At 35.9% G+C, this 53604-nt stretch overlaps 1 protein-coding gene across 1 annotated transcript; it reads left to right on the forward strand.

The window, feature by feature from the left end:
• The first annotated feature begins 21636 nt into the window (after positions 1-21636).
• On the forward strand, positions 21637-53092 carry LOC127834387 (uncharacterized). Its single transcript, XM_052360203.1, has 3 exons — positions 21637-21729; positions 40177-49546; positions 51782-53092. Exon 2 carries the CDS (start codon positions 40242-40244, stop codon positions 49155-49157), a length of 8916 nt encoding a protein of 2971 aa, XP_052216163.1. The 5' UTR covers positions 21637-21729; positions 40177-40241; the 3' UTR covers positions 49158-49546; positions 51782-53092.
• Positions 53093-53604: the final 512 nt, after the last annotated feature.

Here is a 53604-nt window from a genome sequence, read left to right on the forward strand (position 1 = left end):
ATATATCGTATGTGTTAGTTCAACATGCAACATATCGTATGTGTTAGTTCAACATGCAACATATCGTATGTGTTAGTTCAACATGCAACATATCGTATGTGTTAGTTCAACATGCAACATATCGTATGTGTTAGTTCAACGTGCAACATATCGTATGTGTTAGTTCAACATGCAACATGTCGTATGTGTCAGTTCAACATGCAACATACCGTATGTGTCAGTTCAACATGCAACATATCGTATGTGTCAGTTCAACATGCAACATATCGTATGTGTCAGTTCAACATGCAACATATCGTATGTGTTAGTTCAGCATGCAACATATCGTATGTGTTAGTTCAACATGCAACATATCGTATGTCCAAATATAAGTTGAATTTATTTCTTACACAAAGCATACATTTAATGAATATGTGTGTGCTACATACATAATTCAAAATAAAAAATGTGCTACATAATTCACGAACTGCAACTTCATAATGTGTTCTTGTCTGTAGGTCATTTAAACAAATGTTGTGAGCACATACATACGTATTAGCATTGACTGTGTTACAGACGCCACATGGCGTCATAGCATGGTATGATTGCGAAATGATATGAAATCGGCATACAATAACAGTATTTATATTCAGTTGTGTTTGTGTTTCTAATAGAGAGCAAAAGCGTATTTGTATATTTTAAAAAGGCTTAAATTTATGTTCGCGTAATAAACGTACGTTAATCGGCAAACACATATGTGCTACATTTTATCATTACGTTCCATTTATTCCGCTGCATCATTACACAATCATATTTTAAACGAATCGGTTATTAATTTGTATTGAATTAGTGAACGTTGTACCAAGGGACACATAAACTAAACATTATAATGCAAAAATAAACATAGAAGGTTGGGATTGAGTTTATCAAGAACAAAACTAAAAAACAAGGACTTCAATTAAGACAAAATTATTAGAAGAAAATTAGAAGATTTTCCGTTTACTTAACAATTGCAAATCAGACAAATCCATCTTGTACCTGAAACATGTTTTCTCTGGTAACGTTTCATTGATTTGTACAATTAATATATACATCGCAAAACTTACACGAAACTATTGTTACATGTATATTTGCACATACAAACACTGTTCAACGTACATATTCAAACAAGAAGGTATTTGACTTTATGATACAAAATTTTGCAGATGCAAATCAAATAATCCTACCTCAATAATTAAATTGTATGCCCAGTATCAGTAAAACAAATCTAAAACATTACTTGAATCATCTGCATGCGATAACAATATGCGGCTTTGTATGTTTGGTGTTCACTTATTTTTACAAATTCTTGCTTTACCTGTTTTGAAAGTAACAAATAATCTTTATGTGACTAGATGTTCTTGCTCACGATAAAGTAAGGATGCAGTGTGTACCGTACTTATCTAGACGTATAAATACGGATAAGTCAGTTAAAAAAATCAAATTAACGTATTGGAAAGTGTACCATAGAAGCTGACTTTGTTTTAAGTAAATCGAGTAAAGCTTTATATAATTTAAAATGCACATATTATTTTAGTTAACATGTTAAAACATAATACTAGGAAACGTAGCCACATTGCAATCATGGGCCGAAGAAATCTACGTTTTCTTTTCGATAATGATTTTGTTGGCTTAAAGAAAGTTAACAAGCATCAGAAAATGTATGAACTTGAAACACGGATCTATGCGTGTTCAATTCGATTACAATTGTTTTGTTAGAGACAAGTTATAAAGCACATGGAAATATTGAATGACATGCATGTATAACCGACATTGAACTTATGTGCACAAAAACATTAAACATTTACAACAAAGAGTAACCGTTCAAACTAAATGGTAGCAATATGGCTTAGATACATTCACACATAAATTGTAAAGCCTATGCATATTGACACTCAAAATACTTATAATGTTCAACAAGAGTATATCAAGGACAATCCTGAACAATATTGTATAGTCAATACATTTTGACACTCAAAATACTTATAATTGTCAACAATAATGTAGCATTCACAGTCCTTAACAATACTGTGCAATAAAGATGACACGCGATGGCATTTTATTAATATGATATGTTTACAATGTTCAAGCACTCATAAAAAGAAAATATATAAAGAAAATATATTTAATTAATTTACAAAAACGCCTAAATAGTATATTTGGTGCAAATCGTGAAATCATGTACAAAAGTTGTGTCGTCCAAACATAGCAATATATGACTCGAATGCCGGTCATGTCGGCCTTCTTTTGGTATTAATCAACTAGGAACGTCATTGTAGATAGTTGCGGTGTGATAAATTTATAATGATATATGAAATACATTTGTCTAAGTATTTGTAACCTAGGCTTTGTAAGGCATTTTCGTCTTTAACGTCCGTGTATATTCAATACGGGTTATCATTTAGTACTGTAATCTATCAAGCATCACGATTATTAGGCAACAGGGACAAAGTATAAGCAGCTGTTTTACTTTGTGACGATCTTGCAGTCCTCCTCTCTTAACTTTCATCAAGCGAGTAAAATGTATTTCGCTGAGTCGGTCATTTAAAAGAATAAAACGGAAGCTTTATGTCTTCCTATGCCTATTGTATTTGCAATATTCACTTGTACGCAACTATATTATTAAAATTCACGTTGTATGTATTGTTTTTCCTTGACAAATTAACAACACAGCGTAAGTTTTAACAACATTTTTATTCAATATTATTTGTGACTGGTGTAAAGTTTACCATGCACCGCGCAGAAACGGAATTAGATGTTGTTTTGTTTTGGTTGTGTGTGTATATATATATGCTGTAGCAGCGATGAATAAGCATCGATAAAAGCTGAAATGAATTATATAAATGCACTGCCGAAAGGTTTGTAGTCTTTTTTCTTCATATACAGTGAAATTTAAATAAAGTTAATTATACCCAACAAATGTCGTTCGTCTGTTAGTAGCATAGGAAATGCTGGTCAATGCTTATTTATCACTCGTTGCTATTTGCATATAGATCAATTTAACTCATCTTTGCGGATACATTGATTTTACTCATCTTTGCGGATACATTGATTTTACTCATCTTTGCGGATACATTAATTTTATTCGTCTTTGCGGATACATTAATTTTACTTACCTTTGCGGATACATTGATTTTACTCATCTTTGCGGATACATCAATTTTACTCATCTTTGCGGATACATTAATTTTACTTTCAGTCTTTACGCTCACTTTAATTGTATTACCGTTCAAGATCATTTAATGCTTTATTTTGTGATGCTTTGAATATCATGTCAGTACAAATTGGATAATGAAAATGCTGTCAAATATCTGCCCCAAATTAGTTTTGGGACAAATATCGGAACATATTGAGTGTTTGTGTAGTTTCGTTAACAGTGTTTCATTAAGGGATATAATTTAGCACAAAACTAGAACTAAGGGAAGTGTAATACAAAGAGCTATTTCCGTAAACGCGAGCAAACGTACGAGCTAATTAATGCCGTCATCGCAACTCTGAAAACTGGTTTGTAACGTTATTTGTTTGATTTATTGTGCATACAAATGTAAATAATAATAATAATTAGTAATATTGTATCATAATTGTACAGAGGTCTTCATGCAGGAATTGCATGGCTAAATAAAAGATTAGTGGCAAGCATTTGTCTCCTGTTTATGTTTTTACAGTTTCTATATGACTTTATAGAAATGCTTATTAAGTTTTCGTTAAATATTCTAATATGTGCAACTTTTAATTCTATCAACTCAGCATACCTACAAACAAGCGTTCCTTCTTAACATCAAATTTAAGTTATAAATTGTTACTTCATTAGATCATTATTTTCGTTATTTTTCGTTATTAATAATATAATTCCATTCGCGCGTACAGTACACACTCCTCGTATGCAAAATTAAATTATATATTTCATGACTGTTTATTTTTAGATCAGCTAGTGATTCAACAGGTTCATTTTTACGCCCGAATTACTGAAGGTCCATGGACACTATCGCCAGGACAGGATATTATCTTCAAAAAGGCGGTAAACAATGAAGGTCAAGGTCATGACGTTGCATCTGGGAAGTTTACTGTCTCCGTCCCTAGAATGTATGCCCTTGACGTCCAGTACTGCGTTCTGCCAAACCAATATGGTCATATTGATATTGTAAAGCGGCACCTTTCTCCAAAGATCACTTTTTTTTAAAGCAGTGATGCATATCAGTGCGTGTCCATGCAGGCTTTCACCAGTGCTGCTATATCCGATCAGATCTCGGTAAAAGCAGCATCCGCCGGAATCAGTTATCTCTATGACAATATCAAAATGTAATATCCAAGCATTTCTTGCTATTCAGTATTCATCGTGCTGAATGTATGCATGAAACGACAACATTTGTATTTTCAAAATAGCACGATACTGTTCATTATGCTTAACACCATAAAATACCGATTTATAATACAATGCATTAAAATAACAAGGGAACAGTGTGACATTGTGACATACCGATTTATAATACAATGCATTAAAATAACAAGGGAACAGTGTGACATTGTGACTTTGTAACGCAATCGTAATAAAGAGTCGCGCTCTCGTTATGATTCCGCGATGAAGAAACTATTGTGTTTGTACACTTACAAATATAAGAAATGTTGTTGTTTTTCGTAAAAACGTTGTATCTGATATATGTTTATTCTTGTACCATACGGAACATCGTACACTGTACTTGCATGTATATTAATAAATCACCGCATTTTTACATTTCAAGTACTCACTTGTTTTTTCTTTTTTCTGAAAGTTTATCGTTTAGATTGATATGTATTACACACATTACAATTTTAAATAAATTTTCACGTTGATGCTCCAGTTTATGTTGGTGGTACTTTAAAATACGTATGTAAGTTGTATTTAGAGACATCGTTTAACAATCTCTATGCAGAGTTGTCGTTCCTTGTTCTCACAAACAATGTTTACCATCACAAGAAAATCCTGCCAGATTTGTTGGGACTTTTTTAAGTATTATATTATGAAAAGTGGTATCATTTTGTTTTATTAGTATTATTTAAGTAAATGCAATTAGTCATTTTTGCAGTATTTCCAATAATCCAAGTACAGTAGCCAGTAGTCCGTCTTTTGAGCCGGTAAGATAGAGATCACCACAGCAAAATGCTAATACAAAGTGTAGTCTATCGCTTTTGCTGTTGTTGCTGTTTTGTTTGGTTTTTGTTTGGGTTTTTTTTTGTTGTTCTTGTGTTGTTGTTGTTTGGGGGGGGGGGGGGGTTGTGGGGAGGGGGATTCAAGTATACGCGGTTGATTAAACTAAGCCTTTAATTTTTAACACGTTCAATTAAAATGAAGTGGTTCAACGTTCTTGAAATATTTGGAAAGCTGGATGTATGTACCGTCGATTGAAGTAACGAGATCATGAGCAATTTTCAGTAGATCAAGGGAGCAAATCCAAGTTTCAAAGTTGTTTTCCCTTTATAATTCAGCAACTATTTATTTATTGAATATTTGATAAATATTTCAAACTCAACTACTCAAACTTCTATTAATATTAAGAAGTGTTACATTCCTAAAAGACTTGTTACGTTGTTATCTATTTATTATGAAAATATGTAAGGAAGGATATATGTCTTTAATGCAATAAATGAAAGCAATACTTAAACAGGTGCGTATTTATGACGTATAATACGTGTTGTTATTCTGGATAGTAACACATTGACGTACATCAAGTTAACGTCACTACCGTGCCATCATTGCTTATTCGGCACAATACAAACATCGGCCCCTGGCTGATTTTTTCTTTATCTGAAAACAATCCGATGGCGCGACGTCAAATGAACGAAATCGCGTTTTAATTGAGTCTTAGTAAAACAAAATAAGGCTAAACTATAAAACAAAAAGTTTAACAATTAATCAGGATGCTTTATTTCACTTCGTTTGGAAGCTCACACATAACAAGCGACAGAGAATATCATTGAATATTATACCAATAATGTTATGATAAATCTAGCTTTATAAAATGATGAAACTGTGACTTTCACAATTTGCGATGCATATACAGTTAAATTAGGCAATATGTGCCTTTCTGATATATATGCATTCATATTAAGTAATTTCCTTGGCTATCTGTGTGCGAAAGTTGTATAAGTTATCCTACTAAAATGTTCATTTTCACTCAGTGTTTTTTCCAAAACATATTGACAATTTAAAATCAAGATCAGAAAGTTTATTCGTATAACTTGAACAAGTCTAGTTCTTCGTTATAAATACAAACCTGACAATATATAAGCAAAAAGCACATGCAAAAGAAATGCGAAAGTGACCAAAATATTATATAAAATGTGTTAAATAATGCAGATCAGGCCATTATATTACTAAACGTTTGCATTCAATGTCTCAGTATTCATTTTAAAAACATGTTTACCATATTTCGCGAGATTTGTTAGAACTTAAGTGCTAGTATTTGTTAACAAAAGGATACATTTATGCATACTAGGTCGGTAATTATAGCATGTGTCGATATACATTTTTCTCATATGAGTTTAAAGAGGACATACTATTACAAAATGATATCCGTCCGCTATATCATTTGAGCTACATATATTACATATACGTTCGTTTCAAGGAATATTTATACATGTACCAGATTAAATTTTTAATATATGTGATGAAAGTCTTTAATTAGTTTTTATATGGTTTTTTTCTTAAATTAAAGTTTTGGATTATGTTAAGGTAATCAGAAAATTCAAATCGATGTTTCAACTCTTTGTATAATGTAAATGAACTTTTAACATTTAAATCATTTCACCACCTTTGTACATATCAATAAGTCTTGTTTTAAATATAGGGATGAATACATTTGAATTTACTGACTCTGGATTCATCCATACATCTACAAAGCCAGTATTTTGAAGCAAGTCTCTAAATTTGGTTATCCAATTTTTACATCGTATAATATGTTCCGTACCGTTTCTCATATAACATAGTGTCCTATATAATAAACAATTAGTTAAAGCCTGACCCACCACTTGATAGTACAATGCCGAGATAGTTAAATGATTTGACCATTTCTGTTTGCTCATTATTATAAACAAGAGGGCCATGATGGCCCTGAATCGCTCACCTGACTCATTAAGATCAGATGAAAACTATGACCTCTATTGTCTACACAATGTTTTACTATGATTTGACCTAGTGACCTAGTTCCTAACTCTAGATGACCCAAATACAATCCCAATCCAGATTTCATCAAGATAAACATTCTGACAACAGTTCATAAATATTGGATGAAAACTGTGACCTCTATTGTCAACACAAGGTTTTTCTATTTATTTGACCTAGATTTTTACCCCAGATGACCCAAATACAATCCCACCCAGATTTCATCAAGAATTCTGACCAAATTTCATAAAGGTTGGATGAAAACTGTGATCTCTAATGTCTACACAAGGTTTTTCTATTATTTGACCTAGTGACCTAGTTTTTGACCCCAGATGACCCAAATAAAATCCCAACCCAGATTTCATCAAGATAAACATTCTGACCAAATTTCATAAAGATTGGATGAAAACTGTGACCTCTATTGTCTACAGAAGGTTGTTCTATTATTTGACCTAGTGACCTTGTTTTTGACCCCAGATGACCCAAATACAATCCCAAACCGGATTTCATCAAGATAAACATTTTGACCAAATTTCATCAAGATTGGATGCAAACTGTGACCTCTACTGTCTACACAAACAAATTGTTGACGGACGGACGCACGGACACACGCAGGCACGCACAACGGACGCCGGACATCACACGATCACATAAGCTCACCGTGTCACTTCATGACAGGTGACCTAAAAATATGTGTCGGAGATAAATATGAACAGTTGTGGTTAAAATCCCATAGAAACAAGGGCTGTTTGTAAAACATGCATGCCCCCCTATATGGGCTATAAGTTGTAGTAGCAGCCATTGTGTGAATACGTTTTTTGTCACTGTGAATGGTGGTGGTGGTGGTGGTGGTGGTGTAGTAGTAGTAGTAGTAGTAGTAGTAGTAGTAGTAGTAGTAGTAGTAGTAGTAGTAGTAGTAGTAGTTGTAGTAGTAGTAGTAGTAGTAGTAGTAGTAGTAGTAGAAGTAGTAGTAGTAGTAGTAGTAGAAGTAGTAGTAGAAGTAGTAGTAGTAGTAGTAGTAGTAGTAGTGGTAGTACTAGTAGTAGTAGTAGTAGTAGTGGTAAAAGTAGTAGTAGTAGTGGCAGTAGTAGTAGAAGTAGTAATAGTAGACGTGGTGGTGGTGTAGTGGTGGTGGTGGTGGTGGTGGTGGTGGTGGTGGTAGTAGTACTAGTAGTAGTAGTACTAGTAGTAGTAGTAGTAGTAGTAGTAGTAGTAGTAGTAGTAGTAGTAGTAGTAGTAGTAGTAGTAGTAGTAGTAGTAGTGGTAGTAGTAGTAGTAGTAGTAGTAGTAGTAGTAGTAGTAGTAGAAGTAGTAGTAGTAGAGGTAGTAGTAGTAGTAGTAGTAGTAGTAGTAGTAGTAGTAGTAGTAGTAGTAGTAGTAGTAGTAGTAGTAGTAGCAGTAGCAGTAGCAGTAGCAGTAGCAGCATTACAAGACCAATACTTAAGAATGATCAAATGGGAAAAGGTAACAGCACCAGCAGTAAATATGGGGCTCATGTACAGGTCAGATTTGGAATCTCTGCTGTAAAATGAGATTTTGATTGAATTAAAGGGAGGCAAATCTGTAATAAAAAGAACATGCATAAACCGTAGTTGTTTCCCTTGTTTGAACCATGCTAAATCCTTACAAGTTTGGAAAGAATTGGATGAAAAATTTGGACTTTATTGCATAAACACCATTTTCACAATTCAAGGGGATGTAATTCTGTACTTCATGGACCAATAATGCTCATTTTTTTGTAGGGTTCGTGTCCTCATTGATATAAAGACACTGTGCAAATTTGGAAAGGATCGGACAAAAAATGTGGAAGATTTTTGAAAGTTTTCACAAAATAGGCAAAAACGAATAAACATGCAAAGTTCAACGAGCTCCTGCGGCCATGTTTTTTGACGAATCAAATTTCTTTGAACAACTTTTTCAGGGGAGCCCTCAAAGGTCATCCCTGTGAAATTTTTTGAAAATCTGATGAGCGGTTTCTGACAAGAAGATTTTTTAAGGTTTTTACCATATATGGTCATGGCGGCCATCTTGGTTATGTGATCAAATTTTTTTTAACAATTCTTTTGTCCCATGACCTAGGGATGCTCCACATGAAAATTAGTTGAAATTGGCTCAATGGTTTAGTAGAAGATGATGTTTACAAATTGTTTACAGACTGACGGACGGACGGACGGACGGACGGACGCCGGACGCTGAGTGATCACAATAGCTCACCTCGAGCTATGGCTCAGGTGAGCTAAAAAGGCGCTTTCTGTGAATTATTTCCACCCTTTTTATATATGACTAATTTTGTTTTCTTGTACATTTACTTTCAGCTTCCATCTATCACAATATTCATAGAGATTTTCTAAAGATTTTTGCAATCCTTGATGTGTTTTGGACAAAGTAACAGCATCATCTGCAAACAATAATAAATAACTAGCTGGTCTAACGTTATCCTGTTTTCATTGTTATTACTTAAAAAAGTTCTATGTCGTAAGCGAAAAGAGAAAAAAGTATAGGCGATATTGTCTCTCCTTATAATGATCCAACTTCTCAATTAAAAAAATCCGACAACGTTCCCATATGTTTTTACATAATTTCACGTCATCATACATCGAACGAATAATGTTTAACAATCTACCGTTAATGCCGCTCTTAATAAGCTTGTACCATGGTCCGTTTCGATAAATTGAATCAGAGCATTTCTTTTGGTCAATATAGCAACAGTATGGTTTCTTTTCACTATTAAGTTGTTTATCTATGAAAGCCTTCAGAAGAAAAATAGCATCCACTGTACTATAGTCAGATTTGAATCCGAATTGTGCGTCTGTGTGTTATCGTTTAGAATAGCCCACTTTTTAAGTCGTTCGTGTATAACAGCTGTAAACAATTAGGCAAAACAGCTCACTAATGTTATGCCTCGATGGTTGTTTGGGTCGAATGAGTCACTTTTTTTGAAAATAGGTATAGCTACACCCTTTGACCAAGATTTTAGAAATGACTGTTTTTCAAGAATATAGTTAACTAATATTTCCAGTGGTGTATCAAGGACTTCCTTTCCCACTTTAAAATATTCGTAGATAATATTATTAAGTGAATGAGATTTATTTATTCCCACTAATTGTATTGCCTTTCGAATTTCCTCCTTTGTAAATAAACTACCCAACTCTTCAAATGTCCATGACGTCATGTTATTTGTAGTGTGACTCGTTAAATATTCGTTAACATCTTCTTCTTCGTCACTTTTATTTCAAGAAGGGAACTTTAAAAAAGCATCTATGTAAATATTATCACCCGTGTTATTAAATGACTTTTTTTTTTAATTTCCAAAACTCATGTGTCTTTTTAATCGCATTTCATTCATTGTAAGATATTGATTTTGTGTTCAAATTACGCTAACATTGTCTGCACTGATACTTATCATCTGTTTTCTTTTTTTCGCTATTAGCATCGCATATCTACTATGACCTTCTTTATACAAGTTGTATGTGTTGAACTTCTCAATATATATATATATATATATATATATATATATATATATATATATATATATATATCTTTCGTTTTTGTTAACGTTAGTTATTAAATCATGTGTTACTTGTGTTTGAAAACTGTGAGCATTTATGCTGTTTTCGAGCCTTTTTAAAATATATATTTCCATTTTATTTTTTTAACAACGTAAATCGGTCGACCATTTCATCCGTATCTAGATTATTTTCTTTGCATTGACATAGGTCCTGGCATAAGCGATTAACTCCTGTAGTTATATCCGTAAAAAACATATCACTATAATTTCTATCCCACTACAAAACGTAATAGCTTTCAGCGTTCATACGACCCTCCCCCCCCCCCTAAAATCGCCAAAGTAAAGTCAATTCATTCGATGTTTCACACTTAACTAGATCTAAATCACCTATTTAAACTTGTCAAAGCCTTCAAAATCACTAAAATCGTGGTGCTTCCGGGGGGCTTTGCCTCCACGACCCCCAAAACTATAAACTATGCACTTTTTTGGCATTTTAAGAAGGTGCTTTGATGAAAGTATATAAGGCGTGACATGCTCGAGAAGTGGTTGTCCAAGCCTTCAAAATCATTAAAATCGTGAAGCTTACGGGGGGCTTTACCCACACGATAAACTATGCACTTTTTGGCATTATAAGAAGGTACTTTGATGAAAGTATATAAGGCGTGACATGCTCGAGAAGTTATTGTCAAAGCCTTCGAAATAACTAAAATCGTGGAGCTTACGGGGGCATGACCACCCTGGACCCCCTAACAGGGCTTTGCCCTGCACCCACCAGGAGCCCTAGCGGCCCCCTGGACCCCCAGCAAATATTTCTATATCCCGACCCCCCCCCCCCACTAACCAGAAATCCTAGATCCGCCCCTGTTTTGTATTTGTTTTTAAATCAAATGTTAGTGGTGAGTGATTCGAAAATTCGGTAAAATCTTGAACACAGAAATTCTTTATGTGGTCAAAATGATTGTATCTACCCAACAAATAATCAACCACGCTTTCGCCATTCTGCGTGAATTTACCAACACTCTCATCGCTCCCTATTCGACCGTTACCTATTCGTAAATCACGAGCTTAGCATAACTCCTGTAATCTGTCGCCGAATACGTTAGTTCGATTATCATACCCGTGGAATGTAAAAATCTATTTCGTCATCTGCTGTTTGAGAAACATGTCGATCATTACGTGCAAAGTCCGATTTCTGCCCTACCCTCGCATTAAAATCGCCACAAGCTAATACTATTTTAATGTTTTGAAAATTACATATATCGTTTTCTAATTGGACAAATGCATCTGTATTGACCAAATCATGAAATTGTAATTTTCTGATACATTATATAGGTAAATTGTAAATGAATATATTCTTTTTTCTGGACAAAAACTATCCTATCTAATTTAATCCATAGTTTATAATCGTGATCATTTTAACTAGCTTAGCGCCTTTAACAATATTATTTGTATATATACTAAAATCCCTCCACTGTGAAGTTGTGCACGCCTATTTTGGTATTTTCTATATGAGTGAAGTAATGTATAACCTTGCAATTCAATGCCACTGATTTTATTAGCCCATGTTTCACTTATAATGCTGGCATTGATAAGATAAACTAGTTTTGGTTAACGCCATTTGACATGCCCACGTGATTATGAAATTACACAACTACAACCCAACGTAATCTCCCACATCGGCACACAGTTCTAAGACTCTTTAAATAGTACCGAGATAGTACTCTGTTGCTATGCCCAGTGGATAATTGATGAGGTTGTGCCTTCATTATTCAAAGTAAAACATATGTTATTGGCCATTAGGGTGTTTTTCAATGATTATATTGTTTTATTAAATCTACGCCTGTGATTTTCGTTAACAAGTGAGCATAAAGTTAAATGCGGTAAGCCTGTTTTGAGGTAAGCATTTCGCTGAGAAGATAATGCAGGAGACCCTCTAAGACCACCACACTTTTATTTCCATCGGTTGCAGACCCATCTGTTACTCGAGCTTTGCTGATGACGTTGGCATCATGAATGGCACCAGCAGTGAACTCCAAGACCTTACTAACAGGCTCTATGAAAGAGCATGAGCATGCGGCATGGAGGTCTGCACTAATAACATCCAGGGTGAACATTGCGAATAAGACCAGTACATACATCACCATCTACGGCAAGATCATAACGATCATCATCAAATCCTTCAAACTCAGATGCGAAGTCGTCGTTTCGCCACCATTTTTTGTTCCGCGTAGCTGTTTAACCCAGCTTTTCACCTTAGCAGACCTTCGTAATCATCAAATTAAATTTGAATAAGATTTCCCGCCAGTAAGCCAGAAACTGTTCGCAACTGAAAACGTGCTATCTGCAAATAGTGATCACTTGTTCATTATTATGTCATTAAATTGACTTTGTATTTGTGAAGTATACGGTATGAAAAGAGATACGTAATTACGTTTGGCAGCGATGTTAACTGCGTGTTTTCAAATGTAACAGTTTTATATCTAATAATAGCTTTAGGGATACAACAGCTTTACACCCAACTCTCGACATCAATGCAGTTTTTATTATACCATCACATTGATATCTGCTTGATATCCTGTTGCCTGATATATAGAGAATACATGGTTGGTGTCGAAATGGAGAAAGTTTAGCTGGTGAGGCTTAGAAAAAGAAAAAAATGGGGCGAGCTTTAGCGAGCCTTATTTTTCTTTTTCGGGCCGAACCGGATAAACTTTCTCCATCTCGGCACCAACCATGTATTCGATTTATCCTGCTACATTTTAATGTGTGTCTTTAATACATTTTATCAATGACAAATGCGACATAACAAAATAATTATTCAAGTCGGGCCTCCAACATGTACACAACATTCCTTTCGACCAAATAACTACCGATTGTGACACGTAAAAAATAGTTCCACTTTAAACTGTTCTTTTTAATACTTTCCGATTGGAAATATTTAAAGATATAAAAGATGAATCGATATATAATATGTTTATTGCTAGAAATTGAAAAATAAACAACATCAAAACAAAAACTCATTTTTTGTTCAAGATCAAGGTCTTTGACTGAAAGTTGAAACAAGTGTCTGTTAAAACGGATGAGCAGTTGCAGTAAATTTTACTCTTCACGTGAATTTTTTCATGTTAATTGAAAAATTGTGGATATTTACAGTTGCGCCTGCAAATAAGGATTGGACGCTGTGATTGATTCGTCAATCCATGTTAACGGAGACGTTTGAAGCTGCTGTCATGGTGTTCCTTGAACATCAGTTGAGGTACAATTTTTTGTGATGGTCGGGATGCTTTCTTTTTTCATCATGTTATTGTTGCTTTTATTTAAAATTTCAGAACTTTGGCGATGTTTTGTTTCTGAGAGTGAAGAGAAATTCAGGACAGATTGCATGTTTTTATGTCCAGATATGTGAATAATGTCCGTCGGTGCTATTCCATTGTCCCTAAGTTTAGACACTAATGTCTACCGTGTTGCATGGTTCGTAAGTTTCTTTTTTTTTCAAGACCAGCCTCTTCGCACATAACATTTAATAATAAGAATTTTTTCTCCTACTCTATCTTTTGTGAAACATTTGTCATCTTCATTGGTGGCTAGAATTGTTCTAGGGGCCAAACAAAATGGATCTTCAAGATTCGAAAAATCTTCAGGTCTTTCAATTGCATAAAGTTTGTACATGTTCACTGGGCATCTCTGTGGGTCGCTGGTCGCCCAAACTTTAGGCCTTACTTTCCGGATATCAGACAAAATATCGCCTGTGCGTGTTTTGTCTGCCTTTCATTAAGTTGAAGGTATTCAACCCCATTAGAATCTTTCTGAAGAGTTACATCACTCCATCTGTAAGTGAAAGTTGTTAAGTGTCAAATAAGGTAACCTTGTATAAATTTAGTTTAAAACAGTATGACTAAACACTGAAACCTGTGAAAACCAAGACCAAACCAAACTTTGCATCTGTTTTAAGGTCGTATTTGTAGGTGTTCGCTTAAACTTGATATTAAAAACTTTTAAAGTGACAAATAATTTTTAAAAATATATATGTATGTTGGCTCTTGTTAGTTTTCTGTGTTTAATAACTTGCAATCCATTAAAATATGTTCATAATGGTTCAACTTTTGTTATTATAATCATGTACTCACTGCAATTATTTTGCAATAATTAATAATATAATGCGTTTTGAAATCTATACTAGGGAAACATATTTTTTTTTTCAGTAGCGTTTGAATTTAATTATGGATATTTTTCTATTTTTTAATTCCCTTTTTTATGGATAATTTTATTATATTAGAGGAATTGAATCTTTTTTTCTAATACTTAATAGAGAATTTTATTGAGACGCATCAACAGATGTTGTCCCTGGGAGTTTGATTGATTTGTTTTTTAATTGTAACTTATTAGATATCTGTGATTTTTTTGCACAATTGGGAAAGGTACCGGTACCAGCCCAATCAGGAAAATATGTGTAAAAAACCTGAAATCGGAAAAAGTCTTCATATCGGGAAATTGGTGTCATTTAGTTTTGGATCCCAAAGACTTAAAGATTGTTAACTATGTGTTTTCAAGTTGTCAATATTATATTCATTTAGATTCAAGCCAAAGGCCTGCATAGGGAAAATATCTAAATGTTACATTAAAAAAACAACAAATTTAATCAATTGGGATTTTTTGACAGCATTTGGGATAATTATGGGGTTTTTATGAGGAAAGTGCCACTTTCTGGTATTTAATAAAAGAAGGATAGCTTAATTGCTGGATATTGTGATCATGCTACAACTGATAGTTATTGCTGCTATTTTTAATAGTTATTGCAAAGCCATTAAATTATAAAAGCAGTTCTGTTGTTCAATGGAGAACAACCTGTCTTAATAAAGATAGGGATATCTAAGTTAAAGTCTCAACAGAAATTTTACACTTGACTTTGCAATAAGACAGTTCAATATCATATTTGATTAATAAGTGTCTGTTGTTGGCATAATTAATTAAATTGTAATTCTCCGTCGATTTCCTTGTCACTTATTGGATCTGTGGCATTTGGTTTGTTGCCATTTCCCATTTGTTTTTAGAGTTCTTTGTTTTGCCTTTAAAGCATCCCTTGTCAGCTGAAAATGATTGGTGTTATTTTCTTGCATAATTTTTACCGGATATTTGTTGCGCATGAGTTTCCGGTCGATGCTTGAGATCATGTTTCTTATTGTGCTTGGTTCGTATTCAGAACCATACCATTTTCTAATGGAAAGAACATAATTTGTCAAGTATTCATCCAACATATCAGGGCCTATGTCATGTAGTTCCCTTTTTTCTTGTTTTGTCAATAAGAATCGTTTGAACTTGTTTACATCATTCATTGTTTTCTTTAGAGTGTTCTTGTTTTCCGCTATACATAATTGCTGTTTTACTTCTTCATTTGTTAGCTGTTTAAAACAGTCCTTTACATTGAGGGCTGAGGGCTTGTTAACTGGAGAGCTACTTATCTGATCAATTTCGGAGGGCTCATGGCAGTCAAAGTCATTAAAATCAATGCCATACAAAGTTTGAAAATCAGATAGACTTATTTCAGTGACATTTGTTTTCAAGTTTTCAACATTTTTAAGACCTACATTTTCAATATTCAACATGCCTGTAGAGTTTTCCTTATTGATTTCATTATCAACATATTGTTCCTTATTTTTGACAGTTGCATCTTTATTTTCTTCACTATCAGCCATTCAATCTTTCCAAGTTACATAAAAAAAACATTTGATCAAAATAGTCCGACATTTTACATTCAAATATAGTGTTATTTTATTGTATTTAAATTTAAATGATATTTCTTTGAAAAAATAAAAAAAACACTTGCAGACGACCGAAAATAAGTGTGTATTAGTGGAGTGTAACCTTTCTATTTATATAAAGAAACGCCGTATATTAAAGGTTATGTGTAAATAAATTTAAAGCCAAAATTGATTACTTCATTGCCATATATTTGCTTAAATTTTACGCATTTATTACTTTTTAAGGTCATTTTGTTTTTACAAAACAATTCGCAAGAACCTCGCATGTACATTTCGTAAAAGGTAAAAAATTATAACTGCTTTATTCGGTCACTGTTTGCAACAGAGGCAGGATAAATACTGTATATCACGTTCAACGGGAAGTTCATATATCAGTCATTTGTGGAGGCTATCAAAACTTAATTACAATGTTTTGTTTTATTGTAAAACTGAATCAGATTTATCAAAACAAACAATTTGATACCAAGAGGTATAACATTTAATCCACAAACAGCAACAAAGACAGAAAAAAAGGTATTTTTCAAATATTAAGAATGAATAAGTACATGCTGATGACGTCATGTAACAAACGGCCTACTTTTTTGACATGCCTTCATATGCAAAAATCAAAGGTCAAAGGTTATGTCAGAAGTTCAGCACTTATAATAAACAGACCAAACAAATAAAACAAACAATAAACAATTAGTAAAAATAGTAAAAAATAAAATTGAAACACACTTCACAATAAAACCCAATGTAATATACATTAAATAATGAATAAAATTTAAATAATAAATTATTATTAAGGTTGCCGCATTATCTGACGGAGAAATACAAAAAATCTACACAAACAACATTTTGGGTGCAACAACGCCAAAATCACTCCTTAATACCATTTCGTTAAACAACTTCCTGCATTTCGGCCTACGAGAAACCCATGAGCAGTACAATTTAAGGTTAGCTAACTTATTAAATGACAGACCTTCAGTGCGAAAATGAGAGTCTAAAACTTGTTAAATTTTTGGGAATGGATATCTTTAATCCCGTATTAAACCAAATTAATCATTTGTTCAACCTCAAACATCTTGATTTTTACATGAACCGTCCTGAATACTTACATAAATATAATGAAACAACTTCTGATTATTATACACATTTTTTAAGATGGGGTGATGTCAAACTCAAGACAGATGCTTCAGGAAATGAATTTCTGGAGTTCAATGAACGGAAGACAAAAGCCCACATTGGAGCAATTGAATCAGATGCCAGAAAATTCATCCTAAGATGTTTTCCTCCCCACAATTAGGAAATAGGGACCCTATTGACATTTACAAACAGTACAGTGATAAAAGGCCATCCGGCTTCAGCACAGATGATAGCCAATTCTACCTGGCAACAAGAACCGTGCCCTTAACTGACAGTTCTGATCAGTGGTACCAACGGCAGAAACTTGATGAAAAAAAATGCCAAGATGTTGAAAATTATGGCAATCGAGGCCGGTTTTGAAAAAAGCAAAAAACATAAGTAGTCATTCTGCTAGAAAAGCACCTGGTTAAAAAACTAAGGGATTCCAATATCGAACCCACCGAAATCATGCAAATAACAGGACACAAAAACGTACGGTCAATAATCATTAAAGTGAAATGCCTACCTCTATCTCTCGGTAAATGTCATGAGTTGTTTGTATAGCTCTCCCATCCTAGTCATGAAAACATCTATGGACGGGGAAGTGACCACCTGTTCTGGGAGACCATTCCAGAGGCGTATTCCAGTTGGGAAAAAGGAAAACTGGTAGGCGTTGACGGTGGTAAATGGCACTATGTAGCGGTTTGCCTAGCCTCTGAAGTGCACTCCTGCTGGTATAAGTACACTTCTGGCGTTGATGTCCACTAAGTTGTTAACGATCCTGTTCATCATGACAACTTTGGCCGTTTGACGTCTGGATTCAAGTGTTGTCCAACCGAGCGTGTTCATCATTGCAGAAATTTCCGCACAACACACAAAAAAGATTTTCAAAACTTTTGGCATCATGTTCTACTGCAACTCCATCTGTTACATGCCACTTCTGTCAACACTTCCGAAATGAACATTTCTCTCCCCACCCACCCGGCAGTTTCCCAAGCACAGTTTCCCGGCCAAAATCCAATAAATAGCATGTTTTTTGGAGATGTACTTAACGTGCAGAACCTCAATATCTACGCACAACCACCACAGTAAACCAAACGCGCAGTATATATTCCAAATTCTAATAAAAACATCATTCAATTCTTTACACCATTTTACACACTGCGAATACGCGAGCGACTGCACTGGCCTTGACATGTTACAACGGTTATCAAGTTTCGCCTTTAAAATGTTTAATATATGCTTCCATTTTGTGTGATAAAGTATTGATGCTTAATTATTTTTTTTGCAGAATTAGAGAAGAAAGAGAAAGAAACAGCGTAATTAAATTACATTAAATGGCACTACTTTTCGTGTTGAGGAACAATGCTATTTTTTTAAAGATTCATACGCGATTAACAAATGCAGTGGCTCCGGGGCGAAGCGATTATTTTTCAATATTTCTTGAACAACGGGGTGAGTGGTGTCAGTGGTATGATAAAAAAAAACAGGTTACTGCCTGATCGTTTTCTATGTGTGTGCCCCTTTATATTGAGAATTGTGTCAGCGCCAGATCGTTTGCACTTAAAGGCTATGTTCTCATATTTTGTAATAAATACCATATTGCATTATATGCACTAGTATAATTTAGATCAATTACGTATTGTTGTTACGTATCCTTATTTGTGTTTTGACCAAAATAGTTTTTATTGTTTTCGAAATTTACCGTTGAACATATAAAATTATTATGTTTTAAACGAGCCGTCGTTCCAGCAGTGGAATCTTGACCTCACTTTAATGCATGGTATTCCATCCCGCAAGGTATCAAGGTCAGTTCGCGGTCAGTGAAATAAACTTTATATAAACGCCAGCGCGTTTACTTGGTGAACTGGAATTTTATTTTGACCAGAACTATCTTAAATGGAGTTATTCGGCGATATTATTATGATATTTCAATAATAGATTCTTCGTGTGTTTTCAGCAATTCTTTTATAAGTGATATTTTTTTCGGCGAAGCTGTCTACCCCAGCTTTTCACCTTAACCTGACCGTTGTAAGCGACCAATCAATTTGAATATAAAATTTCCCGCGGGTAGGCCTGAAACTTTTTGCAGTAGAAAACGTGCAATCTACAAAAAGATTCCACAGCAACATGAATATGTTATTCCATCGACTTTCTATATTTGGGAAGTATAGGGTATGAAAAGGGATACTACAGTTCGTTAAGCAACGATGTTAACTGCGTATTCAGCATGAAACAATTTTATCTGATAAGGTTCGAGAGATAGAGCAGTTTCACACGCAATTCTCGACATCGATACAGAGTTTGTGCCCTTTTATATTTAGAATAATGTCAGCGCAAGAGCGTTTGTGCTTAAAGGCTGTGTTATCATATTTGGTAATAACTACGATATTGCATTATGTGCACTTATAAATTTTAGATCATATAAGTAGTATTGTTCAGTAACCTGATATACGCTTTGACGAAAATATTTTAAATTGTTTTCAAAATTGACCGTTAAACACGTAAATGTTTAAAGTTTGAAAAAAAAAGCCGTCGTTACAGCAGTGGAATTTTTACCTCACTTTAATACATTGCATTCCAACCCGCAAGGTATCAAGGTCTTTTTGCGGTCAATTACAGAAATCGTTGTATAAACGCTATCGCGTAAACTATGTCCACTTGAAGTTTATTTTGATCAGATAGATACTAAATAAAGATATTCGGCGATATTATTATGGTATGTCAATCATAGATTTTTAATGTGCTTTCATCAATTTGATGAAAATGACCAATTTTGATTAATTTAATTAGAAATATCTATTTAGACCAATTTATTAAGCGTGAGCACGACGATTCATGATACTATTAATATTGGAATCAAATCAGATTCGAGTGTTGTCGGCTGACCTATATGCTTTCATTTATGTTCATGCTTCTTGTGTTTTTCTATTCTGTAAATATAGATATCTGAGTAATAATATCTAATAAAGCGAAATAAGTCACGAAATATTGCGCAACATCCCGTAATTGGCGTGTGATGCAGCTAAGAACTGCGCAGAACAAAATGGCATTCGCTATTTTTTATCTCATAGGTATCACGTTTGATAGTTTAACAACACCGACCACAATCAACGCCGTATATCTTTTTTAAAGATATTTCTGGTTTCTAATTTAATAAGAATTATTCCACCATATTGGCACATTGATTAAGCACGAGCGTCATGATTCCCGAGGCTTAAAATACTCGAATAAAATAACAAACCACTAAAACAGGTCTATTCGAAGAACGCGCGCATCAATATCACAAATATGTATGGATGATTAACATGTGGCTGCTTGACTTATATGTTTTCATTTCATTTCCATTCTTAATTTGTAGGTCTGTTCTGTATCTATAAATATTTGATAAATCATATATAAACATTCGAAATAATCAACGATTGTTGATGCAACACCCATTAATTGTTTTGTGTGTGATGCAGCTGAGAACTGCGCAGAAAAGTGCATTCGTTATCATATATCTTATTTATATAACTTTTTCTCTTTCCCAATACCAACCACAATAAGCGCCGTATATCTGTTGTTGTTTTTTTAAGATATTTCTTGAGTTATTTAACTCATAAATATATTATCCTGTCAATTTCCCAATAAATTCTTGTATAAGTGTATTGGTCCTCACTATTTGGTTGATGGGGCGCAATTTAGTGGCATCATTTCTGGCCTCAACAAAATCTCGACTAGTCGTCAAAATATCTGGTAAGTCAATGAAATAAAATGACATCGAAAGAAAATCGATAACCTCGATATAGTTGCAGTTTCATAGTACGTAATGTCAATATAATATATATTTTGTAGTAGGCTTATTCAGCACCATGCTTCCTCGGCATAGGCATACAACATGTGATGATTCGGTTCCCAAAATCAAAGTAACTTATTCGTCCCTATATTAAATAATACACATTCTTTAAACTTAATTAAACACCATTACCGTTTTTTGTGATGATATTGTATTTGCTTTTAAACAATATGTTTTGCTCCCAAATGCAATTGCAATAAAAAAATTGTCTCTGACCTAAGCTTTCTTTTCAATAATTTTCCTTCCGCTCATTTACTTTGATACAAATTGTGTCCCCTGAATACTTTTCGAACTAGTCGGAAAAATGAAAATAATTTATTAATTCTTACAGTTGTATTGATACAGACTTTGTCCAAGCTAAAAGGTAATGGTTATTCATATTCAATACATATTATTACACGTGTCCGACATTAACGTTTCGGTTTCAACGCAAACGATATCATGATTACGTTATAAAATTTTAAACGGTTGTTTTACTTCAAAATCAAATTCCAGTTTATGGCAGTTTCGATATTAAAACAATTGGATATCATGCTCAAAATACAGAAATTGAATGCATAGGATATGTTTCACCCTATCGAGGAACATAATGCAAATCCAACATGAAATCAAACTAATACTTGAAAAATTAATTCCTGTAAAATGTCCTGTGCTAGAAGGAACTTTACCGGTCTGCAGTTGTTTACCATTAGTGCAAATGCCCCCAAACACTTGTAGCTTATGTTAATCAAGTTCATCGAAGAAGCGGGTGGCGCTAGTCCCGTTACACACGACATGCATGCCAGAATTTTTCAGGTCCAAAACGGGACTTTCCATAAAAAATTGGGACACTTAAACGATCAATCATTCCACCTTTTCTTTAGTCAGTATATTACTTACAAAAACTCTAAATTTCTGCCCAATATTGACCATAAATGTGTGTTCAGAATTTCGTGAACACAGACGTTCTTTATTTTCCGGAAGTAAACACACTCCATAAACTAAAATGTGGGGTATCCCCATATGCCTTGATTTGACATATGTAAATCGTGTGACACGATGTGAGCGCATCGAGCGCTGTTCTTATTTAACCAATCGTAAATAAACTCTCAAATTAGATTGATGCAAATATGTACAAACTTTTTTCTGAAAATCAGTCGAAAACGTTAATTTGTGAGAAACATCAATGTGTATTGGTCAGCATTCAATTTGTTTGATGTACAAAATCGGTGTTTTGACAGATTTTATAACCTTAGGTTGTATAATACACAGGATAATAGACTTGATTGGGCCATGAAATACAACCGCAGGTGGCGTTTATTTCTGTACGATACATCTTTCGATAGCAATTAGCGACCCCTATCATAAAAACACCATGGTGTGAATGCTGATTAAATCAATAAGTTGCCGATAAATCGCTAATAAGGTGTCAAAAACAACACTGGTGCGCTTGAGTAGTAAAAGTGGGTTGTTAATTGGGGGGCAATAAAGGGATTAGCGATGGTAAGTTTTAGCCAGAAAGAGCTTGAAAAGCGAATTTTATAGGGAACTTATAGACCTTACATTGTTTTTAACGAATGTCGGGACAAATTGTCTCATATCGGGATGCCGGGACAATACGCCCAAAAGCAGGACTGTACCGTCGAGATCGGGACGTCTGGCATGTATGACACGAAATAGGGTGCTGGAGGTTTCGGTAAATAACAAATTCGGTAAATTGGATTTATATAGTAAATGCCATGGAGGCTTCGGTAAATTGTTGTTGTTTTTTATAGAGGTGGTATACCTACAATGAGGTGTTAATGACACCTATTATTGGCTTACAATAACATCAGAGGCATATATTTGCAAACTATGGATTAATTTGAAGTCCGGTTTTATTTTCCACTTTTTGGGAAGATAGCCCATGGCTTTGGAATTGGGAATTTTATTTGCATTTTCATGAAATTGGGAAAATAATTTCTTAGCCTTTGTTTCCACATGAAAAGTCCACTGATTAGGGAAATACTAAATTTGATTTAACTCTTTATAATCAATTAAAAGAACAAAATCATATAATACTTTGTTATATGTAATTGAATTGATATTGAGATAAAATATGCATCAGACTTCTTTCTAAAAATAAAAATAAAAAATTTTTTTTTTTTTTTTTTGGAAGTTGGGAATTTTTTGCCACATTTTGGGAAAAAAGTATACTTTTTGGGATTGGGAACATAGCCGAATTTCGGCTATAAAATCCGGCCAAAAAAAAACCTGGGAGTTGAGTAATTAATGTTATGCCTACGGTAAAGAATTAAGGGACATGAATGTGCTACCTCTGAACTTTTTAAAACTAATTCTTTTAGGAAATTGTAGGTACCAAACTAGCAATAATTCAACTTTCAGCTTAGGCTGAGAGTTGCAATGCGCTCTCTCTTGTCCATGGGTACAAAATGTTATCAATAATTCTAGGGTTAATGAACACGGAAACTGCAAGAGCTTATTAAAATTTACCAATCTAAACCACAAACTCATCCAAATGGTACCATTAAAGCAAGAAATATTTGATTTGTATTGACTAAGGTTTTGTTTTATACGCTGTATCAGCCATATTGGAAAATTGACCCAATATAGGTCAGGTCGCATTACACCAATATTTTGTATGTCGCGTTATGTGTTGGAGCCAAAAGGTCGATAACGATGTGGTATTCGATACAGAATACACTGTTTCAAATTTAAACATAACAATGTCAGAGAGAAAAGTGTGTTGAAACATCGTCGTGTTTTTATCGGATGCATGCAAAGGATAACATCCGTAGGTTTCCATTCAGGTAAATTTAACATGGTTATGAAGTTTATTCATTATTTTCCTAAATTTGTCTGGAACGACGTCTGTAAACATGTTTAGTGAAGCGCACGGATTCTAGGTTGGCGCTAAGGAAAAAAAACTTAGTCGCCAAACCTAGGGGGGTCCGGGGGCATGCCCCACCTGAAAATTTCCTGAGCAAAATTAAGACTATTTTTGTCTGAAATTAGCCCTTTTTTTGCTTGACAAATTTTCTTCGCTGGTGAGCCACTTGCTGACATTTTGCAGGAGATTTTTTTGTTTACACAGACACCGGTGGCGTAGTGATAATGATACATTACCACCGTAAATCAGTTTTCGGTACATGTGGTATTTAGGTTAGAAACCACTTAAACAGCCCGCCCGTCTCGGTAGTAATTATACAACATTTTATGAAATCCAAACAATACTTATTTTCATTTTTTTTTTGTTTTTGAAGAAATGCGTGAGAAATTACTTAGTCAGCATGAGACCGTCATTCCATGTCAAAAACCGTGAGACTCACGGTGAAACCGTGAGACTTGACAGGTAGATGTTTCCGATTCTGCATTCACGTCTGCACTATTTTAGACGTCTTCGGATCGCGAACCTTACATTTGGTCATTTCCTGAGCTTACATTATTCTGTCCGCTTTCTTTTCTAAAGAATTGTGTTAATTTCTGTTGCTTTGACTTTCCATTTTCGTTCACAGCATACATTTTTCCCAGAATCTGCAACTCGCTTTCGAAATCGGTCTTTCATGTCGCATAGCTACCGTAAAGGGAAGTTACTCATATCTACTTTTTTAGCCAATCAAAATCGTTGTTTCTTTGGAAATTAGTTTTAAGTGGCTATGTCAATGCCATAACTCTGCCCATCTGATTAAATGACAACTCCGTACTGGTCGATTCGATGACGTTGAATCGTAACATCTAGAGCATAGGCCATAACACGGCACGCTTCAGTGATTATCACGTAAATCTCCAAGTAACCCAAATACTCGAAAAGACTGGTCGCAGTGTTAAGCATGACCACTTAAGACATTAGCCATGTGGATTATCGACCTAGGCCGTCGTCATTATCCCCTGGGCCTTTCCGGTAAGGGTAATGATTGTGTAATCTTAGCGATGTTTCTGGCGTTTTATACGGTCTGAAAACAGGCATTTAGAGTGTGCATTTGTAAAGCATAGGGACTTTTTTTCAATCGCCAATTTCATGAAAATCTTATTTTTAATCGCCAGCCAGAAATTGTAATCGCCAATGGCGATTTTGGCGATCGGTAACGCTAACGTAGGGATTCCGTGCGCTGAACTGCACCCATGTGTATGAAGGAGTGCATATGGACTCCCAGAGCCGCCATAGCAAAAATTATCAAAGGTTCTGGGAGTCCGTTTATATGGACTAGGTACCAAACCAAAAATTGTAGATTGAATTAAAAATGTAACTATATTGAAAGTAAATTTTCGATTTAAATAACTCAATACTATTTTATTTTTTTATAATTGGTGCTTTTATTATAAGTCCCCTACTGGTTTCACCGGAGGGGACTTATGGTTCTGTCCGTCACACTTTTCTGGATTCTGCGATAACTTTGAAAGTTCTAATTATTTTTTCATGAAACTTGGAACATGGATAGATGGCAATATGGACATTATGTACTTCATTTCATTTCTTACGTCAAAAATTTTGGTTGCTATGGCAACAAATAGACTAGAAATACTGCTGAAAATGGTGGTTTTTCTGGATCCTGCGATAACTTTTAAAGTTCTTAATATTTTTTCATGAAACTTGAAACATGGATAGATGGCAATATGGACATTATGCACGTCATTTCATTTCGTTTCGACGTAAAAAATTCTGGTTGCTATGGCAACAAATAGACTAGACATACTGCTGAAAATGGTGGTTTTCTGGATCCTGCAATAACTTTTAAAGTTCTTAATATTTTTTCATGAAACTTCAAACATGGATAGATGGCAATATGGACATTATGCACGTCATTTCATTTTGTTCCTAAATAAAAAAAAATGGTTGCTATGGCAACAAATATATATAAAAAAAATCTGGAATTTCTGACAATGGTGGAGCCGGTAGGGGACTTGCATATATATTGCTTGACAATAGTCTTTTTTAAATTACATAATAGTAATAATAAATAATGATTTAAGACGGAATCAATGTAAGATCTTCAATTAAGTTTAATGCTATTAAAAAAGGTTCTTGTAAAATATTGTAGACATGATTTGTTAAAAAAAACATCACAAACAAAACCATAAACAAATATGAAATAATTTGTTTGATATTGATTTCAGTTTAAATATAAAGCACAATAGTATTTTAGACCATCAAAAAGCACTCACTCGACAATTTCTTAATATATACATGAGGTAGTTTGCCAACATAATGAATATGTTGCCCAGCTCTTGCCACATGGAGGCCACCTCTTGTAAGAGCCAAATGTTGAATTTCATATTAAATATTACAACAACCTTCAGCTACACCTACACAAATTGTGGATTGCTTCAAATTAAAGGTCAAATTCCGAGTGCGCTTTATACATGTATATAACAATGTTTTATTGGTTATCTCACTATTCTGGATGGGAAAAACACAAGAAAAAAACAACATATAATAAGTGTACGAAATTTTTGAAAAGAAATATAATGATACGCATTTAAATGCATGTGTGAATGTCAGAGTTTAATTATTAACAGGTCTTTACAACTGCCTTATGTGCTTACCTGCTTGTAGGAAAAAGAAGCGAACATTTTATTCATATAAGAAACAAATATATTTGATAAAATTATTATTATTTTTATCTGATACACTTTAGTTATTATGGTTTTTCCAATTAATTGTATAGAACATATATTAAAAACAAAAAAAATCAGGACCTAAAGATAACTTGTAATATATAAATTACCTCCCTTGATAAGAATATTAATAGGTTGCAAGCCTGGTTAATTAATATTAACACTTTGCAAACATCTCTAAATTGATAACATCAACTCCGTACATTTTAAACAGATAATTTAAATAGTGCCAAACAACTCAAGTAGTGTACACGCTTATCAACTCAAGGTGTGATAATCCCTATTATACCAATTTACCGAAACCTCCATGGCATTTACTATATAAATCCAATTTACATGTACCAAACTTGTAATTTACCGAAACCTCCATAACTCACACAATATATAAGATAAAAGGGATTTTTCTTACTTAATTGTCAAAAAGATCGAAACAGGTGTCTGCATCTTGATTATTTGTGCTTGACACTGGCTAGAGCAGCTGCCAACTTCGACAGGCGTGCACAAGGCTTATTAAGTGTACAAACGTGTGAAACTTGTCAGGAGCTTGCAGGTACAGTACAGGCACCGTGTACTTAAACAAACGCCTCTCGCTGCGGTGTTCATCTCACTGTGTTTGCTTACCAATATGAACCCCGCAATGGGTGTTCAGATCAAATGTCGTGGGGCCCGTTTGCCATAAGGCAAACACAGCGAAACACCGCGGACCCTTAATATGTACCACGTTGTTCATGGTGTTCGCTTAAAATAAAATAATTGAACATAAACGTATTGTATTGATCCCTTTCATTTAAAAGTGATAATGAATTATGTATTTCATACTCATGCCCATGGCAGTGTTTTCTGTCTTTTTTAACACCGCGTGTAAAAGAAAAACGTGTTCGCATCTAGCTGTTGGATACCGCACATGGAGGAGTGTTAATTGCGTGTTTGATTATTCAATTAACAGTTTTTAGCCATGGAGAACTCATAACTGATTGAAGTAATCGTATTATCCCGAGTCCCTGGATTCCGAGATACATACGTGTCAACTGTCTCAATCACATACATGAAGCTTCTCCCATCTTTATCAATTACTCGATAATCCTATAAATGCCCCATTTCCATTTTTAAAAGCAATTTATGGGTGGGTAATAAAGACGATAAGAGTCATAAACACAAACGTTTGCATTTGTCGAAAGTATCAAATGAATTTCGGCATATGATTCTATTTAAAGATTTGATGAAACAGGCGCCCAATCAGGACAGTTGTAATGCAACATGCGTAACTCACCTGACACGGCTGCATGCGTCGTGTACAGCTATTTTCCGTTACAACTTCTACATGAAATAAATGAATTTCTTTTTCCTGATAAGGCCAGCATTTTTTTATTATCTGTTTTACGGGAGCGACCGACCCTATTTAATTTTTCGACAAATACAAATAAAAATAAAAGTCACTTTCATTTTTTTTATTTACATTTCACCCGCCGACCTAGCATTTTATAAAAAACTAGAAAAAAAAATTGTGCAGATTGCCGAAAGTGTTGTTCAAAATTTGTTTATAATACGGGTTGTTTCGTTGTGCCAATTCGACTTGTAAAGCGTCAGCGATTTTCATTGGCTATTGCAGCCAATACCACACGCTATTAGCCAATCGGTGAGTATTTAACAAATAATTTCATATTGCATTTCCGAAATGGCGGACATTAACATCAAAGAGACAAATGTAGCATATTTTTAAATCAAATAAATTAAAAACGGAGCAGAAACATTTAATTTCAATTAGAAAAGATAATCTTCAGAACACCATTGTTGACATCATGCCCATATTATGTGATACGAAATTCAAAATAATAATGAGTTAGGGCAGATGATGCAGGAGTTTCACCATCGATAACTTTCTGTGTGTTAAAAAGTTTTGGGTAGGTTTAATAAATATGCGTATTTATTAAAATACATATCCTGTAATATTTTTATAGATAAAAATCAACATCCCGAAAATTTCCAAGAAGTACTACTTTACGTTTCTTTATAATGAACATGAGGACTGAACCACAGGTACTTGCATCAATAATCCCATTCGCCACCCGCCCATATATTCTTTATTTAGAAAAAAAGTATGCAACACAGCTTCTGAAGAAAATAACATTAGGTCCCAATGTTCGTATGTCCATCAAAGTCACAAGAAAGTTTTATTTATTTTTCTCGACATTATTTTTCAAAAATGAGTTATTATTTAGCCGAAATTATGATATTCTATCAACTGTAAATAATGTTTTCATACTTCAAGATTTGTACTGCAAGGAATGCAAATACTAGTAAATATATCACACCTCAGGCTCTGTTGATAAATGTGCTCAGGGCCCTCGTTTGGTCGTTTTTGGAGCCGAAATTCAGCCCCATTTCCACCTTAAATTAGTATACTTTTTTCCCCTATTTCACCTAAAATTGCCCCCTCCAAAACAAAAAAAAAACTTTTTTTTTTTACTTTTATACCTATGTTGCCAGCAGGTATCTTGCTATAAACCTTTGATTAAATGTATATTTATGTAAATTACATTAAAATAGAGCAATATTAAGTGTTGAATGATTGGTGAAAAGATCTTGTAAAATTCCCCTTTTCGCCAAAAACGATGTGAAATTCCCCCCTCTAAGGGCCCCGGCCCCAAAGTGTAGCAAGGGCCCTGGTGCTCAATCGGCTCTATGTATTTGTTCCAAGGGTTATTATTATCTTCACATTTATATAATGTAGCTCTCTCTGTTTATTATATATCCAAAACATGTTATTGCTGTTTCTCCTTAAAATAATACAGACAACACATTCCAGAGAAATTTTCATTTGAACTTAAACTGTGAATAAGAGAGGAACAAAATAGTATGTGCAAAAGTTAACACCATTTTATTTTGACAATACTGTGAGTCTTTTACGAAATTTTTAAAATAAAATACTATTTTAATATATACAATTACATAGTTCAAAAGTTGTGTTCTGTATATAATTAATCTTGTGAGTAAGTTATATACAGTCAGCAGAGTAATTCTACTAGAACAATTTAAATCCTTGCTACATGTGCTTTTTAATTCTTTATACGGCATTCACTTAAGAAAATGTTCAATGAAATAAATCTAGGTTTCTAGGTACATGTATATTGTGTCTTTAACCTCAATATTTTGTTGGGGCTAATGTAAAGCCAATGGACATGATACAAAACCTACAAGATTACCGCCATACAATGTCACATACAAAATAATTATCACCTAACCCATGCGTTTTGAGAGAATAATATTGTTTAACTCTTTATTATATAAGTAAATATTACGCATGTGAAACAAGGACGGATTATTTTTAACTCCAAATGTATGATTTGATCACACCTAGAAGAAGAAAACACTAACATGTTACACACCAAATATTGAACCCCTGACTCTTGCGTTGTCTGTGTTGTTAGGGATTATCAAAGACATTAATCTATATAAATCAGTTGACCCCTGAAGCGCAAACAGTTTTGACCACAGAGACATGCTTTGAGGAAACTTAGCAAAGAACCACTATATGGTTGGCATGCAACGCAACAAACCAAAGGGCCTTGCAGTTTCAGAGAATGATTATATTATTTATATTTATAAGCAAAACAGTAACCCCTAGGGAGGGCAAATTTTCTGCATGATTTGAACAAACTTCAAAGAGAACCTCATAACGATGTTACACACCAAATATTGTAGTCATGCCTCTTGTGTTCACTTAACATATATAAACACTATAACTCTCTTTGAATATAAAATGAAATGCAGCACATATTTTTATAAGTCTATAACTCACGGTTTCTTAAATAAAATATTGACAATTTATGTACTAGAACTTTCACTACACAAAGTTTGGATCAAGATCAATTCAAGCGCAGTCTGATCAGGATCCAAAGTGTTTGCTTAACATCTTTAGAAGTACTGACTGAATGACAATTATGTTGAACAGTTTGGATCCTGATCAGACTGCTCTTTTGGAGCCAAAATGGTCGCAATCGCTCTAATGTCCAATTTCCTGTTATGTGGCTCATTTTTTCTCATGATTGATACAAATTATCATGATATTAAGCAAGTCTGTTGTATATTAAATAGTATTTTTTAGTGTGCATATTCCTTCCATGGATGAAAGTTACAAAGTTGGTTGTTATTTAAAGCTATTAAACAATTTTAAAAGTTTTCAATTCTTTTTTATTTGAGTCAAATGCATGCTATATTTGTTATAAACATACATGTACATATGATTAACACTCAACAAAAGTTTAACGATCACTATAATACACTACACACCTGGCGTGGTTAATGGTCTCTATTGAAGCAATATAGTATAATACATGCGAACGGTGCTTTTACATATAAATATATATAAAAATATGTTTACTATTATTATAAAAACTTCTACAATAGTGTAATAAGATATATAAAACACTTAAAGGTTAATGCAAGTTTATATAAGGTTAAATTGGCTTAATTTTAATTTTTCAAAAATAAAATAAATAATCAGTTTAGACAGTTTTATTTTTATTTTTTTGGTAGACTGCTCACTTTTCATGATTTTATTTTTATTTATCCCCCCCCCCCCCCCCCCCCCCCCGACTCAAATTTTTTGAAAAATTTCCCGTAAAACAAATAAAATAAAAATGCTGGCCTAAAAAGCGCGCTAAAATTGGCTTGTTGTTTTTATTGGTAAATAACAATTTCGTAGCAGATACAACATTGAGATCATTTAATTTCCATTAAAAGTTTTGTTGTGTATTTCAACTAAAGTACCGGGGTATCTCGCAAAATATTTGGCATTGACATTTCCTCTTAATAAAATATAATTTAAACACGCTGTATCGTTACCGTTACGCTGTTTCAGTTACTTCATTATTGAAACAAGTGTTGTAACATACTGATGCAATACGTAAATTCAGACAGTACTTAAAGTCGGACACAAGTAAATAAATGATTTCAGGTCGGGCTACAAAGACCCAGTGAAGAGGCCAGTAGGACCTGTAAATAAACTCTGATATACACATGTACAATAAATAATTTATAACTCACTTAATTTCTTTGAAACTTGATATTTGTTGTTAAAAAGGGCAATTGCATTGATGATCACCGTAAGAGTTAATAGTATTGATCATCTAAATGCTTATTTATGTTTCCGACTTTACGTACTGTCCGAATTTAAGTACGCATACATGTTCACATACATGTAATATTTCCATGTAGTATTTGATTTTCTTTTGTACATTTACATTTAAAACGCGTGAATGACTCTTGCAGACAGGTGTTTACGGTGGCTGCGCAGCATCGCGGTGATCACGGGTGTTCCCGTTAATGATATTGTGCATTAATCCCGGCGATTTCGCGTGTTCGCCGAACACTGCTGTCAGTAGCCTGTCCGTCCCCCGCGAAATGTCACCCATCGGGAAAAAGTGAACACCGTGGACAGGCGTTTTTGTTTTAGTACACGGTGCCTGTACTGTACATTCTCTTTCCAAATTGAGATTCGTCTTTTTCTACGACACACCCTGGACCACCTATTTATTCGCTATCTCTTTCTAGTACGCAAAGACAAACTTCTCAGGCGAAATTCTTCCAATCAACACGGCTGTGCTTTGATATACTCAGCCTACGTGCTATAAAGTCACTTGGCAACTGGTAAACCCCGCTTTATGGCCTGAGCCAGGGTAAGGTGAGTTCTGCTAAACCATCTTCCCTCTCTGTTCAAAGTCTATTTATTGCAGGCCCTCAGCTAATGTAACATTGTCAAACACACTGGTCTTAACAGTGTTTTTTTTACCATTTTGGTAATAGGGCAGGATCCCTATGGATTGGGAAAATTTACGGTGTTTTACTAATATCAGGAAATTAGTGTTGTTGTTGTTTTGCTAAAAAATGCTTCAAAATTGAGAATACAAGTGTTTTCAATATTATATTTACTAAGGTTGAACTTATATGGATAAGAGTTAAATGACATAATTGAGATCTTTTATCCATTAGCAGTGTTCTGCCGTGAATCTTTACTGTTTGGGACAGGGACCCCCCGGGGGGGATAAAAAAGAAGGGACAAAAGGGAAAAATCTGGAAAAACAGAAATATATTTGTTTCAGAATTAAATTTTCAGAAACTTATTACCTTTTACTTGCACTCTTAAACTTGCTTGATTTCTTCTTACAGCCAGTCCACAGGATGTAACATTCTAATTCAAACTTGAACATTTTTTAAAACTGTCAAACAATTTTGTCAACATACATGTATTTACATAACTTTGAACAGTTACAGGCATTTAATGTCTACATCTGCTTGGAATTAGAGGCAAAGAATCGCCTTTGCTTTACACTTATCCAGTGATCTAAAGCCCTTTCAAAGTCAAATTTCTCTAGTGAACCTCCTTCCACAGTTATCAAGAAAATTGTTGAAGCGAATTTGTTTGGAATTTACGTTTAGGGGCAGACTTTTTTCGGCATTGCTAAACTGCAATGTTGTGACTTGGGGAAAACTCTGTTGGGGTGTTATTATTATCGTTATATTTTCTAATTTAACTTGCCGGAGGAAAAAAACTCAAATGGATTTTGTTTTCTTCGGCCTGTCACTTTCTGCCATTTTGATAGGTGTGGAAAGTTCCTTGATTGAGTTGATATCTGATTGGTTGTTATAATCTCAACTAACCAATGAAATAAAGTGTGATTAAAGTAAATTAACCATTGGCTGTGAAATGACTTCACATCCAATGAAATAATTTGTTCTAGTTACGCATTCACTCGATTACTTTACTGAATTACAAATTGAATCAATTAGATTTTATTCCTATTAACTGATTCCCATGCGCCCGCGGACCCATATACAGTAAACTTGCGATAACTCGAGGAAGCACGGGACCGACATCGATGCTCGAGTAATCGCAGGTTTCGAGTAGTCCACAGTATTATTTGTTTTCACTGTCTCGGTTGATAATGCTAAATTCTGACCGCAAACGCTTTATTTACATGTAAGACGGTGCTAGAGAAAGAAAAGGCTTTGTAAAAATCGCTGAAGGTTACAGTATAATAAACAAAACAATTAAGATGATCGTAATTTCATTTAATTATTTCAACATACACACAAAACATATCAGGGGTGTGATTTTTCCGCGGATTTCCGCGGATCGGGTTGTCCCGGATGTCACTTCTGAGATTTGCGTAAATTCGTTTTAATAAATGTGGGGGAGAGGGGCTACCACCGATTCCGCGGACGTATTTCATAAGCGGCCCGAAATATCCGCGTGCGCGAAATCTCTCCGCATTTTACACCAGGGGTCTCGCGAGTGGGTGAAATGGGCGATTTCTTCGCCAAATTAATCTTCACTTTGCACATTAATTTCTTGAAGGCGAAGTGACTTCTCTTCCTTTTAATGATTTACTTTGTGCCACACATTGACCGATTAAAATCAATTTGATGTGGAGAATTGGACAGAGGAGGATTCTTAGCCATTAGTGCCCCATGTACAGGTCATGCAAAGTTGAACATTCAAAGGAACAGTCTGGAGCTATTACACTTCTTGAAATTGTTAATAGATGATGCCTTGATTAATTGCCTTCTGCTGGCTACCAATAACTACCGGTATGATTCAGCAATGTTAAATGGCCCATTAAAACAATACTAAGGAATGATCAAATGGGAAGATGTAACCTAGCACTGGCAATAAATTTGGGGCTCATTTACAGGTCAGATTTGTAAAATGAGATTATAATGAATTTTTAATTTAAAACAAATATTTGAAACACAATATAATTTGATTTAATGTTGAATTGCTTAAAATTAACAAGGAAGTAAAAAGATTCTGAACATTACTGGCTTGTTACAATTGAAGTTTATTTGATACACCTGTTAAGGAAAAAAAGTAATTAAAAGTACAATCATAATCAACAATCAATGAGAAATAAGGAAAATGTTGGTTTTTTATACACTGAACATGTCTTATTGTATAAAAACAAGTGAAGAGTTGATTGAAAGCTGAACAGAAACCACTAAGTTGCTGCAAAATATATGTAAAACTAAGATCTATGACGCAAATGTACCATTTCTCCCAAATATGTTACCAATTCTCCCTATTTTGGCTTTAGGGAGAAGTGACTTCTCCCTAAATTTTGAGCCTAGCTAGACCCCTGTTACACTGGTAGATTATGCCTAAGCATTTTTAAAACGAGCCATATAATTGGCTGTCGTTTCTCAATCTTCCAATTAAAATTGTGTTCTTAAAATGCGCTCTGTGATTTGTTTGCAAATGGCGCCGTTGTGAAGAGAAAATTAAGATTATTGAAATAACAAATAGCAATCGAATAAACGACTGACATTACCTAGTCTGATAGGAATAATGAAATGTGTTTGTCAAAAAAAAAGACTACGTTTAAGATACAAGCAACACATATTTTGTGAAGAAATGTGCCCACTGAATTTGTGTCACGGAAACCAGTGTTTGCAAATTGGAGTTAAGTCTACTCGCGAAGTAAAACAATTTAGAAGAGTATCGTTCGAACATGGAAATAAACAAACATGATTTGATTTTTATATGTCTGTGGGTCTGTGTATAATCAGACTCATATGCATATTCTGCTTTATTATGTTTGTCACGCTGTTCAGTTAACTGAAATAGCTTTGAACTGAGTGAAGATGTGAAATGCAAGATATTGAAAGGTAAACAAATTAAATATATTAATTTATCTCAGTTAATACATCATTAACACCAGAAGAACACTCAAGTGTATTTGTTTATATTTAGTCTATTAACTGTAATTCAATACATTGAAAAACTGCTGCTATTGATCACAATAAATACTTACTTAACTGTTTACTTTGCATCCTCAGTATGTTAAATGTGGAGTTTAACAGGTTTTCATAAAGAAATGTTGTTATGAAGTTCAAAAAGTTGTTTATTTTAATGGCTGTTTTTATGTTTGTCATTGCGTTATGCGCGCCATTCGCGTAGTCAAAATCAGTCAACAGAATTTTCCTCCCCTCTGACTTTGCCTCAATCACACCCCTGATATATATAATCAAAAATATCTCATCAATATTCACTGTACATGTAGCATAATTATTTTTTAAAAAGCACACAAGGTACAAACATGCGCATGAAAAAAAACACACACTAAAAACAACATTATCACTACACACTTTGCATTTTATTAACATTAGTCAGACTTGTGTTGCGCAAAGTCAAGGATTGAAGATTGTCGCAACCCATGAGCTTCCCGGAACTGATGGCGGAAGACGTTTTCGCGATAATTATCGATTGCTGGTAATCATTAAATTATCATTAAAACTGTGTAGCTTTGATCTGCTTCTCAAAGGATGACAATTTGCAGTGTTTCTCAAATGGCAACTAACTTCACACCTAATCGAGCGTCTTTTGTCTGCTTGATTGCGCTGTTTTCACAACTCGAATATTTTCAGCACCGACCAGACGAGAAAGCGTCTTCGAATAATTGCCAGTTAATAAGTAGTGAAATGCCTTTCAGGAACCGGCACACGACCTCGAGTTATCGAAAATCGCATGTTTGTCAGAGTTATCGCGGGTATTTTTATATAGACATTAAAGGAAAATGCTAGGGACTTTCTTTAATGCTCGAGTAATCGCCAGTTTTGGAGATATCGCCAGCTCGAGTCATTGCAATTCTACTGTACTGAAAACGAATGGGGACAAAAAAAACACTAAACTACCCTCTCTGTTGGAAGTCTTTTATTGCAGGCCAATAAATTTAAATTTCTTAGCCAACAATTAAACCCTGAATCCCTGCATATGTTATTTAATATATTGTGACACTTTCCGCCTAAACTGGATTTTTGCTAAGAAGAGACTTTCTTGAAACAAAAAATATCATAAAATCAAAAAGTGTTATACCTGATTAGCACAGGCTAATCTGGAACGACACGTTAGGCATATACATGTAAATAAATAAATACTTTTCACAGAGCACGGCTAAAATAATTTGTTTAGAAAATCAGGGGATGCAACTCCTATTTTTGTACAGCACAAAATAGGAGATTATTGTTAAGCATGCAGGGCAGAAACAGAGGGCATATACAGAGGGCAGAAACATAGGGCATAAACAGAGGGCATATAAACAAAGTTTATTGTGACAGTTCCCGAACATCGTGACATTTTTTTTACATCAACAATATAAACAAACACAGAAACACATGTAAAAATTATATATTATTAAATTATTAACTTACTTTCAATGGAATAAATACAGTGAAGCTCCTATGATGTTATTATTTTATTAAAGGAATTACGTTTCGTTATTTGTTAGTGGAAGTTATGAATATTGATATTAAATAGTACATGTTTATTATATAAATATATAAAAATATTGTTAAAAATCTTTCTTTGTCTTTTTTTTATCATTTTTCTTTTTTGAGCCGTAAATGATCAGTCCAGGCCACCAAAGGTTGCATGATTACATGTACTTGCCTAAAATAAATTATAATTTTAGGAAGGACTGTGTTTTCTGAACATTGTGAAGTCACGTTGGCAAAATGTGTTATTTATAAAAAAAGATACACAGCCTTGTTCAAATTATCATCTTTTGGGAGAAATTAAATACACAAATAATCCTTTATAGAAGTGATTATTATTATTAAGCCCAACACATTATAAAAGACTTGACCATAATTTGCCAAACTAATGTTGGCTATTCTCTAATTAGTTGTTTCCATTCTGTAACTTTACAGGGGTAGTTTGAATTAACCAATCTTCAGTGTGTTTTTTATGCCCCCAGTAACAGCGATTTTTTTTGTCATATTGGGAAAAGTATCCGTACCGGTCCAATTGGGAAAAATTGAGTCGTGAAAACCTCAAAATTGGGAAAAACTGTGTCCTGAAAACCTTGAAATCGGGAAAATGGTGTCGTGAAATCTTGAAATTGGGAAATTAGTGTATTTGATTTTTTTCTAACAAATCCCTTAAAATTGAGAATAACTGATGTCAAGTTATTAATATTATATTAACTAAGGTCCTAGCCATACAGCTGCATAAGTAAATTAATTAAAGTTCATTAAAAAAAAACAACCTTCATTTGGGAAATATGTAATTATTTCCAGATTGGGAAAGTGCCGTTTTCCGGTACTTTACAAAGAAGGAAAAAAATCGCTGGAGTAAGGTGGCATAGAGCATTTGAACTGTCTGTCCGTCCGTTCATCCGAAAACTTTAACATTGGCCATAGCTTTTTATGCTCCCGGATCGAATGATCGGCGGTATATTGTTTTTGGCCTGTCTGTCTGTCATTCTGTCATTCTGTCCCAAAACTTTACCTTGGTCATAACTTTTGCAATATTGAAGATAGCAACTTGATATATGGCATGCATGTGTATCTCATGCAGCTGCACATTTTAGTGGTGAAAGGTCAAGGTCATCCCTCAAGGTCAAAGGTCTAATATATGGCTTCAAATTGGAGCAGTAGGAGGCATTGTGTTTCTGACAAACACATCTCTTGTTCAATATTGTAGATAGCAACTTGATATTTGGCATGCTTGTGTATCTCATGGAGCTGCGCATTTTTAGTGGTGAAAGGTCAAGGTAAAGGTCATCCTTCAAGGTCAAAGGTCAAAAAATAAATCCAAGGTAACAAGCTTTAAAGGGAGATCATTTCTATTTATCATTTGACAGGTACAGATCATTTTTACCATAGAAGTAATATTTTTTATTATATCCCTTTAAAAATTATTACTTCCTTTGTAAAAATTATCTGTACCTGCCAAATGATAAAAAAATAGAAAATAAATCAAAGTGGCGCAGTAGGGGGCATTGTGTTTCTGACGAACACATCTCTTGTTTGTTCAAAATCCCCGCCAGTATCCAGCCTATTCCCAATGGAAAAAAGTATTTATTTTTCTGAAATGGGACCTTAACATTCTCAATTGAAGGTTTAAAAAAAAATTAAGAGCAACATTTAGTTATTCTCCCATCTAACTGTTCAAGTTACGCTTTATTATCCCCCGCCATAGGCGGAGAGATATTGTTTTGGCGTTGTCCTTCCGTCCGTGCGGCACTTTTGTGTCCGGAGCCATATCATGGAAGTGCTTTGGCGGATTTCAATAAAACTTAGTATGAGTATATATATGGATAAGAGGATGATGCACGCCTAATGGCATTGTACACCAACTGTTAATAACAGAGTTATGGCCCTTTGTATCTTGCAAAAATGCTTTTTTGTGTCCGAAGCCATATCTTGGAAGTGCCATATCTTGGAAGTGCTTAAGCGGATTTCATTGAAACTTGGTATGAGTATATATATATATGGATAAGAAGATGATCACTCCAAATGGCATTGTACACTATTGGATAATAAAGGAGTTATGGCCCTTTGTATCTGAAAAAAAAGCTTTTTTGAGTGTCAAATATAACACTTTTGTGTCCAGAAGCATATTGGCGGGGGATATCAATTCAATGAATTTGCTTGTTAAATTTAATATTAAAAACACTTTAATTCTCATTTTTGATGCATTTGTTAGCAAATAAACAACAACACTTCTTTATCAATTTTGGTTGCTGTGTTTTTTCCCCATCCAAATGGACCTGGCCCCGATCTGAAAGTGGTGAAAAAACCCACTGATATTGATGAAACTTTATAAATAGTAAGCTTAAATATAGACCTAGTAGACTGAATTTAGGGCAGGTTATATTAATGTCAAGCTCACTGTTACTAAAAACAAGTGAAGTGGTTTCTGCTTAATAATTTCTATATGAATGGCAGTATTGCATTCAAATTGCATATGTTGGTTACTTTAACCCATTTATGCCTAGCATCTAGAAAAAAGGCCTTGGCAAACAGCATAGACCCAGATGAGACGCTGCATGATGCGGCATCTCATAAGGGTCCGCGCTGTTTGCTTTAAGGAATTTCTGTAAGAAATATTCTTAATATAGAAATAAATATACTAGACATCCCTTATTTTGGAAATAAATTGATCCAATTTAGAAGGATGGGAGAGTCCACTAGGCATAAATTGGTTAACGTAGACCAAGCACAGGATTGCATTTGGAGCTGGCCGAGGTCACTGTTATTCAGAATAAAATAATGATTTCCACTCATTAATTTTTTTTTGAAAGTTGTGTTACGTGGAAATTGTGTGTGTAGGTTTTTTTTCATGCATACGGTCCATGAAAATGCATTTTGATCCAGTAAGGATTTCAAAACTAGTTGTGAAGTCCTAAACTATTTTAGTATTACTGTCTATTTTCAGGACATCCAGGGTGAAAGATGTAACAACCAGCTGACTGACAGTGTGAACTGCACTGCAGACACAGCATGTCATATCCTGGACAGAACCGGTCTGGGGCTGGCTTGCCAGCCTTCATGGGGCTGTTACCGCCCGCCACTTTAACCCCAAGTCCAGCCTCACCCTCACCCAACCCAGTGGTGCTGCCACTACAACCAGGCAGAGTTCCCTTTGGAGGTCCACCTACCAGTGTGAATCTACCAGTGGGGTCGCAGATTCACCATGGCATCCCCATCCCCGTAATGGCAGTAGCCCCTTTTCAGCCGGATGCAACCAGTCCACCAACTTCCTCTAGATTGCAGGGAAAGGAACCAGACATTCAGCTATCGCTAAGCAACGAGTCATCTTCCATAAGTGCAAGCAGTTCCACAGGGGTTTGGTCAAGTACTGGGTTGAATTCTTCACATGCCCACAGTCCCACGGGGGTTTGGTCTCCAGCCAGGGTGAAATCTTCACATGCTGTCCTGCAGAGCAGCACGCAGTCCTCCTCAGTCCTTAACAAGCATTATTCTTCATCTTCCATTGCCTTCATTGTCAACAGTTCATCATCAGTTGCAAAGAATTCTGATACATCGGCTTCAACGTCAAGTTTAAGTTCATCCAGGAAGGATTCTTTGAATTCCAGTGAATCTATAATGCAGAATATAGAAACAGATACTTTTGAATCTATGCATTTGCATCCAGCGGCTGAACATCTCCCTTACGCTTTAGCAATGAATTTGCGATCAAATACCAATAGCACAGAAAGCCCAACGAATGTCTCAGTCAGGATGGGGACAAAAAACACTGCCGGAAACATAAATAATGGCCCAAGCAAGGGAACGCTTTCAAGTCAGAAGAACGCAAGCCCCTTGGCTGCTGTCGTGAGTGAAGCAGATCTCATAAAACAAGCTTTCACTCTGAAATTTCAGGCAAACCCAGCCAAGAATGTCCCTGAAACAATATCAAAAGAACCTCTCAGTGTTCTTAAGACTTTGGAAATTCCCCATGACTACAATATTGTGCCAAATTCAATACATAGTTCAAAAACACTTTTTGAGGTTAAACCTTCAAATGTAGTTGAGAGGGAATGTAATGAAAGTGCAGCTATTCGACAAGCGTTCACTTTGAAAAAAGTAATGCAGAGTGATCCGTTTATGGGTCAGAATTCCGTAGTAGCCGATGTGGTGCTCAGTGCAAGCAATGGGGCTCAGCTGCCTGCATTCAATGTCCTGCTCGGTAAAACAGAGGCTTCACCTGGAGTGAGAAATACTGATCAATCCAAGAATGTCCAAACAATGGCAATCAAAGATTGTCATAACGGAGTGCAAACATTGAAACCAGTACATCCATTCACTTCTGTGATTCAAAGTACAAGCTCTGTTTGTAATAGTGTGAACAATTTGACAAGTAAAAGTGTTATTAAGGCAACTACGCAGAATGAAGCAAATATGCAGAATGGTCAATGTTATCTGTGCTCATATTCAACTCTGGAATACTCAGACATAGCCATATGGAAACATGTCCTTGAAAAACATGTCGCTTCAAAGCGAGAAAAAGTTGTTGGGACTGATTTTTTTTGCACTCACTGTTACCAACCTTTGCAAAACTTCTCTGAGGTCAAGATGCATGAGGCCATGTACCATCTATCAGATCAGCAGTGCTTCTTCTGTGGTCTCTCCCTGTCCAATGTCTGTGAAACAGACGATACACAGGCCTGGAAACATGTGCTCAACCAGCATTGTGTGCAATACAGCTGTGCCAAATGTGATGTCAAGTTTCTCACTAAAAGTGGACTCGAAAAACATTGTAAGGAAAGTGGACATTTTACTTTGCCAAACTTTCAACGTCATATGTTGATTTGTCCCGTGTGCCATATGTACTTTGATCACAAAAACTCCCTTAAGCAGCATTTGCTCAATATTCATTCATTCTGGAAACACTCAAAGACAGATCTGGTGTCTACCCAGTTTGAATGTGTTTCTTGCAGCTCAACGTTTCTTACAGAAGAGGCACTGGCGTTCCATAAAAGTGTGAATTCCAAAGACTTAAATGCTGCCCCAGATGTGGGGGAAAATGATTTAATTGTATTTGCCCGTATAAATTCTTCCAAAAATGTTACTGTAATCCAACCTAAACCTGAATTAATTAGGGCATCAAATGTGCAAGAAAAAAAAACACCTAAAACTCAAGTTGATCTTGTTAAATCAATTTCGGTCCCTAAAAGCAATCAAAATCAAGCAATTGTCCCAAATGTTTCACACCGACATGAAGAAATGATGAAGATCTCGGATACTATTTTCCGTAACAGTACCTCTAAAAAAAACAGAGATGATCGCAACTTTATTGAGAAGGCAATGTTCTTGGACTCTGGCCTTGACGAGATGAGATTACTTACCCTGGGGTATGACAGGAAGTTGTCAGACCGGCAGTTGTGTCAATCCTTGAGACAACGGCCTGGAAATGGTAACGTGGAGGAATACTACAGTTTGTGCAATCTCAGCTATTTCTGTTTTGTGGACTGTCAGAGTCTGCCGTTGCCAGTGTTTTTGAGTATAATGGATGCAATTTATGGGCATGCTGTGTGCGATTATAAGATTTTGAAACCATCTGCAAAGGTAATAAAGCCAGATGAGATTTTAGTGGTTGCTCTAGCAGTAAGTAGGTCAGATGAATTTGCAAAACTGTTGAGAGATCATGACATGCCACCTCTGGAGATGTCAGCACATGTCATGAGAAATTTAATCTGGGCAATGCAGTTCAGGAATTCCTTGTTGAGCAAGCAGCAACTTAAGATGGGGCCTAATGTCAGTCTTCAACAGATTGAGAAGGATTCAGACCAACAGAAGTTGGCACTGAAAAGGCTAGAAGAGGATAGGATGCCTCCTTCAGTACAGTATCAAGGTTCTGCGAAACAAACTTCAGCTCCTTCAGTACATTATCAAGGTTCTGCGAAACAAACTTCAGCAGTAAAGGTTGATCAGGTAGAAATTGCCAAGTCACCCGTTGAGACAGAGAGGGTAATAGCACAAGCAATAGAATGTGCTGTAACTGAAGAAGTCACAAAAGCCCAATCTGACAACAGTGTGGGAAATCAACAGAGCAGCTCTCTGACAGATAACAGTGGAAAAAATAGAAGACGCAAAAAACAAAGTAATGAACCTTCATCCGATAAGAAAAATAAAAAGGAGACAAAGAAGAAAGTGAAGGTGGTTGATAAAGATTTCACTCAAAGAAAAAGTTCAAGGCAAAGGAAGGAGAAGAATTATAATGAGGATGTGATGTTGTATTACTCTGATGAAGACATAATAAAGGTACCTTATCTACGTTTGAAAAATACAATTAATAAAACTACTTGTCAAGCTAAAGAGTGCGCAAAAGACATAGATGTATTAGAAACGTCTGATAAATCTGTGCAGAGCCAAAGAAGTTTGACAGCAGATAAAAGTGACATTGTTGAAAGCATCTCGGAATTACATGCCCAAATTGGTGACAATAACAATCTTGAGAAGTCTTTGTTAGAAGCTGATGTTCATAATTTTACTGCTGCTGATGATGAGGATACTGTGCCTGCAATTGATCCATACTTTGAGGAGAGGATGATGGATGTGGTAGACCTGATGATACCCGTGTTGGAGAAAGAAACTGGGCAGCCAGATAATGAGGTAGATGACTTAAATGGCTTGTTTGAATTCAATGATTTTGAGCCAGTTAAAAATACAGAAAAAGACTGTGAAAACACAGAAATTGAAAATGTTGACAAAGATTTTGAGGAAGAGAGAGTGTTTGGTATGTTAATAAATGAAGGAGAGAACGAGGACAAAACAATACCTGGTAAAAGTTTGATTGCAAAAAACATGCTTGAAAATAATGAAATCATGAAATGCAGTGAAAGGTTTGAAATAGAAAAGACAGATGGAACTTTACTTACTACACCTAAAAAACAAATTCGCAAATCAAGAAAGAGGAAGCATTCTCCCGAAAATATTCAAGCAAGTGTTAACAAACCACCTGAGCCATCAGTTGACACGGATATTGCAATGTTAGAGCCTTTGACTGTCAACACTACCCACCTCCATGACAACACAGGTCAACATGGAATTCTGTCACCCAGAAGCAGAATCCAGACCATCTCTCCCAAGACTAAGAGTAAGATGAGGAATTTTAATTATGAGCCTTGGTGTATAGAGATGAAGAAGAAACTTGCAGTAGAAGCATTGAGTGCACACAGCGAGAGGATACGAAAGAAACTGTGCAATCTTGATGAGTGTTCATTGGCCTATTTCGATGACAGGATAAAGTGTTGCTATGTTAAGTTGCTCAAAATTGATGGTGGGTTAGACGAAGTTGATACATTAAAAGATGGAGCTCCTGTAGAGGTCAAGAAACGGAAAGGGCGAAAAAGAAATCACAGTGGTCATTCTGTTGAGCCAGTGGTACAGTCAAAGTTAAGTGATACCACACAAGCAGCTGCAAAGACAGGAAATGATAAACATGTAGAGATGGTGAGATCCGAAGCAGGAACTGCAGTGAGTGTGATTGACAGACTTGAGAGAGAAACTGAAGTTAATGTGATGGAAAGATCTGAAGCTGCAGAGCGTTTATCTCAGTTAAGTAGTGACCAGCCTATGATAAAGAAGAACACAGGCAGGCAAACAAGACAGGCTAAGCTAAAGGATGTTTTGGACACAAGCTACCATGAGGATATTGTTGTGGGTAGTACTGGAGGATTACTGGAGGCCAAACCACGTACCACACAAGCAGCTGCAAAGACAGGAAATGATAAACATACAGAGATGGTGAGATCTGAAGCAGGAACTGCAGTGAGTGGGATTGACAGACTTGAGAGAGAAACTGAAGTAAATGTGATGGAAAGATCTGAAGCTGCAGAGCGTATATCTCAGTTAAGTAGTGACCAGCCTATGATAAAGAAGAACAGAGGCAGGCAAACAAGACAGGCTAAGCTAAAGGATGTTTTAGCCACAAGCTACTGTGAGGATATTGTTGAGGGTAGTACTGGAGGATTACTGGAGGCCAAACCACATACCACACAAGCAGCTGCAAAGACAGGAAATGATAAACATGCAGAGATGTTGGGATCCGAAGCAGGAACTGCGGTGCGTGTGATTGACAGACTTGAGAGAGAAACTGAAGTAAATGTGATGGAAAGATCTGAAGCTGCAGAGTGTATATCTCAGTTAAGTAGTGACCAGCCTATGATAAAGAACAACAGAGGCAGGAAAACAAGACAGGCTAAGCTAAAGGATGTTTTAGACACAAGCTACCGTGAGGATAATGTTGCGGGTAGTACTGTAGGATTTCTGGAGGCCAAATCAGAAGGCACCGTGAAGAAGCAATCTGCAAGACAAGCTGCAAAGAAAAGACTTTCAGACAAAACTTCATTAAAATCTATTCAAACAGCTGCAGTGTCGCCTGTCTCTATCAACAAAGTGGAAAACAAGTCAGTGGATAGTGGTATAAATATTTCAAAAGACAGAAATGTCACAACAACAAAACCTGCAGTTGCCAATATACCGCCATCAGTACAGAACTCCGGGATTCTTGATGCAACTTTGACAACTTCAGTGCTCACTAAGCCAATGTTGCAAACTGGCCTTGTAGCAAACCTGAATTTAATGAATACCTCTGCCTCACCACAGGATATCTCAGTAATCACTTCGTCCATGATACCACAATCAATTTTACAGCAGTTTTCAGGCTTGCTGAACAGCTTGGGAGAAAGCCTATTGGAAAGTGCTTCAGAAAAGCCGCCCCCACCAAGTCTGTTGACTGCCAGTATTTCGTCCATGTTGGTCACCCCAACCCTCCCACCTATGCCAGCTCTGATAAGACCAGTTGCCCTGGCAACTAGAACAGAAACACAACCATCTCAGGGACATTCTGCTCAGGTTTTGCAGACTAGTTCAGATTTCATCAAAAAGCACGTTTCTGTGAACCAGTCAGTCAGTAACAGCCAAATGATTACCATCAATCCATTGATGAATATCAAGAAGGAAAAAAATGATGATAGTTATGTGCAAAGTAGTTCTGTTGGCCGCGTAGCTCCATCCATTGGTAGTTATGGTGTTCATTCAGAAAAGCCTACTACAGCGAGTCAAGGAACTGCGCCAGCTAGTGGCTCGTCAGTCACTGATCCCCAGTCTAGTGGGGCCATGACAGAAATTATTCCAGCACGAAAGCCGGCACCAACAAAGGACAGTGGGGTAAGGATAAACCCTCTTGTGAACATCAAGAAAGAAAAATATGACCAGGGCTATGAAACAAGTCTTCAGAGCAGTGCCAAGAATTCTCTAATTCATACATCCACCATTGCTACATCGGTGCAAAATCCTTCAGGAAGCAAACCTTTTCCAGTCAGCGGTCAACAAGAAAGCAGCTTGAATAAAATCACACCTGCTGAAAACCAATCAAAACCACTGCTAGGCCCAGATCAGCATGTGAAGATAAACCCCCTTATTAACATTAAGAAAGAGAAGTATGATGCTGGGTATGGAGCAAACCAGAGCAGACCTGGACCTAGACCACCAAGTTTAAAACCCAGCTCAGTCCCTGCCACTCAAAAAGCATCAAAAAGCAGTGGCAAGATCCTTCCTCCAGATCAGATCGTGCATATCAACCCTTTGATTAACATTAAGAAGGAGAAATTTGACCAGGCATATGAGCAGAATCAGACTGCACATGGGTTACCCAGGTTTGTTGCTCGGTATCCCAGTCCTATGCAGGTTCCTGGCTTGATTCTGCCACCCACCCCAATGACCACAAGTGCTGCCCCTGTGACTTCTACACCCAATAAGGTCACAGAGAGTGACATCATGGCAGAGGCAAGGAAGAGCATATATGAAATGTTGTTTGGTTCGGGCGGTAAGGGCAAGCAGTGCACGCCTGTGACCTTGACCTACAGCAGCCCAGCCATCAAAACAACTCAGGCTACAGCTCTTATTCCTGGGCAAACTTCAGTCAGCAGCAAAACTGTTACCTCTTCTGATCTCAACCCATTAGCTACCAAGTTCCCACCCACAATCCCAAGTTTGCCCTTGTTTCCAGTATCCAAAGGCCCGACCACGGCTATGCCACTGTATCCCACCTTACTTGTCCAGTATTTGCCTACCTCGTTCATTCCACCATTCCCACCAAATTTAGTACCAGGCGTATCCCCCTCTTTAAGATCACGCATACCAGCGTACCAACCCACCAAACCAAGCAACTCGAGTGCTGTTTCAAAGTCTGAAGGAGATTCCAGAAACCAAACTGTCACTGTTTCTACGTTCAACTCTGCATTGCCAGCTGTCAGCGGGACAACAAGCAAGAGAATGTTTGCACCAGAGGACCCTGTCAAAATCAACCCGCTTATCAAGATCAAGAAGGAGAAATTTGATGCAGGGTATGAGAGTGCTAAGCCGTCAGTGTCTACTCAACCTTACACTCCTTCTGCAACCCTTGTGTCATCAACTGTCCCTAGTGCCCACTCTGAGATCAGCGCTGTCATTTCTAAGGACCAACATGTAAAAATAAATCCTCTTATCAATATAAAACGAGAAAAGCATGATCCAGAATATCAAAGTGCTCAGAATAAAACCGCCACACAATCGTCTAACAGACGTGCCAACACTCGCACTGTAACCTCCACAGTCAGTTCAAGTAAAACAGCTGCAGCTCAACCTTCCAGAGGTGATAACATCAAGATCAACCCTATAATTAACATAAAGAAGGAAAAACATGACTTAGCAAACTCCAGAGCTCAGCACCATCAAAATATTGCACAATCGGCTTATGGGTTCCCAGTTCAGAACACAGCGCCATTGAGAGCACGGTTCCCGGCCCAGGTTTCTGCTCCAAGAATGTCTCAGGCCCCAGGGAACCAATCTCAGTCCAAGCCTGGCAAGATCCTGCCACCTGATCAGATAGTGAACATCAATCCTCTTATCAACATCAAAAAAGAGCGTGTGGAGCAATGCCATCCTTACAGCTCTCCCCATGTACCCAGTGGCCCTCAGTACGGACTTAACAGGAAATCCAGCCTGGCTGATGTTCTGAGACAGAGCACAACAGCTGTCAGCGTCCAGAGTGGGTCTTCTAGACAGCTACCTGTCAGCGCTCATAGTTCCCACCCCAGACAGTACCCAGTGGCTAACCTCAGTTCATCTGCAAATCGACCCCCTATGTCTGTTAACAGTTTCTCCCACAGACATTTTCCAGTCTCTGTTCACACAGGATCTGCAAGTCTGCTCCCACCGTCTACTTATAGTGGCTCTAACAGAGAATTGCCCAGCTCGGCTCACTCGGACTCTCCAAGATTGTCACAGGTGTCACTTCACAGTTCATCTCCAAGGCAACCCACAGTGCCCCCATCCTTGTCCCCTCGACAGCAGGACCAGGACGGCATCATGAACAACCTGCTCTCCATTCTCAAGGACATTCATGAGGAGGGCCGCATACAGGCTGCTCAGCAAACCAACCTAGCACCCCCACCCAGTGTGCAACAACTAACGCCCTACCTTGGGCCTGGACCACCGGCCTTCAATACTTCCGTGCCCACTGGTCTGATAAGGAGTCCATTGTTATATGGCAACATAGGGACACCCGGGTACAACCAAGCAGGGCAGAGACTGCCTGAACAGGTCACAGGGGGTTTGTCTTCGTTTCTTGTACCACAGCCAATAACCCCGCCATCGGCGCATCAGCAGAAGCCCCAGTCATTTGTGGTGAGAAATCCAGTTCTTAATAGTCTCAATATGCAGAATATGTCAACAACCAAAAGTCAGGGTCAACCAGGGGTCATGGCCGCAGCTTCGAGTAACCCTGGCTATGGCCTAGCACCCCCACCATATCCCATTCCTGGCGGATCTGACAGCAATAGAAGACAGTATGGACCGTATCAAACACCCCCAACTTCTATTCTCCCAAGTTTGACCAAATCAATTCATATCTGCTGCCTGCTGCGATGAACGCTCCGAATTTTGCAAATTTATTACCTGCTCATCAGTCATCACTAAATACCATCCCACCCAACTCCCAAGTCAGCAGATCACCGTACTCCCAGTTCCAGATTCCAGAGTCCTCAGCCCTGAAACCCCCTCAGTCGTCTGGACCCCCTGACTGGATGTCCCCACCCCAGAGGCCAGCAGACTACCCCGTCCTTGCCCCAGCGCACGGCAGCCTGGACTTTTGGGTTGAGCTTACTAGGACAGGTGGTGCGGGGCAGTTCCAGGACCGGTCACCAGCCACACCTAGGACAGGTGGTCCGGGGCCATTCCCGGACCGGTCACCAGCCACACCCAGGTTCCCACAGTCACCAGCGGTTCATGTACATCCAGCCTTCCCTGCACACAATGTGGTGAGTGCAAAATGTTTAACCCATTTATGCCAAGTGGACTCTCCCATCCTTCTAAATTGGATCAATTTATTTCCAAAATTAGGGATGTCTAGTATATTTATTACTATATTTAGAATATTTCTTACAGATATTCCTTTAAGCAAACAGCACGGACCCTGATGAGACGCCGCATCATGCAGCGTCTCATCTGGGTCTATGCTGTTTGCAAAGGCTTTTTTTCTAGACGCTAGGCATGAATAGGTTAAATACCGGTAATGTGTGTTATGCTTTACTTAAAAATATTAGATGATGATTGTTCAATGTGATTTCAGCAGACAATGCAATAAGTATTATACATGTTTGTATATCAACACCACCTGTAACTGTGAAATAGAATTTACTTGAAAATTATTTAAAGAATCTTTTCTATTGAGATTTCAGGAATAAAACATTAAAAACATAATACAAATTATAGTCCTGATCTTTTATATTACATAGATATTTGTTCTATTCATATTTACGCACTAATTGTGATAAAAACCACAATCTAAACTCTAAACTAGAAGTGGCGTGGCAGAGGCCGCCGCATATCCCTACGCAGTGTAGATTTTATATTAAAAGGCAATTTTGGGTGGGCAAGGCCCATGTTGGTAGGGCCCCAGGGTGGGTAATATGGACATGGATGGTCGAGATAGACCGTGTTGTCATAAGAAATGTTCAGTATTAATTTGAAGTAAATTGGTGAATTAATGAACAAGTTATGTTAAAACAAAATTTTGGGTACGAACAAATTATGCCAAAAGAAATTTGGGGTACGAAATAAAAAAAAATTGGTATGAAATAGTTATGCCATAACAAAAATTTGGGTATGAAAAAACATTTGGTGCAAAACAAAATTGGGTACTACAGAAAAAAATTGGGTACTACGAAAAAAAGATTGGGTACGCAATTTTCTATAAGTTAAATTAAATGTTGATCTCAATTTTCACATTGAATGAATGTTATATCATAAAATTGAGAGTAACTAAAACCGTTATTTAGTCCATTGACAATATTTGTCTGTAAGATTCTTTGAGCTACATCTCCATCCTTAAACTATAATGAATGAGAACTCACTGTTTAATTTCAATTTTTGTTCGCATTTATTTTCATTTATGGAGTTAATAAATTTAGTAATGAAAAATAAAATAAAAGTTCTTGACAAAGATGGTAAAACTAGTTTTACAAATACTTTATAAATGAACCAACTTTCTGATTATTTTGTTTTAAACACGCAGATGTCTTGCAAGATGTTGAAACCAAAATTGATGCTTAGTTGTGATTTCTGTTACTGCATGTACATGTAATTACATTATTTGTGAACAAACTGTTAAAACATATGTTCCCAGCTGTTAAATCACCCATTGTTTATCTAATTGCTTTCACTCAGTAGTTACTTAACCCAACATCCTGTCATATTGTCATAAGATGTGTTCTAATGCAAGACAGGTCCATGATAATCATAACTGCCAACTCTGTCCTCGTGTTGTTAAGAGTAAATTTCCTGTGTCAGCAGTTTATAGCTCCATAGAAAATTCCCCACTCTTAGCACAAATCAAAGACATACAATTTGAAACCGGTTCAGGGCTGTTTCTGCCTGTTTATTGATGGGTTTGGTTAATTTAAATTGTGCACTGCAAAAGTTGGAAAACATAATTTGGAAGTATATCTGGTTTTGCTGAAAACAAAAGTTGTCTGTAAATGTTAAGATATATTTGACCCTGTCATATTATAAGGTCAAGGCAAAATGCGGTCACATTGATGCAAAAGTAGGGAACCCTGTCTTAAAGTCATGCAATTGGCCTTATACTTAAGTAATTACAGTAGATAATGTATAACAAATGGAGAGTTACCACTTTTATGTCATCAGTTATTAGATTTTTTTTTTTCACTGCTTATTCTGTCATTTGATGGTTGTTTATTTAACCCTTTACCACTTACATGTAGATACGTATTTGTACACATTTGTTGTCCCTTAGAAACTCTAATTTAGTTTAAGACCTTTCTTAACAAATTCAAGTTTTAAAGTCTTCATTTCCAACCCTTAGATACTGATAAGCGGCAAACAGCATAAAACCTGAACAGACTGCGAGTCACTCGCAGGCTGTTCTGGTTTTATGCTGTTTGCATATAGCCATTTCACTTTGCTTCTGAGTGGGAAAGGGTTAAAATGCATCTGTCTTATGCCCTGCATGTTTATCCATCCCACCCCTGCAGGTGCCGATGAGCCTCAGTGAGTCTCCACTCCTGCCCTCCACGTCCAATCATCAGGCCAACCCAAGTCTGAACCCGCACAGCGTGACAGGGCCACATTTCTCCCAGCAGCAGCAAACGGCTCACAACATCTCACCGTACCACAGGCCATACTGACCCATCACAGGCCATACTGACCCATCACAGGCCATACTGACTGATCACATGTCCTTGTGACAGACCAACTAGAAGCCAGGCCATCTCTTGTGTATCATAGTTCTGAAACTTTTTATTTTATTTAATCATTCTGGTTTTATATTTTTTACTCTTGTGTGATTTTTTCTTAGAAATGAATACCAGCACTTATTGAGTTTTAAATTATTTTATTAAAAAAAACTACTTTAATAAAGGTAGTTGAAGTTTTATACTATGATCATTTATTAAAAGTTTTTATGAATCTTATACCAGGTCCTGTCAGTATATTCACTAAGTATATTCACCAATCGAGCTCTAATAGGGTATGTTGGCAGGTTAAATCCATGTTTTTTGTTGTTGTTTTTATCTCGTTATGTGTTTTGCATTATTTATTAACCCTTTCAGTGCGGGAACCGAATTTTAAAGGCCTTTGCAAACAGTTAGTATCGAGATGAGACGCCACAGAACGTGACGTCTCATCAGGATCCAAACTGTTTGCTATTCGGATAGTATTCTTTGAAAAAAAATCGAAGAAATGCTAATTTTAGAAATTCAGCAGACGACATTTTTGCAGACGACACATTTCCCAGCATGCAAAGGGTTAAGGTATGGTGTATTGATACTACAACATCATCATTTAATTAATCTTCTGTTAATTGGACTTGTTAACAGATTTTATAATATGAAGAAATATTGTAAAAATGTATATAAAAACAAAAATCTTATATTTTCAATAGTCTTAAATATTTATAACAGCAAGAAACAAAGTGGAATGAAAGATTTTGCACGACCTGGGATTTGAAACCCACAAACTATGAAATGAAATCAAAGCACAATACCTCTACATCTCTAAGGCTTTTATATTTACCAGTTATATGTATTTGTTCAACTAGTGATGAAAAGCATTACAAATGATTAATAATTTTTGATTGGTGATTATTAATTTATGAAACAATATGCGGAACATTTTTTTGTTAGAGTTCATATGTTTTAACAAAATGTATACTTTCTTATCACATACCCTGTTTCCCATGTAATATAACAATTACATATTTTTTTATATTACACATGTGTAATACAACATTTTTAAGCGTTTTCATTGGCTTAGTTTTCGTTTATTGACGCATTTTGTTATTTTGCTGAAATGATGTTGCAAACGTCAAATGACGTCACGAAATGTAAACAACATTCGGGATTTATCATTATGTTTGCGTAAATATTTAGAGTTTGGTAAATGTTCAGTATTACTGTTAGCTTGCAAATATCATAACTACAACGAAAATTTGCAAATTTGAAAAAAAAAAATTGTCAATTTAACATGAAAAGATTCCATTAAACGTGACCCAATGCAATAATCTTATATCACTATGGCAAACCAGGGAAGTGAAAGGTTTTTAAAAAGGACAGCCTTTACCCAATTTCCATATTATTTTGCAATAATTTTTATTTATTTATTTTACTTCTTAATTCCTGTGACTTTTATTTCAAAACATCTGGTGCAAGTTGCGAACGATCTTTCCTGATATTTTTTAACATAGAAATTGAGCTAACTCTTATTCACCATTCACCCATTTATGCCTAATGGATTCTTCCATCCTTCTAAATTGAATCAATTTATTTTCCAAATTAGTGATGTCGAGTATATTTATTTC

This window comes from Dreissena polymorpha, chromosome 6, assembly GCF_020536995.1.
Source record: "Dreissena polymorpha isolate Duluth1 chromosome 6, UMN_Dpol_1.0, whole genome shotgun sequence".
NCBI lineage: Eukaryota > Metazoa > Mollusca > Bivalvia > Myida > Dreissenidae > Dreissena > Dreissena polymorpha.

Bases quoted from the DNA above. Each gene is read 5' to 3' on its own strand.
- LOC127834387 (XM_052360203.1), top strand. From the start codon at position 40,242: ATGTCATATCCTGGACAGAACCGGTCTGGGGCTGGCTTGCCAGCCTTC.